Source organism: Anthonomus grandis, chromosome 8 (assembly GCF_022605725.1).
Source record: "Anthonomus grandis grandis chromosome 8, icAntGran1.3, whole genome shotgun sequence".
Classification (NCBI taxonomy): domain Eukaryota; kingdom Metazoa; phylum Arthropoda; class Insecta; order Coleoptera; family Curculionidae; genus Anthonomus; species Anthonomus grandis.
This window is the reverse complement of record NC_065553.1, coordinates 31519730-31591818: the sequence shown is the minus strand read 5'-3', so window position 1 is coordinate 31591818 and position 72089 is coordinate 31519730.

The following is a 72089-nucleotide window of genomic DNA, read 5'->3' as shown; positions in this document are numbered from 1 at the left end:
ATATCTCGGCTTCTATAAGTACTAGCTTTAAAAATCCAACGGTTTTGTCTTAGTTTCGACGTTCTGAATCCAACGAGACTATTCCCAAAGTCGTAGCTCTTTTACTAACCGAGATACAAACTTTTGGTTTCCATATATGTGCACCAAAAACCCAAAGGTTGGAAGTCTGTATCTCGGCTTTTATAAGTACTAGCTTTAAAAATCCAACGGTTTTGTCTTAGTTTCATTGTTCTGAATCCAACGAGACTATTCCCAAAGTCGTAGCTCTTTTACTAACCGAGATACAAACTTTTGGTTTCCATATATGTGCACCAAAAACCAAAAGTTTGGAATTCTATATCTCGGCTTCTATAAGTACTAGCTTTAAAAATCCAACGGTTTTGTCTTAGTTTCGACGTTCTGAATCCAACGAGACTATTCCCAAAGTCGTAGCTCTTTTACTAACCGAGATACAAACTTTTGGTTTCCATATATGTGCACCAAAAACCCAAAGGTTGGAAGTCTGTATCTCGGCTTTTATAAGTACTAGCTTTAAAAATCCAACGGTTTTGTCTTAGTTTTGGTGTTCTGAATCCAACGAGACTATTGCCAAAGTCGTAGCTCTTTTACTAACCGAGATACAAACTTTTGGTTTCCATATATGTGCACCAAAAACCCAAAGGTTGGAAGTCTATATCTCGGCTTCTATAAGTACTAGCTTTAAAAATCCAACGGTTTTGTCTTAGTTTCGACGTTCTGAATCCAACGAGACTATTCCCAAAGTCGTAGCTCTTTTACTAACCGAGATACAAACTTTTGGTTTCCATATATGTGCACCAAAAACCAAAAGTTTGGAAGTCTATATCTCGGCTTCTATAAGCACTAGCTTTAAAAATCCAACGGTTTTGTCTTAGTTTCGACGTTCTGAATCCAACGAGACTATTCCCAAAGTCGTAGCTCTTTTACTAACCGAGATACAAACTTTTGGTTTCCATATATGTGCACCAAAAACCCAAAGGTTGGAAGTCTATATCTCGGCTTCTATAAGTACTAGCTTTAAAAATCCAACGGTTTTGTCTTAGTTTCGACGTCCTGAATCCAACGAGACTATTCCCAAAGTCGTAGCTCTTTTACTAACCGAGATACAAACTTTTGGTTTCCATATATGTGCACCAAAAACCCAAAGGTTGGAAGTCTGTATCTCGGCTTTTATAAGTACTAGCTTTAAAAATCCAACGGTTTTGTCTTAGTTTCGTTGTTCTGAATCCAACGAGACTATTCCCAAAGTCGTAGCTCTTTTACTAACCGAGATACAAACTTTTGGTTTCCATATATGTGCACCAAAAACCCAAAGGTTGGGAGTCTGTATCTCGGCTTTTATAAGTACTAGCTTTAAAAATCCAACGGTTTTGTCTTAGTTTCGTTGTTCTGAATCCAACGAGACTATTCCCAAAGTCGTAGCTCTTTTACTAACCGAGATACAAACTTTTGGTTTCCATATATGTGCACCAAAAACCAAAAGTTTGGAAGTCTATATCTCGGCTTCTATAAGTACTAGCTTTAAAAATTCAACGGTTTTGTCTTAGTTTCGACGTTCTGAATCCAACGAGACTATTCCCAAAGTCGTAGCTCTTTTACTAACCGAGATACAAACTTTTGGTTTCCATATATGTGCACCAAAAACCAAAAGTTTGGAAGTCTATATCTCGGCTTCTATAAGTACTAGCTTTAAAAATCCAACGGTTTTGTCTTAGATTCGACGTTTTGAATCCAACGAGACTATTCCTAAAGTCGTAGCTCTTTTACTAACCGAGATACAAACTTTTGGTTTCCATATATGTGCACCAAAAACCAAAAGTTTGGAAGTCTATATCTCGAGTTCTATAAGTACTAGCTTTAAAAATCCAACGGTTTTGTCTTAGTTTCGTTGTTCTGAATCCAACGAGACTATTCCCAAAGTCGTAGCTCTTTTACTAACCGAGATACAAACTTTTGGTTTCCATATATGTGCACCAAAAACCAAAAGTTTGGAAGTCTATATCTCGGCTTCTATAAACACTAGCTTTAAAAATCCAACGGTTTTGTCTTAGTTTCGACGTTCTGAATCCAACGAGACTATTCCCAAAGTCGTAGCTCTTTTACTAACCGAGATACAAACTTTTGGTTTCCATATATGTGCACCAAAAACCCAAAAATTGGAAGTCTGTATCTCGGCTTTTATAAGTACTAGCTTTAAAAATCCAACGGTTTTGTCTTAGTTTCGTTGTTCTGAATCCAACGAGACTATTCCCAAAGTCGTAGCTCTTTTACTAACCGAGATACACACTTTTGGTTTCCATATATGTGCACCAAAAACCAAAAGTTTGGAAGTCTATATCTCGGCTTCTATAAGTACTAGCTTTAAAAATTCAACGGTTTTGTCTTAGTTTCGACGTTCTGAATCCAACGAGACTATTCCCAAAGTCGTAGCTCTTTTACTAACCGAGATACAAACTTTTGGTTTCCATATATGTGCACCAAAAACCAAAAGTTTGGAAGTCTATATCTCGGCTTCTATAAGTACTAGCTTTAAAAATCCAACGGTTTTGTCTTAGTTTCGACGTTCTGAATCCAACGAGACTATTCCCAAAGTCGTAGCTCTTTTACTAACCGAGATACAAACTTTTGGTTTCCATATATGTGCACCAAAAACCCAAAGGTTGGAAGTCTGTATCTCGGCTTTTATAAGTACTAGCTTTAAAAATCCAACGGTTTTGTCTTAGTTTTGGTGTTCTGAATCCAACGAGACTATTGCCAAAGTCGTAGCTCTTTTACTAACTGAGATACAAACTTTTGGTTTCCATATTTGTGCACCACAAACCAAAAGTTTGGAAGTCTATATCTCGGCTTCTATAAGTACTAGCTTTAAAAATCCAACGGTTTTGTCTTAGTTTCGACGTTCTGAATCCAACGAGACTATTCCCAAAGTCGTAGCTCTTTTACTAACCGAGATACAAACTTTTGGTTTCCATATATGTGCACCAAAAACCCAAAGGTTGGAAGTCTATATCTCGGCTTCTATAAGTACTAGCTTTAAAAATCCAACGGTTTTGTCTTAGTTTCGACATTCTGAATCCAACGAGACTATTCCCAAAGTCGTAGCTCTTTTACTAACCGAGATACAAACTTTTGGTTTCCATATATGTGCACCAAAAACCAAAAGTTTGGAAGTCTATATCTCGGCTTCTATAAGCACTAGCTTTAAAAATCCAACGGTTTTGTCTTAGTTTCGACGTTCTGAATCCAACGAGACTATTCCCAAAGTCGTAGCTCTTTTACTAACCGAGATACAAACTTTTGGTTTCCATATATGTGCACCAAAAACCCAAAGGTTGGAAGTCTATATCTCGGCTTCTATAAGTACTAGCTTTAAAAATCCAACGGTTTTGTCTTAGTTTGGACGTTCTGAATCCAACGAGACTATTCCCAAAGTCGTAGCTCTTTTACTAACCGAGATACAAACTTTTGGTTTCCATATATGTGCACCAAAACCCAAAAGTTTGGAAGTCTATATCTAGGCTTCTATAAGTACTAGCTTTAAAAATCCAACGGTTTTGTCTTAGATTCGACGTTCTGAATCCAACGAGACTATTCCCAAAGTCGTAGCTTTTTTACTAACCGAGATACAAACTTTTGGTTTCCATATATGTGCACCAAAAACCAAAAGTTTGGAAGTCTATATCTCGAGTTCTATAAGTACTAGCTTTAAAAATCCAACGGTTTTGTCTTAGTTTCGTTGTTCTGAATCCAACGAGACTATTCCCAAAGTCGTAGCTCTTTTACTAACCGAGATACAAACTTTTGGTTTCCATATATGTGCACCAAAAACCAAAAGTTTGGAAGTCTATATCTCGGCTTCTATAAGCACTAGCTTTAAAAATCCAACGGTTTTATCTTAGTTTCGACGTTCTGAATCCAACGAGACTATTCCCAAAGTCGTAGCTCTTTTACTAACCGAGATACAAACTTTTGGTTTCCATATATGTGCACCAAAAACCCAAAAATTGGAAGTCTGTATCTCGGCTTTTATAAGTACTAGCTTAAAAAATCCAACGGTTTTGTCTTAGTTTTGTTGTTCTGAATCCAACGAGACTATTCCCAAAGTCGTAGCTCTTTTACTAACCGAGATACAAACTTTTGGTTTCCATATATGTGCACCAAAAACCAAAAGTTTGGAAGTCTATATCTCGGCTTCTATAAGTACTAGCTTTAAAAATCTAACGGTTTTGGCTTAGTTTCGACGTTCTGAATCCAACGAGACTATTCCCAAAGTCGTAGCTCTTTTACTAACCGAGATACAAACTTTTGGTTTCCATATATGTGCACCAAAAACCCAAAGGTTGGAAGTCTGTATCTCGGCTTCTATAAGTACTAGCTTTAAAAATTCAACGGTTTTTTTTTTTTTTTTAGTTTTTGAGAAAAATCGAAATTTCGGTTTTTTTTCAATTAACATGTACTTTTTTAGATCGAAAATTTTGCCTAACTTTTTTGTTATTAAAGATAGAGCTTTGAACTTTTGGTTTCCATATATGTGCACCAAAAACCCAAATGTTGGAAGTCTGTATCTCGGCTTCTATAAGTACTAGCTTTAAAAATCCAACGGTTTTGTCTTAGTTTCGTTGTTCTGAATCCAACGAGACTAATCCCAAAGTCGTAGCTTTTTTACTAACCGAGATACAAATTTTTGGTTTCCATTTATGTGCACCAAAATCCAAAAGTTTGGAAGTCTATATCTCGGCTTCTATAAGTACTAGCTTTAAAAATTCAACGGTTTTGTCTTAGTTTCGACGTTCTGAATTCAACGAGACTATTCCCAAAGTCGTAGCTCTTTTACTTACCGAGATACAAACTTTTGGTTTCCATATATGTGCACCAAAAACCAAAAGTTTGGAAGTCTATATCTCGGCTTCTATAAGTACTAGCTTTAAAAATCCAACGGTTTTGGCTTAGTTTCGACGTTCTGAATCCAACGAGACTATTCCCAAAGTCGTAGCTCTTTTACTAACCGAGATACAAACTTTTGGTTTCCATATATGTGCACCAAAAACCCAAAGGTTGGAAGTCTGTATCTCGGCTTCTATAAGTACTAGCTTTAAAAATTCAACGGTTTTATCTTAGTTTCGACGTTCTGAATCCAACGAGACTATTCCCAAAGTCGCAGCTCTTTTACTAACCGAGATACAAACTTTTGGTTTCCATATATGTGCACCAAAAACCCAAAGGTTGGAAATCTGTATCTCGGCTTCTATAAGTACTAGCTTTAAAAATCCAACGGTTTTGTCTTAGTTTCGACGTTCTGAATCCAACAAGACTATTCCCAAAGTCGTAGCTCTTTTACTAACCGAGATACAAACTTTTGGTTTCCATATATGTGCACCAAAAACCAAAAGTTTGGAAGTCTATATCTCGGCTTCTATAAGTACTAGCTTTAAAAATCCAACGGCTTTGTCTTAGTTTCGACGTTCTGAATCCAACGAGACTAATCCCAAAGTCGTAGCTTTTTTACTAACCGAGATACAAATTTTTGGTTTCCATTTATGTGCACCAAAATCCAAAAGTTTGGAAGTCTATATCTCGGCTTCTATAAGTACTAGCTTTAAAAATCCAACGGTTTTGTCTTAGTTTCGTTGTTCTGAATCCAACGATACTATTTCCAAAGTCGTAGCTCTTTTACTAACCGAGATACAAACTTTTGGTTTCCATATATGTGCACCAAAAACCAAAAGTTTGGAAGTCTATATCTCGGCTTCTATAAGTACTAGCTTTAAAAATCCAACGGTTTTGTCTTAGTTTCGACGTTCTGAATCCAACGAGACTATTCCCAAAGTCGTAGCTCTTTTACTAACCGAGATACAAACTTTTGGTTTCCATATATGTGCACCAAAAACCCAAAGGTTGGAAGTCTGTATCTCGGCTTCTATAAGTACTAGCTTTAAAAATTCAACGGTTTTATCTTAGTTTCGACGTTCTGAATCCAACGAGACTATTCCCAAAGTCGTAGCTCTTTTACTAACCGAGATACAAACTTTTGGTTTCCATATATGTGCACCAAAAACCAAAAGTTTGGAAGTCTATATCTCGGCTTCTATAAGTACTAGCTTTAAAAATCCAACGGTTTTGTCTTAGTTTCGACGTTCTGAATCCAACGAGACTATTCCCAAAGTCGTAGCTTTTTTACTAACCGAGATACAAATTTTTGGTTTCCATTTATGTGCACCAAAATCCAAAAGTTTGGAAGTCTATATCTCGGCTTCTATAAGTACTAGCTTTAAAAATTCAACGGTTTTGTCTTAGTTTCGACGTTCTGAATCGAACGAGACTATTCCCAAAGTCGTAGCTCTTTTACTAATCGAGATACAAACTTTTGGTTTCCATATATGTGCACCAAAAACCAAAAGTTTGGAAGTCTATATCTCGGCTTCTATAAGTACTAGCTTTAAAAATCCAACGGTTTTGTCTTAGATTCGACGTTCTGAATCCAACGAGACTATTCCCAAAGTCGTAGCTCTTTTACTAACCGAGATACAAACTTTTGGTTTCCATATATGTGCACCAAAAACCCAAAGGTTGGAAGTCTGTATCTCGGCTTCTATGAGTACTAGCTTTAAAAATCCAACGGTTTTGTCTTAGTTTCGACGTTCTGAATCCAACGAGACTATTCCCAAAGTCGTAGCTCTTTTACTAACCGAGATACAAACTTTTGGTTTCCATATATGTGCACCAAAAACCCAAAGGTTGGAAGTCTGTATCTCGGCTTCTATAAGTACTAGCTTTAAAAATTTAACGGTTTTGTCTTAGTTTCGTTGTTCTGAATCCAACGAGACTAATCCCAAAGTCGTAGCTCTTTTACTAACTGAGATACAAACTTTTGGTTTTCATATATGTGCACCAAAAACCAAAAGTTTGGAAGTCTATATCTCGGCTTCTATAAGTACTAGCTTTAAAAATTCAACGGTTTTGTCTTAGTTTTGACGTTTTAAATCCAACGAGACTATTCCCAAAGTCGTAGCTCTTTTACTAACCGAGATACAAACTTTTGGTTTCCATATATGTGCACCAAAAAACCAAAGGTTGGAAGTCTGTATCTCGGCTTCTATAAGTACTAGCTTTAAAAATCCAACGGTTTTGTCTTAGTTTCGACGTTCTGAATCCAACGAGACTATTCCCAAAGTCGTAGCTTTTTTACTAACCGAGATACAAATTTTTGGTTTCCATTTATGTGCACCAAAATCCAAAAGTTTGGAAGTCTATATCTCGGCTTCTATAAGTACTAGCTTTAAAAATTCAACGGTTTTGTCTTAGTTTCGACGTTTTGAATCCAACGAGACTATTCCCAAAGTCGTAGCTCTTTTACTAACCGAGATACAAACTTTTGGTTTCCATATATGTGCACCAAAAACCAAAAGTTTGGAAGTCTATATCTCGGCTTCTATAAGTACTAGCTTTAAAAATCTAACGGTTTTGGCTTAGTTTCGACGTTCTGAATCCAACGAGACTATTCCCAAAGTCGTAGCTCTTTTACTAACCGAGATACAAACTTTTGGTTTCCATATATGTGCACCAAAAACCCAAAGGTTGGAAGTCTGTATCTCGGCTTCTATAAGTACTAGCTTTAAAAATTCAACGGTTTTTTTTTTTTTTTTAGTTTTTGAGAAAAATCGAAATTTCGGTTTTTTTTCAATTAACATGTACTTTTTTAGATCGAAAATTTTGCCTAACTTTTTTGTTATTAAAGATAGAGCTTTGAACTTTTGGTTTCCATATATGTGCACCAAAAACCCAAATGTTGGAAGTCTGTATCTCGGCTTCTATAAGTACTAGCTTTAAAAATCCAACGGTTTTGTCTTAGTTTCGTTGTTCTGAATCCAACGAGACTAATCCCAAAGTCGTAGCTTTTTTACTAACCGAGATACAAATTTTTGGTTTCCATTTATGTGCACCAAAATCCAAAAGTTTGGAAGTCTATATCTCGGCTTCTATAAGTACTAGCTTTAAAAATTCAACGGTTTTGTCTTAGTTTCGACGTTCTGAATTCAACGAGACTATTCCCAAAGTCGTAGCTCTTTTACTTACCGAGATACAAACTTTTGGTTTCCATATATGTGCACCAAAAACCAAAAGTTTGGAAGTCTATATCTCGGCTTCTATAAGTACTAGCTTTAAAAATCCAACGGTTTTGGCTTAGTTTCGACGTTCTGAATCCAACGAGACTATTCCCAAAGTCGTAGCTCTTTTACTAACCGAGATACAAACTTTTGGTTTCCATATATGTGCACCAAAAACCCAAAGGTTGGAAGTCTGTATCTCGGCTTCTATAAGTACTAGCTTTAAAAATTCAACGGTTTTATCTTAGTTTCGACGTTCTGAATCCAACGAGACTATTCCCAAAGTCGCAGCTCTTTTACTAACCGAGATACAAACTTTTGGTTTCCATATATGTGCACCAAAAACCCAAAGGTTGGAAATCTGTATCTCGGCTTCTATAAGTACTAGCTTTAAAAATCCAACGGTTTTGTCTTAGTTTCGACGTTCTGAATCCAACAAGACTATTCCCAAAGTCGTAGCTCTTTTACTAACCGAGATACAAACTTTTGGTTTCCATATATGTGCACCAAAAACCAAAAGTTTGGAAGTCTATATCTCGGCTTCTATAAGTACTAGCTTTAAAAATCCAACGGCTTTGTCTTAGTTTCGACGTTCTGAATCCAACGAGACTAATCCCAAAGTCGTAGCTTTTTTACTAACCGAGATACAAATTTTTGGTTTCCATTTATGTGCACCAAAATCCAAAAGTTTGGAAGTCTATATCTCGGCTTCTATAAGTACTAGCTTTAAAAATCCAACGGTTTTGTCTTAGTTTCGTTGTTCTGAATCCAACGATACTATTTCCAAAGTCGTAGCTCTTTTACTAACCGAGATACAAACTTTTGGTTTCCATATATGTGCACCAAAAACCCAAAGGTTGGAAGTCTGTATCTCGGCTTCTATAAGTACTAGCTTTAAAAATTCAACGGTTTTATCTTAGTTTCGACGTTCTGAATCCAACGAGACTATTCCCAAAGTCGTAGCTCTTTTACTAACCGAGATACAAACTTTTGGTTTCCATATATGTGCACCAAAAACCAAAAGTTTGGAAGTCTATATCTCGGCTTCTATAAGTACTAGCTTTAAAAATCCAACGGTTTTGTCTTAGTTTCGACGTTCTGAATCCAACGAGACTATTCCCAAAGTCGTAGCTTTTTTACTAACCGAGATACAAATTTTTGGTTTCCATTTATGTGCACCAAAATCCAAAAGTTTGGAAGTCTATATCTCGGCTTCTATAAGTACTAGCTTTAAAAATTCAACGGTTTTGTCTTAGTTTCGACGTTCTGAATCGAACGAGACTATTCCCAAAGTCGTAGCTCTTTTACTAATCGAGATACAAACTTTTGGTTTCCATATATGTGCACCAAAAACCAAAAGTTTGGAAGTCTATATCTCGGCTTCTATAAGTACTAGCTTTAAAAATCCAACGGTTTTGTCTTAGATTCGACGTTCTGAATCCAACGAGACTATTCCCAAAGTCGTAGCTCTTTTACTAATCGAGATACAAACTTTTGGTTTCCATATATGTGCACCAAAAACCAAAAGTTTGGAAGTCTATATCTCGGCTTCTATAAGTACTAGCTTTAAAAATCCAACGGTTTTGTCTTAGTTTCGACGTTCTGAATCCAACGAGACTATTCCCAAAGTCGTAGCTCTTTTACTAACCGAGATACAAACTTTTGGTTTCCATATATGTGCACCAAAAACCCAAAGGTTGGAAGTCTGTATCTCGGCTTCTATAAGTACTAGCTTTAAAAATTCAACGGTTTTGTCTTAGTTTTGACGTTTTAAATCCAACGAGACTATTCCCAAAGTCGTAGCTCTTTTACTAACCGAGATACAAACTTTTGGTTTCCATATATGTGCACCAAAAAACCAAAGGTTGGAAGTCTGTATCTCGGCTTCTATAAGTACTAGCTTTAAAAATCCAACGGTTTTGTCTTAGTTTCGACGTTCTGAATCCAACGACACTATTCCCAAAGTCGTAGCTTTTTTACTAACCGAGATACAAATTTTTGGTTTCCATTTATGTGCACCAAAATCCAAAAGTTTGGAAGTCTATATCTCGGCTTCTATAAGTACTAGCTTTAAAAATTTAACGGTTTTGTCTTAGTTTCGACGTTCTGAATCGAACGAGACTATTCCCAAAGTCGTAGCTCTTTTACTAATCGAGATACAAACTTTTGGTTTCCATATATGTGCACCAAAAACCAAAAGTTTGGAAGTCTATATCTCGGCTTCTATAAGTACTAGCTTTAAAAATCCAACGGTTTTGTCTTAGTTTCGACGTTCTGAATCCAACGAGACTATTCCCAAAGTCGTAGTTCTTTTACTAACCGAGATACAAACTTTTGGTTTCCATATATGTGCACCAAAAACCCAAAGGTTGGAAGTCTGTATCTCGGCTTCTATAAGTACTAGCTTTAAAAATTTAACGGTTTTGTCTTAGTTTCGTTGTTCTGAATCCAACGAGACTAATCCCAAAGTCGTAGCTCTTTTACTAACTGAGATACAAACTTTTGGTTTTCATATATGTGCACCAAAAACCAAAAGTTTGGAAGTCTATATCTCGGCTTCTATAAGTACTAGCTTTAAAAATTCAACGGTTTTGTCTTAGTTTTGACGTTTTAAATCCAACGAGACTATTCCCAAAGTCGTAGCTCTTTTACTAACCGAGATACAAACTTTTGGTTTCCATATATGTGCACCAAAAAACCAAAGGTTGGAAGTCTGTATCTCGGCTTCTATAAGTACTAGCTTTAAAAATCCAACGGTTTTGTCTTAGTTTCGACGTTCTGAATCCAACGACACTATTCCCAAAGTCGTAGCTTTTTTACTAACCGAGATACAAATTTGTGGTTTCCATTTATGTGCACCAAAATCCAAAAGTTTGGAAGTCTATATCTCGGCTTCTATAAGTACTAGCTTTAAAAATTCAACGGTTTTGTCTTAGTTTCGACGTTCTGAATCGAACGAGACTATTCCCAAAGTCGTAGCTCTTTTACTAATCGAGATACAAACTTTTGGTTTCCATATATGTGCACCAAAAACCAAAAGTTTGGAAGTCTATATCTCGGCTTCTATAAGTACTAGTTTTAAAAATCCAACGGTTTTGTCTTAGTTATGACGTTCTGAATCGAACGAGACTATTCCCAAAGTCGTAGCTCTTTTACTAATCGAGATACAAACTTTTGGTTTCCATATATGTGCACCAAAAACCAAAAGTTTGGAAGTCTATATCTCGGCTTCTATAAGTACTAGCTTTAAAAATCCAACGGTTTTGTCTTAGTTTCGACGTTCTGAATCCAACGAGACTATTCCCAAAGTCGTAGCTCTTTTACTAACCGAGATACAAACTTTTGGTTTCCATATATGTGCACCAAAAACCAAAAGTTTGGAAGTCTATATCTCGGCTTCTATAAGTACTAGCTTTAAAAATCCAACGGTTTTGTCTTAGTTTCGACGTTCTAAATCCAACGAGACTATTCCCAAAGTCGTAGCTCTTTTACTAACCGAGATACAAACTTTTGGTTTCCATATATGTGCACCAAAAACCCAAAGGTTGGAAGTCTGTATCTCGGCTTCTATAAGTACTAGCTTTAAAAATTCAACGGTTTTATCTTAGTTTCGACGTTCTGAATCCAACGAGACTATTCCCAAAGTCGTAGCTCTTTTACTAACCGAGATACAAACTTTTGGTTTCCATATATGTGCACCAAAAACCAAAAGTTTGGAAGTCTATATCTCGGCTTCTATAAGTACTAGCTTTAAAAATCCAACGGCTTTGTCTTAGTTTCGACGTTCTGAATCCAACGAGACTAATCCCAAAGTCGTAGCTTTTTTACTAACCGAGATACAAATTTTTGGTTTCCATTTATGTGCACCAAAATCCAAAAGTTTGGAAGTCTATATCTCGGCTTCTATAAGTACTAGCTTTAAAAATCCAACGGTTTTGTCTTAGTTTCGTTGTTCTGAATCCAACGATACTATTTCCAAAGTCGTAGCTCTTTTACTAACCGAGATACAAACTTTTGGTTTCCATATATGTGCACCAAAAACCAAAAGTTTGGAAGTCTATATCTCGGCTTCTATAAGTACTAGCTTTAAAAATCCAACGGTTTTGTCTTAGTTTCGACGTTCTGAATCCAACGAGACTATTCCCAAAGTCGTAGCTCTTTTACTAACCGAGATACAAACTTTTGGTTTCCATATATGTGCACCAAAAACCCAAAGGTTGGAAGTCTGTATCTCGGCTTCTATAAGTACCAGCTTTAAAAATTCAACGGTTTTATCTTAGTTTCGACGTTCTGAATCCAACGAGACTATTCCCAAAGTCGTAGCTCTTTTACTAACCGAGATACAAACTTTTGGTTTCCATATATGTGCACCAAAAACCAAAAGTTTGGAAGTCTATATCTCGGCTTCTATAAGTACTAGCTTTAAAAATCCAACGGTTTTGTCTTAGTTTCGACGTTCTGAATCCAACGAGACTATTCCCAAAGTCGTAGCTTTTTTACTAACCGAGATACAAATTTTTGGTTTCCATTTATGTGCACCAAAATCCAAAAGTTTGGAAGTCTATATCTCGGCTTCTATAAGTACTAGCTTTAAAAATTCAACGGTTTTGTCTTAGTTTCGACGTTCTGAATCGAACGAGACTATTCCCAAAGTCGTAGCTCTTTTACTAATCGAGATACAAACTTTTGGTTTCCATATATGTGCACCAAAAACCAAAAGTTTGGAAGTCTATATCTCGGCTTCTATAAGTACTAGCTTTAAAAATCCAACGGTTTTGTCTTAGATTCGACGTTCTGAATCCAACGAGACTATTCCCAAAGTCGTAGCTCTTTTACTAACCGAGATACAAACTTTTGGTTTCCATATATGTGCACCAAAAACCCAAAGGTTGGAAGTCTGTATCTCGGCTTCTATGAGTACTAGCTTTAAAAATCCAACGGTTTTGTCTTAGTTTCGACGTTCTGAATCCAACGAGACTATTCCCAAAGTCGTAGCTCTTTTACTAACCGAGATACAAACTTTTGGTTTCCATATATGTGCACCAAAAACCCAAAGGTTGGAAGTCTGTATCTCGGCTTCTATAAGTACTAGCTTTAAAAATTTAACGGTTTTGTCTTAGTTTCGTTGTTCTGAATCCAACGAGACTAATCCCAAAGTCGTAGCTCTTTTACTAACTGAGATACAAACTTTTGGTTTTCATATATGTGCACCAAAAACCAAAAGTTTGGAAGTCTATATCTCGGCTTCTATAAGTACTAGCTTTAAAAATTCAACGGTTTTATCTTAGTTTCGACGTTCTGAATCCAACGAGACTATTCCCAAAGTCGTAGCTCTTTTACTAACCGAGATACAAACTTTTGGTTTCCATATATGTGCACCAAAAACCAAAAGTTTGGAAGTCTATATCTCGGCTTCTATAAGTACTAGCTTTAAAAATTCAACGGTTTTGTCTTAGTTTTGACGTTTTAAATCCAACGAGACTATTCCCAAAGTCGTAGCTCTTTTACTAACCGAGATACAAACTTTTGGTTTCCATATATGTGCACCAAAAAACCAAAGGTTGGAAGTCTGTATCTCGGCTTCTATAAGTACTAGCTTTAAAAATCCAACGGTTTTGTCTTAGTTTCGACGTTCTGAATCCAACGAGACTATTCCCAAAGTCGTAGCTTTTTTACTAACCGAGATACAAATTTTTGGTTTCCATTTATGTGCACCAAAATCCAAAAGTTTGGAAGTCTATATCTCGGCTTCTATAAGTACTAGCTTTAAAAATTCAACGGTTTTGTCTTAGTTTCGACGTTTTGAATCCAACGAGACTATTCCCAAAGTCGTAGCTCTTTTACTAACCGAGATACAAACTTTTGGTTTCCATATATGTGCACCAAAAACCAAAAGTTTGGAAGTCTATATCTCGGCTTCTATAAGTACTAGCTTTAAAAATCTAACGGTTTTGGCTTAGTTTCGACGTTCTGAATCCAACGAGACTATTCCCAAAGTCGTAGCTCTTTTACTAACCGAGATACAAACTTTTGGTTTCCATATATGTGCACCAAAAACCCAAAGGTTGGAAGTCTGTATCTCGGCTTCTATAAGTACTAGCTTTAAAAATTTAACGGTTTTGTCTTAGTTTCGTTGTTCTGAATCCAACGAGACTATTCCCAAAGTCGTAGCTCTTTTACTAACCGAGATACAAACTTTTGGTTTCCATATATGTGCACCAAAAACCCAAAGGTTGGAAGTCTGTATCTCGGCTTCTATAAGTACTAGCTTTAAAAATTTAACGGTTTTGTCTTAGTTTCGTTGTTCTGAATCCAACGAGACTATTCCCAAAGTCGTAGCTCTTTTACTAACCGAGATACAAACTTTTGGTTTCCATATATGTGCACCAAAAACCAAAAGTTTGGAAGTCTATATCTCGGCTTCTATAAGTACTAGCTTTAAAAATCCAACGGTTTTGTCTTAGATTCGACGTTCTGAATCCAACGAGACTATTCCCAAAGTCGTAGCTCTTTTACTAACCGAGATACAAACTTTTGGTTTCCATATATGTGCACCAAAAACCCAAAGGTTGGAAGTCTGTATCTCGGCTTCTATGAGTACTAGCTTTAAAAATCCAACGGTTTTGTCTTAGTTTCGACGTTCTGAATCCAACGAGACTATTCCCAAAGTCGTAGCTCTTTTACTAACCGAGATACAAACTTTTGGTTTCCATATATGTGCACCAAAAACCCAAAGGTTGGAAGTCTGTATCTCGGCTTCTATGAGTACTAGCTTTAAAAATTTAACGGTTTTGTCTTAGTTTCGTTGTTCTGAATCCAACGAGACTAATCCCAAAGTCGTAGCTCTTTTACTAACTGAGATACAAACTTTTGGTTTTCATATATGTGCACCAAAAACCAAAAGTTTGGAAGTCTATATCTCGGCTTCTATAAGTACTAGCTTTAAAAATTCAACGGTTTTGTCTTAGTTTTGACGTTTTAAATCCAACGAGACTATTCCCAAAGTCGTAGCTCTTTTACTAACCGAGATACAAACTTTTGGTTTCCATATATGTGCACCAAAAAACCAAAGGTTGGAAGTCTGTATCTCGGCTTCTATAAGTACTAGCTTTAAAAATCCAACGGTTTTGTCTTAGTTTCGACGTTCTGAATCCAACGAGACTATTCCCAAAGTCGTAGCTTTTTTACTAACCGAGATACAAATTTTTGGTTTCCATTTATGTGCACCAAAATCCAAAAGTTTGGAAGTCTATATCTCGGCTTCTATAAGTACTAGCTTTAAAAATTCAACGGTTTTGTCTTAGTTTCGACGTTTTGAATCCAACGAGACTATTCCCAAAGTCGTAGCTCTTTTACTAACCGAGATACAAACTTTTGGTTTCCATATATGTGCACCAAAAACCAAAAGTTTGGAAGTCTATATCTCGGCTTCTATAAGTACTAGCTTTAAAAATCTAACGGTTTTGGCTTAGTTTCGACGTTCTGAATCCAACGAGACTATTCCCAAAGTCGTAGCTCTTTTACTAACCGAGATACAAACTTTTGGTTTCCATATATGTGCACCAAAAACCCAAAGGTTGGAAGTCTGTATCTCGGCTTCTATAAGTACTAGCTTTAAAAATTCAACGGTTTTTTTTTTTTTTTTTAGTTTTTGAGAAAAATCGAAATTTCGGTTTTTTTTCAATTAACATGTACTTTTTTAGATCGAAAATTTTGCCTAACTTTTTTGTTATTAAAGATAGAGCTTTGAACTTTTGGTTTCCATATATGTGCACCAAAAACCCAAATGTTGGAAGTCTGTATCTCGGCTTCTATAAGTACTAGCTTTAAAAATCCAACGGTTTTGTCTTAGTTTCGTTGTTCTGAATCCAACGAGACTAATCCCAAAGTCGTAGCTCTTTTACTAACCGAGATACAAACTTTTGGTTTCCATATATGTGCACCAAAAACCAAAAGTTTGGAAGTCTATATCTCGGCTTCTATAAGTACTAGCTTTAAAAATCCAACGGCTTTGTCTTAGTTTCGACGTTCTGAATCCAACGAGACTAATCCCAAAGTCGTAGCTCTTTTACTAACCGAGATACAAATTTTTGGTTTCCATTTATGTGCACCAAAATCCAAAAGTTTGGAAGTCTATATCTCGGCTTCTATAAGTACTAGCTTTAAAAATTCAACGGTTTTGTCTTAGTTTCGACGTTCTGAATTCAACGAGACTATTCCCAAAGTCGTAGCTCTTTTACTTACCGAGATACAAACTTTTGGTTTCCATATATGTGCACCAAAAACCAAAAGTTTGGAAGTCTATATCTCGGCTTCTATAAGTACTAGCTTTAAAAATCCAACGGTTTTGGCTTAGTTTCGACGTTCTGAATCCAACGAGACTATTCCCAAAGTCGTAGCTCTTTTACTAACCGAGATACAAACTTTTGGTTTCCATATATGTGCACCAAAAACCCAAAGGTTGGAAGTCTGTATCTCGGCTTCTATAAGTACTAGCTTTAAAAATTCAACGGTTTTATCTTAGTTTCGACGTTCTGAATCCAACGAGACTATTCCCAAAGTCGCAGCTCTTTTACTAACCGAGATACAAACTTTTGGTTTCCATATATGTGCACCAAAAACCCAAAGGTTGGAAATCTGTATCTCGGCTTCTATAAGTACTAGCTTTAAAAATCCAACGGTTTTGTCTTAGTTTCGACGTTCTGAATCCAACAAGACTATTCCCAAAGTCGTAGCTCTTTTACTAACCGAGATACAAACTTTTGGTTTCCATATATGTGCACCAAAAACCAAAAGTTTGGAAGTCTATATCTCGGCTTCTATAAGTACTAGCTTTAAAAATCCAACGGCTTTGTCTTAGTTTCGACGTTCTGAATCCAACGAGACTAATCCCAAAGTCGTAGCTTTTTTACTAACCGAGATACAAATTTTTGGTTTCCATTTATGTGCACCAAAATCCAAAAGTTTGGAAGTCTATATCTCGGCTTCTATAAGTACTAGCTTTAAAAATTCAACGGTTTTGTCTTAGTTTCGACGTTCTGAATCGAACGAGACTATTCCCAAAGTCGTAGCTTTTTTACTAACCGAGATACAAATTTTTGGTTTCCATTTATGTGCACCAAAATCCAAAAGTTTGGAAGTCTATATCTCGGCTTCTATAAGTACTAGCTTTAAAAATCCAACGGCTTTGTCTTAGTTTCGACGTTCTGAATCCAACGAGACTAATCCCAAAGTCGTAGCTTTTTTACTAACCGAGATACAAATTTTTGGTTTCCATTTATGTGCACCAAAATCCAAAAGTTTGGAAGTCTATATCTCGGCTTCTATAAGTACTAGCTTTAAAAATTCAACGGTTTTGTCTTAGTTTCGACGTTCTGAATCGAACGAGACTATTCCCAAAGTCGTAGCTCTTTTACTAATCGAGATACAAACTTTTGGTTTCCATATATGTGCACCAAAAACCAAAAGTTTGGAAGTCTATATCTCGGCTTCTATAAGTACTAGCTTTAAAAATCCAACGGTTTTGTCTTAGATTCGACGTTCTGAATCCAACGAGACTATTCCCAAAGTCGTAGCTCTTTTACTAACCGAGATACAAACTTTTGGTTTCCATATATGTGCACCAAAAATCCAAAGGTTGGAAGTCTGTATCTCGGCTTCTATGAGTACTAGCTTTAAAAATCCAACGGTTTTGTCTTAGTTTCGACGTTCTGAATCCAACGAGACTATTCCCAAAGTCGTAGCTCTTTTACTAACCGAGATACAAACTTTTGGTTTCCATATATGTGCACCAAAAACCCAAAGGTTGGAAGTCTGTATCTCGGCTTCTATAAGTACTAGCTTTAAAAATTTAACGGTTTTGTCTTAGTTTCGTTGTTCTGAATCCAACGAGACTAATCCCAAAGTCGTAGCTCTTTTACTAACTGAGATACAAACTTTTGGTTTTCATATATGTGCACCAAAAACCAAAAGTTTGGAAGTCTATATCTCGGCTTCTATAAGTACTAGCTTTAAAAATTCAACGGTTTTGTCTTAGTTTTGAAGTTTTAAATCCAACGAGACTATTCCCAAAGTCGTAGCTCTTTTACTAACCGAGATACAAACTTTTGGTTTCCATATATGTGCACCAAAAAACCAAAGGTTGGAAGTCTGTATCTCGGCTTCTATAAGTACTAGCTTTAAAAATCCAACGGTTTTGTCTTAGTTTCGACGTTCTGAATCCAACGACACTATTCCCAAAGTCGTAGCTTTTTTACTAACCGAGATACAAATTTTTGGTTTCCATTTATGTGCACCAAAATCCAAAAGTTTGGAAGTCTATATCTCGGCTTCTATAAGTACTAGCTTTAAAAATTCAACGGTTTTGTCTTAGTTTCGACGTTCTGAATCGAACGAGACTATTCCCAAAGTCGTAGCTCTTTTACTAATCGAGATACAAACTTTTGGTTTCCATATATGTGCACCAAAAACCAAAAGTTTGGAAGTCTATATCTCGGCTTCTATAAGTACTAGTTTTAAAAATCCAACGGTTTTGTCTTAGTTATGACGTTCTGAATCGAACGAGACTATTCCCAAAGTCGTAGCTCTTTTACTAATCGAGATACAAACTTTTGGTTTCCATATATGTGCACCAAAAACCAAAAGTTTGGAAGTCTATATCTCGGCTTCTATAAGTACTAGCTTTAAAAATCCAACGGTTTTGTCTTAGTTTCGACGTTCTGAATCCAACGAGACTATTCCCAAAGTCGTAGCTCTTTTACTAACCGAGATACAAACTTTTGGTTTCCATATATGTGCACCAAAAACCAAAAGTTTGGAAGTCTATATCTCGGCTTCTATAAGTACTAGCTTTAAAAATCCAACGGTTTTGTCTTAGTTTCGACGTTCTAAATCCAACGAGACTATTCCCAAAGTCGTAGCTCTTTTACTAACCGAGATACAAACTTTTGGTTTCCATATATGTGCACCAAAAACCCAAAGGTTGGAAGTCTGTATCTCGGCTTCTATAAGTACTAGCTTTAAAAATTCAACGGTTTTATCTTAGTTTCGACGTTCTGAATCCAACGAGACTATTCCCAAAGTCGTAGCTCTTTTACTAACCGAGATACAAACTTTTGGTTTCCATATATGTGCACCAAAAACCAAAAGTTTGGAAGTCTATATCTCGGCTTCTATAAGTACTAGCTTTAAAAATCCAACGGTTTTGTCTTAGTTTCGACGTTCTGAATCCAACGAGACTATTCCCAAAGTCGTAGCTTTTTTACTAACCGAGATACAAATTTTTGGTTTCCATTTATGTGCACCAAAATCCAAAAGTTTGGAAGTCTATATCTCGGCTTCTATAAGTACTAGCTTTAAAAATCCAACGGTTTTGTCTTAGTTTCGACGTTCTGAATCCAACGAGACTATTCCCAAAGTCGTAGCTCTTTTACTAATCGAGATACAAACTTTTGGTTTCCATATATGTGCACCAAAAACCAAAAGTTTGGAAGTCTATATCTCGGCTTCTATAAGTACTAGCTTTAAAAATCCAACGGTTTTGTCTTAGATTCGACGTTCTGAATCCAACGAGACTATTCCCAAAGTCGTAGCTCTTTTACTAACCGAGATACAAACTTTTGGTTTCCATATATGTGCACCAAAAACCCAAAGGTTGGAAGTCTGTATCTCGGCTTCTATAAGTACTAGCTTTAAAAATTCAACGGTTTTATCTTAGTTTCGACGTTCTGAATCCAACGAGACTATTCCCAAAGTCGTAGCTCTTTTACTAACCGAGATACAAACTTTTGGTTTCCATATATGTGCACCAAAAACCCAAAGGTTGGAAGTCTGTATCTCGGCTTCTATAAGTACTAGCTTTAAAAATTCAACGGTTTTATCTTAGTTTCGACGTTCTGAATCCAACGAGACTATTCCCAAAGTCGTAGCTCTTTTACTAACCGAGATACAAACTTTTGGTTTCCATATATGTGCACCAAAAACCCAAAGGTTGGAAGTCTATATCTCGGCTTCTATAAGTACTAGCTTTAAAAATTCAACGGTTTTGTCTTAGTTTCGACGTTTTGAATCCAACGAGACTATTCCCAAAGTCGTAGCTCTTTTACTAACCGAGATACAAACTTTTGGTTTCCATATATGTGCACCAAAAACCAAAAGTTTGGAAGTCTATATCTCGGCTTCTATAAGTACTAGCTTTAAAAATCTAACGGTTTTGGCTTAGTTTCGACGTTCTGAATCCAACGAGACTATTCCCAAAGTCGTAGCTCTTTTACTAACCGAGATACAAACTTTTGGTTTCCATATATGTGCACCAAAAACCCAAAGGTTGGAAGTCTGTATCTCGGCTTCTATAAGTACTAGCTTTAAAAATTCAACGGTTTTTTTTTTTTTTTAGTTTTTGAGAAAAATCGAAATTTCGGTTTTTTTTCAATTAACATGTACTTTTTTAGATCGAAAATTTTGCCTAACTTTTTTGTTATTAAAGATAGAGCTTTGAACTTTTGGTTTCCATATATGTGCACCAAAAACCCAAATGTTGGAAGTCTGTATCTCGGCTTCTATAAGTACTAGCTTTAAAAATCCAACGGTTTTGTCTTAGTTTCGTTGTTCTGAATCCAACGAGACTAATCCCAAAGTCGTAGCTTTTTTACTAACCGAGATACAAATTTTTGGTTTCCATTTATGTGCACCAAAATCCAAAAGTTTGGAAGTCTATATCTCGGCTTCTATAAGTACTAGCTGTAAAAATTCAACGGTTTTGTCTTAGTTTCGACGTTCTGAATTCAACGAGACTATTCCCAAAGTCGTAGCTCTTTTACTTACCGAGATACAAACTTTTGGTTTCCATATATGTGCACCAAAAACCAAAAGTTTGGAAGTCTATATCTCGGCTTCTATAAGTACTAGCTTTAAAAATCCAACGGTTTTGGCTTAGTTTCGACGTTCTGAATCCAACGAGACTATTCCCAAAGTCGTAGCTCTTTTACTAACCGAGATACAAACTTTTGGTTTCCATATATGTGCACCAAAAACCCAAAGGTTGGAAGTCTGTATCTCGGCTTCTATAAGTACTAGCTTTAAAAATCCAACGGTTTTGTCTTAGTTTCGTTGTTCTGAATCCAACGAGACTAATCCCAAAGTCGTAGCTTTTTTACTAACCGAGATACAAATTTTTGGTTTCCATTTATGTGCACCAAAATCCAAAAGTTTGGAAGTCTATATCTCGGCTTCTATAAGTACTAGCTGTAAAAATTCAACGGTTTTGTCTTAGTTTCGACGTTCTGAATTCAACGAGACTATTCCCAAAGTCGTAGCTCTTTTACTTACCGAGATACAAACTTTTGGTTTCCATATATGTGCACCAAAAACCAAAAGTTTGGAAGTCTATATCTCGGCTTCTATAAGTACTAGCTTTAAAAATCCAACGGTTTTGGCTTAGTTTCGACGTTCTGAATCCAACGAGACTATTCCCAAAGTCGCAGCTCTTTTACTAACCGAGATACAAACTTTTGGTTTCCATATATGTGCACCAAAAACCCAAAGGTTGGAAATCTGTATCTCGGCTTCTATAAGTACTAGCTTTAAAAATCCAACGGTTTTGTCTTAGTTTCGACGTTCTGAATCCAACAAGACTATTCCCAAAGTCGTAGCTCTTTTACTAACCGAGATACAAACTTTTGGTTTCCATATATGTGCACCAAAAACCAAAAGTTTGGAAGTCTATATCTCGGCTTCTATAAGTACTAGCTTTAAAAATCCAACGGCTTTGTCTTAGTTTCGACGTTCTGAATCCAACGAGACTAATCCCAAAGTCGTAGCTTTTTTACTAACCGAGATACAAATTTTTGGTTTCCATTTATGTGCACCAAAATCCAAAAGTTTGGAAGTCTATATCTCGGCTTCTATAAGTACTAGCTTTAAAAATCCAACGGTTTTGTCTTAGTTTCGTTGTTCTGAATCCAACGATACTATTTCCAAAGTCGTAGCTCTTTTACTAACCGAGATACAAACTTTTGGTTTCCATATATGTGCACCAAAAACCAAAAGTTTGGAAGTCTATATCTCGGCTTCTATAAGTACTAGCTTTAAAAATCCAACGGTTTTGTCTTAGTTTCGACGTTCTGAATCCAACGAGACTATTCCCAAAGTCGTAGCTCTTTTACTAACCGAGATACAAACTTTTGGTTTCCATATATGTGCACCAAAAACCCAAAGGTTGGAAGTCTGTATCTCGGCTTCTATAAGTACTAGCTTTAAAAATCCAACGGTTTTGTCTTAGTTTCGACGTTCTGAATCCAACGAGACTATTCCCAAAGTCGTAGCTCTTTTACTAACCGAGATACAAACTTTTGGTTTCCATATATGTGCACCAAAAACCCAAAGGTTGGAAGTCTGTATCTCGGCTTCTATAAGTACTAGCTTTAAAAATTCAACGGTTTTGTCTTAGTTTCGTTGTTCTGAATCCAACGAGACTAATCCCAAAGTCGTAGCTTTTTTACTAACCGAGATACAAATTTTTGGTTTCCATTTATGTGCACCAAAATCCAAAAGTTTGGAAGTCTATATCTCGGCTTCTATAAGTACTAGCTTTAAAAATTCAACGGTTTTGTCTTAGTTTCGACGTTTTAAATCCAACGAGACTATTCCCAAAGTCGTAGCTCTTTTACTAACCGAGATACAAACTTTTGGTTTCCATATATGTGCACCAAAAACCAAAAGTTTGGAAGTCTATATCTCGGCTTCTATAAGTACTAGCTTTAAAAATCTAACGGTTTTGGCTTAGTTTCGACGTTCTGAATCCAACGAGACTATTCCCAAAGTCGTAGCTCTTTTACTAACCGAGATACAAACTTTTGGTTTCCATATATGTGCACCAAAAACCCAAAGGTTGGAAGTCTGTATCTCGGCTTCTATAAGTACTAGCTTTAAAAATTCAACGGTTTTGTCTTAGTTTCGTTGTTCTGAATTCAACGAGACTAATCCCAAAGTCGTAGCTTTTTTACTAACCGAGATACAAATTTTTGGTTTCCATTTATGTGCACCAAAATCCAAAAGTTTGGAAGTCTATATCTCGGCTTCTATAAGTACTAGCTTTAAAAATTCAACGGTTTTGTCTTAGTTTCGACGTTTTGAATCCAACGAGACTATTCCCAAAGTCGTAGCTCTTTTACTAACCGAGATACAAACTTTTGGTTTCCATATATGTGCACCAAAAACCAAAAGTTTGGAAGTCTATATCTCGGCTTCTATAAGTACTAGCTTTAAAAATCCAACGGTTTTGTCTTAGTTTCGACGTTCTGAATCCAACGAGACTATTCCCAAAGTCGTAGCTCTTTTACTAACCGAGATACAAACTTTTGGTTTCCATATATGTGCACCAAAAACCCAAAGGTTGGAAGTCTGTATCTCGGCTTTTATAAGTACTAGCTTTAAAAATCCAACGGTTTTGTCTTAGCTTCGTTGTTCTGAATCCAACGAGACTATTCCCAAAGTCGTAGCTTTTTTACTAACCGAGATACAAACTTTTGGTTTCCATATATGTGCACCAAAAACCAAAAATTTGGAAGTCTATAACTCGGCTTCTATAAGTACTAGCTTTAAAAATCCAACGGTTTTGTCTTAGTTTCGACGTTCTGAATCCAACGAGACTATTCCCAAAGTCGTAGCTCTTTTACTAACCGAGATACAAACTTTTGGTTTCCATATATGTGCACCAAAAACCCAAAGGTTGGAAGTCTGTATCTCGGCTTCTATAAGTACTAGCTTTAAAAATCCAACGGTTTTATCTTAGTTTCGACGTTCTGATTTCAACGAGACTATTCCCAAAGTCGTAGCTCTTTTACTAACCGAGATACAAACTTTTGGTTTCCATATATGTGCACCAAAAACCAAAAGTTTGGAAGTCTATATCTCGGCTTCTATAAGTACTAGCTTTAAAAATCCAACGGTTTTATCTTAGTTTCGACGTTCTGAATCCAACGAGACTATTCCCAAAGTCGTAGCTCTTTTACTAACCGAGATACAAACTTTTGGTTTCCATATATGTGCACCAAAAACCCAAAGGTTGGAAGTCTGTATCTCGGCTTCTGCTTCTATAAGTACTAGCTTTAAAAATCCAACGGTTTTATCTTAGTTTCGACGTTCTGATTTCAACGAGACTATTCCCAAAGTCGTAGCTCTTTTACTAACCGAGATACAAACTTTTGGTTTCCATATATGTGCACCAAAAACCCAAAGGTTGGAAGTCTGTATCTCGGCTTCTATAAGTACTAGCTTTAAAAATCCAACGGTTTTATCTTAGTTTTGACGTTCTGATTTCAACGAGACTATTCCCAAAGTCGTAGCTCTTTTACTAACCGAGATACAAACTTTTGGTTTCCATATATGTGCACCAAAAACCAAAAGTTTGGAAGTCTATATCTCGGCTTTTTTAAGTACTAGCTTTAAAAATCCAACGGTTTTGTCTTAGTTTCGACGTTCTGAATCCAACGAGACTATTCCCAAAGTCGTAGCTCTTTTACTAACCGAGATACAAACTTTTGGTTTCCATATATGTGCACCAAAAACCAAAAGTTTGGAAGTCTATATCTCGGCTTCTATAAGTACTAGCATTAAAAATCCAACGGTTTTATCTTAGTTTCGACGTTCTGAATCCAACGAGACTATTCCCAAAGTCGTAGCTCTTTTACTAACCGAGATACAAACTTTTGGTTTCCATATATGTGCACCAAAAACCAAAAGTTTGGAAGTCTATATCTCGGCTTCTATAAGTACTAGCATTAAAAATCCAACGGTTTTGTCTTAGTTTCGACGTTCTGAATCCAACGAGACTATTCCCAAAGTCGTAGCTCTTTTACTAACCGAGATACAAACTTTTGGTTTCCATATATGTGCACCAAAAACCCAAAGGTTGGAAGTCTGTATCTCGGCTTCTATAAGTACTAGCTTTAAAAATCCAACGGTTTTATCTTAGTTTCGACGTTCTGAATCCAACGAGACTATTCCCAAAGTCGTAGCTCTTTTACTAACCGAGATACAAACTTTTGGTTTTCATATATGTGCACCAAAACCCAAAGGTTGGAAGTCTGTATCTCGGCTTCTATAAGTACTAGCTTTAAAAATCCAACGGTTTTATCTTAAATTCGACGTTCTAAATCCAACGAGACTATTCCCAAAGTCGTAGCTCTTTTACTAACCGAGATACAAACTTTTGGTTTCCATATATGTGCACCAAAAACCCAAAGGTTGGAAGTCTGTATCTCGGCTTCTATAAGTACTAGCTTTAAAAATCCAACGGTTTTATCTTAGTTTTGACGTTCTGATTTCAACGAGATTATTCCCAAAGTCGTAGCTCTTTTACTAACCGAGATACAAACTTTTGGTTTCCATATATGTGCACCAAAAACCAAAAGTTTGGAAGTCTATATCTCGGCTTCTATAAGTACTAGCTTTAAAAATCAAACGGTTTTTTGTCTTAGTTTCGACGTTCTGAATACAACGAGACTATTCCCAAAGTCGTAGCTCTTTTACTAACCGAGATACAAACTTTTGGTTTCCATATATGTGCACCAAAACCCAAAGGTTGGAAGTCTGTATCTCGGCTTCTATAAGTACTAGCTTTAAAAATCCAACGGTTTTATCTTAGTTTTGACGTTCTGATTTCAACGAGATTATTCCCAAAGTCGTAGCTCTTTTACTAACCGAGATACAAACTTTTGGTTTCCATATATGTGCACCAAAAACCAAAAGTTTGGAAGTCTATATCTCGGCTTCTATAAGTACTAGCTTTAAAAATCAAACGGTTTTTTGTCTTAGTTTCGACGTTCTGAATACAACGAGACTATTCCCAAAGTCGTAGCTCTTTTACTAACCGAGATACAAACTTTTGGTTTCCATATATGTGCACCAAAAACCCAAAGGTTGGAAGTCTCTATCTCGGCTTCTATGAGTACTAGCTTTAAAAATCCAACGGTTTTGTCTTAGTTTCGACGTTCTGAATCCAACGAGACTATTCCCAAAGTCGTAGCTCTTTTACTAACCGAGATACAAACTTTTGGTTTCCATATATGTGCACCAAAACCCAAAGGTTGGAAGTCTGTATCTCGGCTTCTATAAGTACTAGCTTTAAAAATCCAACGGTTTTATCTTAAATTCGACGTTCTGAATCCAACGAGACTATTCCCAAAGTCATAGCTCTTTTACTAACCGAGATACAAACTTTTGGTTTCCATATATGTGCACCAAAACCCAAAGGTTGGAAGTCTGTATCTCGGCTTCTATAAGTACTAGCTTTAAAAATCCAACGGTTTTATCTTAAATTCGACGTTCTAAATCCAACAAGACTATTCCCAAAGTCGTAGCTCTTTTACTAACCGAGATACAAACTTTTGGTTTCCATATATGTGCACCAAAAACCCAAAGGTTGGAAGTCTGTATCTCGGCTTTTATAAGTACTAGCTTTAAAAATCCAACGGTTTTGTCTTAGCTTCGTTGTTCTGAATCCAACGAGACTATTCCCAAAGTCGTAGCTCTTTTACTAACCGAGATACAAACTTTTGATTTCCATATATGTGCACCAAAAACCCAAAGGTTGGAAGTCTGTATCTCGGCTTCTATAAGTACTAGCTTTAAAAATCCAACGGTTTTATCTTAGTTTCGACGTTCTGATTATAACGAGACTATTCCCAAAGTCGTAGCTCTTTTACTAACCGAGATACAAACTTTTGGTTTCCATATATGTGCACCAAAAACCAAAAGTTTGGAAGTCTATATCTCGGCTTCTATAAGTACTAGCCTTAAAAATCCAACGGTTTTGTCTTAGTTTCGACGTTCTGAATCCAACGAGACTATTCCCAAAGTCGTAGCTCTTTTACTAACCGAGATACAAACTTTTGGTTTCCATATATGTGCACCAAAAACCCAAAGGTTGGAAGTCTGTATCTCGGCTTCTATGAGTACTAGCTTTAAAAATCCAACGGTTTTGTCTTAGTTTCGACGTTCTGAATCCAACGAGACTATTCCCAAAGTCGTAGCTCTTTTACTAACCGAGATACAAACTTTTGGTTTCCATATATGTGCACCAAAAACCAAAAGTTTGGAAGTCTATATCTCGGCTTCTATAAGTACTAGCCTTAAAAATCCAACGGTTTTGTCTTAGTTTCGACGTTCTGAATCCAACGAGACTATTCCCAAAGTCGTAGCTCTTTTACTAACCGAGATACAAACTTTTGGTTTCCATATATGTGCACCAAAAACCCAAAGGTTGGAAGTCTGTATCTCGGCTTCTATGAGTACTAGCTTTAAAAATCCAACGGTTTTGTCTTAGTTTCGACGTTCTGAATCCAACGAGACTATTCCCAAAGTCGTAGCTCTTTTACTAACCGAGATACAAACTTTTGGTTTCCATATATGTGCACCAAAACCCAAAGGTTGGAAGTCTGTATCTCGGCTTCTATAAGTACTAGCTTTCAAAATCCAACGGTTTTATCTTAAATTCGACGTTCTGAATCCAACGAGACTATTTCCAAAGTCGTAGCTCTTTTACTAACCGAGATACAAACTTTTGGTTTCCATATATGTGCACCAAAACCCAAAGGTTGGAAGTCTGTATCTCGGCTTCTATAAGTACTAGCTTTAAAAATCCAACGGTTTTATCTTAAATTCGACGTTCTAAATCCAACGAGACTATTCCCAAAGTCGTAGCTCTTTTACTAACCGAGATACAAACTTTTGGTTTCCATATATGTGCACCAAAAACCCAAAGGTTGGAAGTCTGTATCTCGGCTTCTATAAGTACTAGCTTTAAAAATCCAACGGTTTTATCTTAAATTCGACGTTCTAAATCCAACGAGACTATTCCCAAAGTCGTAGCTCTTTTACTAACCGAGATACAAACTTTTGGTTTCCATATATGTGCACCAAAAACCCAAAGGTTGGAAGTCTGTATCTCGGCTTTTATAAGTACTAGCTTTAAAAATCCAACGGTTTTGTCTTAGCTTCGTTGTTCTGAATCCAACGAGACTATTCCCAAAGTCGTAGCTCTTTTACTAACCGAGATACAAACTTTTGGTTTCCATATATGTGCACCAAAAACCAAAAATTTGGAAGTCTATAACTCGGCTTCTATAAGTACTAGCTTTAAAAATCCAACGGTTTTGTCTTAGTTTCGACGTTCTGAATCCAACGAGACTATTCCCAAAGTCGTAGCTCTTTTACTAACCGAGATACAAACTTTTGGTTTCCATATATGTGCACCAAAAACCCAAAGGTTGGAAGTCTGTATCTCGGCTTCTATAAGTACTAGCTTTAAAAATCCAACGGTTTTGTCTTAGTTTCGACGTTCTGAATCCAACGAGACTATTCCCAAAGTCGTAGCTCTTTTACTAACCGAGATACAAACTTTTGGTTTCCATATATGTGCACCAAAAACCCAAAGGTTGGAAGTCTGTATCTCGGCTTCTATGAGTACTAGCTTTAAAAATCCAACGGTTTTGTCTTAGTTTCGACGTTCTGAATCCAACGAGACTATTCCCAAAGTCGTAGCTCTTTTACTAACCGAGATACAAACTTTTGGTTTCCATATATGTGCACCAAAATCCAAAGGTTGGAAGTCTGTATCTCGGCTTCTATAAGTACTAGCTTTAAAAATCCAACGGTTTTATCTTAAATTCGACGTTCTGAATCCAACGAGACTATTTCCAAAGTCGTAGCTCTTTTACTAACCGAGATACAAACTTTTGGTTTCCATATATGTGCACCAAAACCCAAAGGTTGGAAGTCTGTATCTCGGCTTCTATAAGTACTAGCTTTAAAAATCCAACGGTTTTATCTTAAATTCGACGTTCTAAATCCAACGAGACTATTCCCAAAGTCGTAGCTCTTTTACTAACCGAGATACAAACTTTTGGTTTCCATATATGTGCACCAAAAACCCAAAGGTTGGAAGTCTGTATCTCGGCTTCTATAAGTACTAGCTTTAAAAATCCAACGGTTTTATCTTAAATTCGACGTTCTAAATCCAACGAGACTATTCCCAAAGTCGTAGCTCTTTTACTAACCGAGATACAAACTTTTGGTTTCCATGTATGTGCACCAAAAACCCAAAGGTTGGAAGTCTGTATCTCGGCTTTTATAAGTACTAGCTTTAAAAATCCAACGGTTTTGTCTTAGCTTCGTTGTTCTGAATCCAACGAGACTATTCCCAAAGTCGTAGCTTTTTTACTAACCGAGATACAAACTTTTGGTTTCCATATATGTGCACCAAAAACCAAAAATTTGGAAGTCTATAACTCGGCTTCTATAAGTACTAGCTTTAAAAATCCAACGGTTTTGTCTTAGTTTCGACGTTCTGAATCCAACGAGACTATTCCCAAAGTCGTAGCTCTTTTACTAACCGAGATACAAACTTTTGGTTTCCATATATGTGCACCAAAAACCCAAAGGTTGGAAGTCTGTATCTCGGCTTCTATAAGTACTAGCTTTAAAAATCCAACGGTTTTATCTTAGTTTCGACGTTCTGAATCCAACGAGACTATTCCCAAAGTCGTAGCTCTTTTACTAACCGAGATACAAACTTTTGGTTTCCATATATGTGCACCAAAAACCCAAAGGTTGGAAGTCTGTATCTCGGCTTCTATAAGAACTAGCTTTAAAAATCCAACGGTTTTATCTTAGTTTCGACGTTCTGATTTCAACGAGACTATTCCCAAAGTCGTAGCTCTTTTACTAACCGAGATACAAACTTTTGGTTTCCATATATGTGCACCAAAAACCCAAAGGTTGGAAGTCTGTATCTCGGCTTCTATAAGTACTAGCTTTAAAAATCCAACGGTTTTATCTTAGTTTTGACGTTCTGATTTCAACGAGACTATTCCCAAAGTCGTAGCTCTTTTACTAACCGAGATACAAACTTTTGGTTTCCATATATGTGCACCAAAAACCCAAAGGTTGGAAGTCTGTATCTCGGCTTCTATAAGTACTAGCTTTAAAAATCCAACGGTTTTATCTTAAATTCGACGTTCTAAATCCAACGAGACTATTCCCAAAGTCGTAGCTCTTTTACTAACCGAGATACAAACTTTTGGTTTCCATGTATGTGCACCAAAAACCCAAAGGTTGGAAGTCTGTATCTCGGCTTTTATAAGTACTAGCTTTAAAAATCCAACGGTTTTGTCTTAGCTTCGTTGTTCTGAATCCAACGAGACTATTCCCAAAGTCGTAGCTTTTTTACTAACCGAGATACAAACTTTTGGTTTCCATATATGTGCACCAAAAACCAAAAATTTGGAAGTCTATAACTCGGCTTCTATAAGTACTAGCTTTAAAAATCCAACGGTTTTGTCTTAGTTTCGACGTTCTGAATCCAACGAGACTATTCCCAAAGTCGTAGCTCTTTTACTAACCGAGATACAAACTTTTGGTTTCCATATATGTGCACCAAAAACCCAAAGGTTGGAAGTCTGTATCTCGGCTTCTATAAGTACTAGCTTTAAAAATCCAACGGTTTTATCTTAGTTTCGACGTTCTGAATCCAACGAGACTATTCCCAAAGTCGTAGCTCTTTTACTAACCGAGATACAAACTTTTGGTTTCCATATATGTGCACCAAAAACCCAAAGGTTGGAAGTCTGTATCTCGGCTTCTATGAGTACTAGCTTTAAAACTCCAACGGTTTTGTCTTAGTTTCGACGTTCTGAATCCAACGAGACTATTTCCAAAGTCGTAGCTCTTTTACTAACCGAGATACAAACTTTTGGTTTCCATATATGTGCACCAAAACCCAAAGGTTGGAAGTCTGTATCTCGGCTTCTATAAGTACTAGCTTTAAAAATCCAACGGTTTTATCTTAAATTCGACGTTCTGAATCCAACGAGACTATTCCCAAAGTCGTAGCTCTTTTACTAACCGAGATACAAACTTTTGGTTTCCATATATGTGCACCAAAACCCAAAGGTTGGAAGTCTGTATCTCGGCTTCTATAAGTACTAGCTTTAAAAATCCAACGGTTTTATCTTAAATTCGACGTTCTAAATCCAACGAGACTATTCCCAAAGTCGTAGCTCTTTTACTAACCGAGATACAAACTTTTGGTTTCCATATATGTGCACCAAAAACCCAAAGGTTGGAAGTCTGTATCTCGGCTTCTATAAGTACTAGCTTTAAAAATCCAACGGTTTTATCTTAGTTTCGACGTTCTGATTTCAACGAGACTATTCCCAAAGTCGTAGCTCTTTTACTAACCGAGATACAAACTTTTGGTTTCCATATATGTGCACCAAAAACCCAAAGGTTGGAAGTCTATATCTCGGCTTCTATAAGTACTAGCTTTAAAAATCCAACGGTTTTGTCTTAGTTTTGACGTTCTGAATACAACGAGACTATTCCCAAAGTCGTAGCTCTTTTACTAACCGAGATACAAACTTTTGGTTTCCATATATGTGCACCAAAAACCCAAAGGTTGGAAGTCTGTATCTCGGCTTCTATAAGTACTAGCTTTAAAAATCCAACGGTTTTATCTTAGTTTCGACGTTCTGAATCCAACGAGACTATTCCCAAAGTCGTAGCTCTTTTACTAACCGAGATACAAACTTTTGGTTTCCATATATGTGCACCAAAAACCCAAAGGTTGGAAGTCTGTATCTCGGCTTCTATAAGAACTAGCTTTAAAAATCCAACGGTTTTATCTTAGTTTCGACGTTCTGATTTCAACGAGACTATTCCCAAAGTCGTAGCTCTTTTACTAACCGAGATACAAACTTTTGGTTTCCATATATGTGCACCAAAAACCCAAAGGTTGGAAGTCTGTATCTCGGCTTCTATAAGTACTAGCTTTAAAAATCCAACGGTTTTATCTTAGTTTTGACGTTCTGATTTCAACGAGACTATTCCCAAAGTCGTAGCTCTTTTACTAACCGAGATACAAACTTTTGGTTTCCATATATGTGCACCAAAAACCAAAAGTTTGGAAGTCTATATCTCGGCTTCTTTAAGTACTAGCTTTAAAAATCCAACAGTTTTGTCTTAGTTTCGACGTTCTGAATCCAACGAGACTATTCCCAAAGTCGTAGCTCTTTTACTAACCGAGATACAAACTTTTGGTTTCCATATATGTGCACCAAAACCCAAAGGTTGGAGGTCTGTATCTCGGCTTCTATAAGTACTAGCTTTAAAAATCCAACGGTTTTATCTTAAATTCGACGTTCTGAATCCAACGAGACTATTCCCAAAGTCGTAGCTCTTTTACTAACCGAGATACAAACTTTTGGTTTCCATATATGTGCACCAAAAACCCAAAGGTTGGAAGTCTGTATCTCGGCTTCTATGAGTACTAGCTTTAAAACTCCAACGGTTTTGTCTTAGTTTCGACGTTCTGAATCCAACGAGACTATTTCCAAAGTCGTAGCTCTTTTACTAACCGAGATACAAACTTTTGGTTTCCATATATGTGCACCAAAACCCAAAGGTTGGAAGTCTGTATCTCGGCTTCTATAAGTACTAGCTTTAAAAATCCAACGGTTTTATCTTAAATTCGACGTTCTGAATCCAACGAGACTATTCCCAAAGTCGTAGCTCTTTTACTAACCGAGATACAAACTTTTGGTTTCCATATATGTGCACCAAAACCCAAAGGTTGGAAGTCTGTATCTCGGCTTCTATAAGTACTAGCTTTAAAAATCCAACGGTTTTATCTTAAATTCGACGTTCTAAATCCAACGAGACTATTCCCAAAGTCGTAGCTCTTTTACTAACCGAGATACAAACTTTTGGTTTCCATATATGTGCACCAAAAACCCAAAGGTTGGAAGTCTGTATCTCGGCTTCTATAAGTACTAGCTTTAAAAATCCAACGGTTTTATCTTAGTTTCGACGTTCTGATTTCAACGAGACTATTCCCAAAGTCGTAGCTCTTTTACTAACCGAGATACAAACTTTTGGTTTCCATATATGTGCACCAAAAACCAAAAGTTTGGAAGTCTATATCTCGGCTTCTATAAGTACTAGCTTTAAAAATCCAACGGTTTTGTCTTAGTTTTGACGTTCTGAATACAACGAGACTATTCCCAAAGTCGTAGCTCTTTTACTAACCGAGATACAAACTTTTGGTTTCCATATATGTGCACCAAAACCCAAAGGTTGGAAGTCTGTATCTCGGTTTCTATAAGTACTAGCTTTAAAAATCCAACGGTTTTATCTTAAATTCGACGTTCTAAATCCAACGAGACTATTCCCAAAGTCGTAGCTCTTTTAATAACCGAGATACAAACTTTTGGTTTCCATATATGTGCACCAAAAACCCAAAGGTTGGAAGTCTGTATCTCGGCTTTTATAAGTACTAGCTTTAAAAATCCAACGGTTTTGTCTTAGCTTCGTTGTTCTGAATCCAACGAGACTATTCCCAAAGTCGTAGCTCTTTTACTAACCGAGATACAAACTTTTGGTTTCCATATATGTGCACCAAAACCCAAAGGTTGGAAGTCTGTATCTCGGCTTCTATAAGTACTAGCTTTAAAAATCCAACGGTTTTATCTTAAATTCGACGTTCTGAATCCAACGAAACTATTCCCAAAGTCGTAGCTCTTTTACTAACCGAGATACAAACTTTTGGTTTCCATATATGTGCACCAAAAACCCAAAGGTTGGAAGTCTGTATCTCGGCTTTTATAAGTACTAGCTTTAAAAATCCAACGGTTTTGTCTTAGCTTCGTTGTTCTGAATCCAACGAGACTATTCCCAAAGTCGTAGCTCTTTTACTAACCGAGATACAAACTTTTGGTTTCCATATATGTGCACCAAAAACCAAAAATTTGGAAGTCTATAACTCGGCTTCTATAAGTACTAGCTTTAAAAATCCAACGGTTTTGTCTTAGTTTCGACGTTCTGAATCCAACGAGACTATTCTCAAAGTCGTAGCTCTTTTACTAACCGAGATACAAACTTTTGGTTTCCATATATGTGCACCAAAAACCCAAAGGTTGGAAGTCTGTATCTCGGCTTCTATAAGTACTAGCTTTAAAAATCCAACGGTTTTATCTTAGTTTCGACGTTCTGATTTCAACGAGACTATTCCCAAAGTCGTAGCTCTTTTACTAACCGAGATACAAACTTTTGGTTTCCATATATGTGCACCAAAAACCCAAAGGTTGGAAGTCTGTATCTCGGCTTCTATAAGTACTAGCTTTAAAAATCCAACGGTTTTATCTTAGTTTCGACGTTCTGAGTCCAACGAGACTATTCCCAAAGTCGTAGCTCTTTTACTAACCGAGATACAAACTTTTGGTTTCCATATATGTGCACCAAAAACCCAAAGGTTGGAAGTCTGTATCTCGGCTTCTATGAGTACTAGCTTTAAAAATCCAACGGTTTTGTCTTAGTTTTGACGTTCTGAATCCAACGAGACTATTCCCAAAGTCGTAGCTCTTTTACTAACCGAGATACAAACTTTTGGTTTCCATATATGTGCACCAAAACCCAAAGGTTGGAAGTCTGTATCTCGGCTTCTATAAGTACTAGCTTTAAAAATCCAACGGTTTTATCTTAAATTCGACGTTCTGAATCCAACGAGACTATTCCCAAAGACGTAGCTCTTTTACTAACCGAGATACAAACTTTTGGTTTCCATATATGTGCACCAAAAACCCAAAGGTTGGAAGTCTGTATCTCGGCTTTTATAAGTACTAGCTTTAAAAATCCAACGGTTTTGTCTTAGCTTCGTTGTTCTGAATCCAACGAGACTATTCCCAAAGTCGTAGCTCTTTTACTAACCGAGATACAAACTTTTGGTTTCCATATATGTGCACCAAAAACCAAAAATTTGGAAGTCTATAACTCGGCTTCTATAAGTACTAGCTTTAAAAATCCAACGGTTTTGTCTTAGTTTCGACGTTCTGAATCCAACGAGACTATTCCCAAAGTCGTAGCTCTTTTACTAACCGAGATACAAACTTTTGGTTTCCATATATGTGCACCAAAAACCCAAAGGTTGGAAGTCTGTATCTCGGCTTCTATAAGTACTAGCTTTAAAAATCCAACGGTTTTGTCTTAGCTTCGTTGTTCTGAATCCAACGAGACTATTCCCAAAGTCGTAGCTCTTTTACTAACCGAGATACAAACTTTTGGTTTCCATATATGTGCACCAAAAACCAAAAATTTGGAAGTCTATAACTCGGCTTCTATAAGTACTAGCTTTAAAAATCCAACGGTTTTGTCTTAGTTTCGACGTTCTGAATCCAACGAGACTATTCCCAAAGTCGTAGCTCTTTTACTAACCGAGATACAAACTTTTGGTTTCCATATATGTGCACCAAAAACCCAAAGGTTGGAAGTCTGTATCTCGGCTTCTATAAGTACTAGCTTTAAAAATCCAACGGTTTTGTCTTAGTTTCGTTGTTTTGAATCCAACGAGACTATTCTCAAAGTCGTAGCTCTTTTACTAACCGAGATACAAACTTTTGGTTTCCATATATGTGCACCAAAAACCAAAAGTTTGGAAGTCTATATCTCGGCTTCTATAAGTACTAGCATTAAAAATCCAACGGTTTTGTCTTAGTTTCGACGTTCTGAATCCAACAAGACTATTCCCAAAGTCGTAGCTCTTTTACTAACCGAGATACAAACTTTTGGTTTCCATATATGTGCACCAAAAACCCAAAGGTTGGAAGTCTGTATCTCGGCTTCTATCAGTACTAGCTTTAAAAATCCAACGGTTTTATCTTAGTTTCGACGTTCTGAATCCAACGAGACTATTCCCAAAGTCGTAGCTCTTTTACTAACCGAGATACAAAGTTTTGGTTTCCATATATGTGCACCAAAAACCCAAAGGTTGGAAGTCTGTATCTCGGCTTCTATGAGTACTAGCTTTAAAAATCCAACGGTTTTATCTTAGTTTCGACGTTCTGAATCCAACGAGACTATTCCCAAAGTCGTAGCTCTTTTACTAACCGAGATACAAACTTTTGGTTTCCATATATGTGCACCAAAAACCCAAAGGTTGGAAGTCTGTATCTCGGCTTCTATAAGTACTAGCTTTAAAAATCCAACGGTTTTATCTTAGTTTTGACGTTCTGATTTCAACGAGACTATTCCCAAAGTCGTAGCTCTTTTACTAACCGAGATACAAACTTTTGGTTTCCATATATGTGCACCAAAAACCAAAAGTTTGGAAGTCTATATCTCGGCTTCTATAAGTACTAGCTTTAAAAATCCAACGGTTTTGTCTTAGTTTCGACGTTCTGAATCCAACGAGACTATTCCCAAAGTCGTAGCTCTTTTACTAACCGAGATACAAACTTTTGGTTTCCATATATGTGCACCAAAAACCCAAAGGTTGGAAGTCTGTATCTCGGCTTCTATGAGTACTAGCTTTAAAAATCCAACGGTTTTATCTTAGTTTCGACGTTCTGAATCCAACGAGACTATTCCCAAAGTCGTAGCTCTTTTACTAACCGAGATACAAACTTTTGGTTTCCATATATGTGCACCAAAACCCAAAGGTTGGAGGTCTGTATCTCGGCTTCTATAAGTACTAGCTTTAAAAATCCAACGGTTTTATCTTAAATTCGACGTTCTGAATCCAACGAGACTATTCCCAAAGTCGTAGCTCTTTTACTAACCGAGATACAAACTTTTGGTTTCCATATATGTGCACCAAAACCCAAAGGTTGGAAGTCTGTATCTCGGCTTCTATAAGTACTAGCTTTAAAAATCCAACGGTTTTATCTTAAATTCGACGTTCTAAATCCAACGAGACTATTCCCAAAGTCGTAGCTCTTTTACTAACCGAGATACAAACTTTTGGTTTCCATATATGTGCACCAAAAACCAAAAGTTTGGAAGTCTATATCTCGGCTTCTATAAGTACTAGCTTTAAAAATCCAACGGTTTTGTCTTAGTTTCGACGTTCTGAATCCAACGAGACTATTCCCAAAGTCGTAGCTCTTTTACTAACCGAGATACAAACTTTTGGTTTCCATATATGTGCACCAAAAACCCAAAGGTTGGAAGTCTGTATCTCGGCTTCTATAAGTACTAGCTTTAAAAATCCAACGGTTTTATCTTAGTTTCGACGTTCTGAATCCAACGAGACTATTCCCAAAGTCGTAGCTCTTTTACTAACCGAGATACAAACTTTTGGTTTCCATATATGTGCACCAAAACCCAAAGGTTGGAAGTCTGTATCTCGGCTTCTATAAGTACTAGCTTTAAAAATCCAACGGTTTTATCTTAGTTTCGACGTTCTGAATCCAACGAGACTATTCCCAAAGTCGTAGCTCTTTTACTAACCGAGATACAAACTTTTGGTTTCCATATATGTGCACCAAAACCCAAAGGTTGGAAGTCTGTATCTCGGCTTCTATAAGTACTAGCTTTAAAAATCCAACGGTTTTATCTTAAATTCGACGTTCTGAATCCAACGAGACTATTTCCAAAGTCGTAGCTCTTTTACTAACCGAGATACAAACTTTTGGTTTCCATATATGTGCACCAAAACCCAAAGGTTGGAAGTCTGTATCTCGGCTTCTATACGTACTAGCTTTAAAAATCCAACGGTTTTATCTTAAATTCGACGTTCTAAATCCAACGAGACTATTCCCAAAGTCGTAGCTCTTTTACTAACCGAGATACAAACTTTTGGTTTCCATATATGTGCACCAAAAACCCAAAGGTTGGAAGTCTGTATCTCGGCTTCTATAAGTACTAGCTTTAAAAATCCAACGGTTTTATCTTAGTTTCGACGTTCTGATTTCAACGAGACTATTCCCAAAGTCGTAGCTCTTTTACTAACCGAGATACAAACTTTTGGTTTCCATATATGTGCACCAAAAACCCAAAGGTTGGAAGTCTGTATCTCGGCTTTTATAAGTACTAGCTTTAAAAATCCAACGGTTTTGTCTTAGCTTCGTTGTTCTGAATCCAACGAGACTATTCCCAAAGTCGTAGCTCTTTTACTAACCGAGATACAAACTTTTGGTTTCCATATATGTGCACCAAAAACCAAAAATTTGGAAGTCTATAACTCGGCTTCTATAAGTACTAGCTTTAAAAATCCAACGGTTTTGTCTTAGTTTCGACGTTCTGAATCCAACGAGACTATTCCCAAAGTCGTAGCTCTTTTACTAACCGAGATACAAACTTTTGGTTTCCATATATGTGCACCAAAAACCCAAAGGTTGGAAGTCTGTATCTCGGCTTCTATAAGTACTAGCTTTAAAAATCCAACGGTTTTATCTTAGTTTCGACGTTCTGATTTCAACGAGACTATTCCCAAAGTGGTAGCTTTTTTACTAACCGAGATACAAACTTTTGGTTTCCATATATGTGCACCAAAAACCCAAAGGTTGGAAGTCTGTATCTCGGCTTCTATGAGTACTAGCTTTAAAAATCCAACGGTTTTATCTTAGTTTCGACGTTCTGAATCCAACGAGACTATTCCCAAAGTCGTAGCTCTTTTACTAACCGAGATACAAACTTTTGGTTTCCATATATGTGCACCAAAACCCAAAGGTTGGAGGTCTGTATCTCGGCTTCTATAAGTACTAGCTTTAAAAATCCAACGGTTTTATCTTAAATTCGACGTTCTGAATCCAACGAGACTATTCCCAAAGTCGTAGCTCTTTTACTAACCGAGATACAAACTTTTGGTTTCCATATATGTGCACCAAAACCCAAAGGTTGGAAGTCTGTATCTCGGCTTCTATAAGTACTAGCTTTAAAAATCCAACGGTTTTATCTTAAATTCGACGTTCTAAATCCAACGAGACTATTCCCAAAGTCGTAGCTCTTTTACTAACCGAGATACAAACTTTTGGTTTCCATATATGTGCACCAAAAACCCAAAGGTTGGAAGTCTGTATCTCGGCTTTTATAAGTACTAGCTTTAAAAATCCAACGGTTTTGTCTTAGTTTCGACGTTCTGAATCCAACGAGACTATTCCCAAAGTCGTAGCTCTTTTACTAACCGAGATACAAACTTTTGGTTTCCATATATGTGCACCAAAAACCAAAAGTTTGGAAGTCTATATCTCGGCTTCTATAAGTACTAGCTTTAAAAATCCAACGGTTTTGTCTTAGTTTCGTTGTTCTGAATCCAACGAGACTATTCCCAAAGTCGTAGCTCTTTTACTAACCGAGATACAAACTTTTGGTTTCCATATATGTGCACCAAAAACCAAAAGTTTGGAAGTCTATATCTCGGCTTCTATAAGTATTAGTTTTAAAAATTCAACGGTTTTGTCTTAGTTTCGACGTTCTCAATCCAACGAGACTATTCCCAAAGTCGTAGCTTTTTTACTAACCGAGATACAAACTTTTGGTTTCCATATATGTGCACCAAAAACTCAAAGGTTGGAAGTCTGTATCTCGGCTTCTATAAGTACTAGCTTTAAAAATTTAACGGTTTTATCTTAGTTTCGACGTTCTGAATCCAACGAGACTATTCCCAAAGTCGTAGCTCTTTTACTAACCGAGATACAAACTTTTGGTTTCCATATATGTGCACCAAAAACCCAAAGTTTGGAAGTCTGTATCTCGGCTTCTATAAGTACTAGCTTTAAAAATTCAACGGTTTTATCTTAGTTTCGACGTTCTGAATCCAACGAGACTATTCCCAAAGTCGTAGCTCTTTTACTAACCGAGATACAAACTTTTGGTTTCCATATATGTGCACCAAAAACCCAAAGTTTGGAAGTCTGTATCTCGGCTTCTATAAGTACTAGCTTTAAAAATCCAACGGTTTTGTCTTAGTTTCGTTGTTCTGAATCCAACGAGACTATTCCCAAAGTCGTAGCTCTTTTACTAACCGAGATACAAACTTTTGGTTTCCATATATGTGCACCAAAAACCCAAAGGTTGGAAGTCTGTATCTCGGCTTTTATAAGTACTAGCTTTAAAAATCCAACGGTTTTGTCTTAGCTTCGTTGTTCTGAATCCAACGAGACTATTCCCAAAGTCGTAGCTCTTTTACTAACCGAGATACAAACTTTTGGTTTCCATATATGTGCACCAAAAACCAAAAATTTGGAAGTCTATAACTCGGCTTCTATAAGTACTAGCTTTAAAAATCCAACGGTTTTGTCTTAGTTTCGACGTTCTGAATCCAACGAGACTATTCCCAAAGTCGTAGCTCTTTTACTAACCGAGATACAAACTTTTGGTTTCCATATATGTGCACCAAAAACCCAAAGGTTGGAAGTCTGTATCTCGGCTTCTATAAGTACTAGCTTTAAAAATCCAACGGTTTTATCTTAGTTTCGACGTTCTGATTTCAACGAGACTATTCCCAAAGTCGTAGCTCTTTTACTAACCGAGATACAAACTTTTGGTTTCCATATATGTGCACCAAAAACCCAAAGGTTGGAAGTCTGTATCTCGGCTTCTATGAGTACTAGCTTTAAAAATCCAACGGTTTTGTCTTAGTTTCGACGTTCTGAATCCAACGAGACTATTCCCAAAGTCGAAGCTCTTTTACTAACCGAGATACAAACTTTTGGTTTCCATATATGTGCACCAAAACCCAAAGGTTGGAGATCTGTATCTCGGCTTCTATAAGTACTAGCTTTAAAAATCCAACGGTTTTATCTTAAATTCGACGTTCTGAATCCAACGAGACTATTCCCAAAGTCGTAGCTCTTTTACTAACCGAGATACAAACTTTTGGTTTCCATATATGTGCACCAAAACCCAAAGGTTGGAAGTCTGTATCTCGGCTTCTATAAGTACTAGCTTTAAAAATCCAACGGTTTTATCTTAAATTCGACGTTCTAAATCCAACGAGACTATTCCCAAAGTCGTAGCTCTTTTACTAACCGAGATACAAACTTTTGGTTTCCATATATGTGCACCAAAAACCCAAAGGTTGGAAGTCTGTATCTCGGCTTTTATAAGTACTAGCTTTAAAAATCCAACGGTTTTGTCTTAGTTTCGACGTTCTGAATCCAACGAGACTATTCCCAAAGTCGTAGCTCTTTTACTAACCGAGATACAAACTTTTGGTTTCCATATATGTGCACCAAAAACCAAAAGTTTGGAAGTCTATATCTCGGCTTCTATAAGTACTAGCTTTAAAAATCCAACGGTTTTGTCTTAGTTTCGACGTTCTGAATCCAACGAGACTAATCCCAAAGTCGTAGCTTTTTTACTAACCGAGATACAAATTTTTGGTTTCCATTTATGTGCACCAAAATCCAAAAGTTTGGAAGTCTATATCTCGGCTTCTATAAGTACTAGCTTTAAAAATTCAACGGTTTTGTCTTAGTTTCGACGTTCTGAATCGAACGAGACTATTCCCAAAGTCGTAGCTCTTTTACTAATCGAGATACAAACTTTTGGTTTCCATATATGTGCACCAAAAACCAAAAGTTTGGAAGTCTATATCTCGGCTTCTATAAGTACTAGCTTTAAAAATCCAACGGTTTTGTCTTAGTTTCGTTGTTCTGAATCCAACGAGACTATTCCCAAAGTCGTAGCTCTTTTACTAACCGAGATACAAACTTTTGGTTTCCATATATGTGCACCAAAAACCAAAAGTTTGGAAGTCTATATCTCGGCTTTTATAAGTACTAGTTTTAAAAATTCAACGGTTTTGTCTTAGTTTCGACGTTCTCAATCCAACGAGACTATTCCCAAAGTCGTAGCTTTTTTACTAACCGAGATACAAACTTTTGGTTTCCATATATGTGCACCAAAAACTCAAAGGTTGGAAGTCTGTATCTCGGCTTCTATAAGTACTAGCTTTAAAAATTTAACGGTTTTATCTTAGTTTCGACGTTCTGAATCCAACGAGACTATTCCCAAAGTCGTAGCTCTTTTACTAACCGAGATACAAACTTTTGGTTTCCATATATGTGCACCAAAAACCCAAAGGTTGGAAGTCTGTATCTCGGCTTCTATAAGTACTAGCTTTAAAAATTCAACGGTTTTATCTTAGTTTCGACGTTCTGAATCCAACGAGACTATTCCCAAAGTCGTAGCTCTTTTACTAACCGAGATACAAACTTTTGGTTTCCATATATGTGCACCAAAAACCCAAAGGTTGGAAGTCTGTATCTCGGCTTCTATAAGTACTAGCTTTAAAAATCCAACGGTTTTGTCTTAGTTTCGTTGTTCTGAATCCAACGAGACTATTCCCAAAGTCGTAGCTCTTTTACCAACTGAGATACAAACTTTTGGTTTTCATATATGTGCACCAAAAACCAAAAGTTTGGAAGTCTATATCTCGGCTTCTATAAGTACTAGCTTTAAAAATCCAACGGTTTTGTCTTAGTTTCGACGTTCTGAATCCAACGAGACTATTCCCAAAGTCGTAGCTCTTTTACTAACCGAGATACAAACTTTTGGTTTCCATATATGTGCACCAAAAAACCAAAGGTTGGAAGTCTGTATCTCGGCTTCTATAAGTACTAGCTTTAAAAATTCAACGGTTTTATCTTAGTTTCGACGTTCTCAATCCAACGAGACTATTCCCAAAGTCGTAGCTTTTTTACTAACCGAGATACAAACTTTTGGTTTCCATATATGTGCACCAAAAACTCAAAGGTTGGAAGTCTGTATCTCGGCTTCTATAAGTACTAGCTTTAAAAATTTAACGGTTTTATCTTAGTTTCGACGTTCTGAATCCAACGAGACTATTCCCAAAGTCGTAGCTCTTTTACTAACCGAGATACAAACTTTTGGTTTCCATATATGTGCACCAAAAACCCAAAGGTTGGAAGTCTGTATCTCGGCTTCTATAAGTACTAGCTTTAAAAATTCAACGGTTTTATCTTAATTTCGACGTTCTGAATCCAACGAGACTATTCCCAAAGTCGTAGCTCTTTTACTAACCGAGATACAAACTTTTGGTTTCCATATATGTGCACCAAAAACCCAAAGGTTGGAAGTCTGTATCTCGGCTTCTATAAGTACTAGCTTTAAAAATCCAACGGTTTTGTCTTAGTTTCGTTGTTCTGAATCCAACGAGACTATTCCCAAAGTCGTAGCTCTTTTACCAACTGAGATACAAACTTTTGGTTTTCATATATGTGCACCAAAAACCAAAAGTTTGGAAGTCTATATCTCGGCTTCTATAAGTACTAGCTTTAAAAATCCAACGGTTTTGTCTTAGTTTCGACGTTCTGAATCCAACGAGACTATTCCCAAAGTCGTAGCTCTTTTACTAACCGAGATACAAACTTTTGGTTTCCATATATGTGCACCAAAACCCAAAGGTTGGAAGTCTGTATCTCGGCTTCTATAAGTACTAGCTTTAAAAATCCAACGGTTTTATCTTAAATTCGACGTTCTGAATCCAACGAGACTATTCCCAAAGTCGTAGCTCTTTTACTAACCGAGATACAAACTTTTGGTTTCCATATATGTGCACCAAAACCCAAAGGTTGGAAGTCTGTATCTCGGCTTCTATAAGTACTAGCTTTAAAAATCCAACGGTGTTATCTTAAATTCGACGTTCTAAATCCAACGAGACTATTCCCAAAGTCGTAGCTCTTTTACTAACCGAGATACAAACTTTTGGTTTCCATATATGTGCACCAAAAACCCAAAGGTTGGAAGTCTGTATCTCGGCTTTTATAAGTACTAGCTTTAAAAATCCAACGGTTTTGTCTTAGCTTCGTTGTTCTGAATCCAACGAGACTATTCCCAAAGTCGTAGCTCTTTTACTAACCGAGATACAAACTTTTGGTTTCCATATATGTGCACCAAAAACCAAAAATTTGGAAGTCTATAACTCGGCTTCTATAAGTACTAGCTTTAAAAATCCAACATTTTTGTCTTAGTTTCGACGTTCTGAATCCAACGAGACTATTCCCAAAGTCGTAGCTCTTTTACTAACCGAGATACAAACTTTTGGTTTCCATATATGTGCACCAAAAACCCAAAGGTTGGAAGTCTGTATCTCGGCTTCTATAAGTACTAGCTTTAAAAATCCAACGGTTTTATCTTAGTTTCGACGTTCTGATTTCAACGAGACTATTCCCAAAGTCGTAGCTCTTTTACTAACCGAGATACAAACTTTTGGTTTCCATATATGTGCACCAAAAACCCAAAGGTTGGAAGTCTGTATCTCGGCTTCTATAAGTACTAGCTTTAAAAATCCAACGGTTTTATCTTAAATTCGACGTTCTAAATCCAACGAGACTATTCCCAAAGTCGTAGCTCTTTTACTAACCGAGATACAAACTTTTGGTTTCCATATATGTGCACCAAAACCCAAAGGTTGGAGGTCTGTATCTCGGCTTCTATAAGTACTAGCTTTAAAAATCCAACGGTTTTATCTTAAATTCGACGTTCTGAATCCAACGAGACTATTCCCAAAGTCGTAGCTCTTTTACTAACCGAGATACAAACTTTTGGTTTCCATATATGTGCACCAAAACCCAAAGGTTGGAAGTCTGTATCTCGGCTTCTATAAGTACTAGCTTTAAAAATCCAACGGTTTTATCTTAAATTCGACGTTCTAAATCCAACGAGACTATTCCCAAAGTCGTAGCTCTTTTACTAACCGAGATACAAACTTTTGGTTTCCATATATGTGCACCAAAAACCCAAAGGTTGGAAGTCTGTATCTCGGCTTTTATAAGTACTAGCTTTAAAAATCCAACGGTTTTGTCTTAGTTTCGACGTTCTGAATCCAACGAGACTATTCCCAAAGTCGTAGCTCTTTTACTAACCGAGATACAAACTTTTGGTTTCCATATATGTGCACCAAAAACCAAAAGTTTGGAAGTCTATATCTCGGCTTCTATAAGTACTAGCTTTAAAAATCCAACGGTTTTGTCTTAGTTTCGACGTTCTGAATCCAACGAGACTAATCCCAAAGTCGTAGCTTTTTTACTAACCGAGATACAAATTTTTGGTTTCCATTTATGTGCACCAAAATCCAAAAGTTTGGAAGTCTATATCTCGGCTTCTATAAGTACTAGCTTTAAAAATTCAACGGTTTTGTCTTAGTTTCGACGTTCTGAATCGAACGAGACTATTCCCAAAGTCGTAGCTCTTTTACTAATCGAGATACAAACTTTTGGTTTCCATATATGTGCACCAAAAACCAAAAGTTTGGAAGTCTATATCTCGGCTTCTATAAGTACTAGCTTTAAAAATCCAACGGTTTTGTCTTAGTTTCGTTGTTCTGAATCCAACGAGACTATTCCCAAAGTCGTAGCTCTTTTACTAACCGAGATACAAACTTTTGGTTTCCATATATGTGCACCAAAAACCAAAAGTTTGGAAGTCTATATCTCGGCTTTTATAAGTACTAGTTTTAAAAATTCAACGGTTTTGTCTTAGTTTCGACGTTCTCAATCCAACGAGACTATTCCCAAAGTCGTAGCTTTTTTACTAACCGAGATACAAACTTTTGGTTTCCATATATGTGCACCAAAAACTCAAAGGTTGGAAGTCTGTATCTCGGCTTCTATAAGTACTAGCTTTAAAAATTTAACGGTTTTATCTTAGTTTCGACGTTCTGAATCCAACGAGACTATTCCCAAAGTCGTAGCTCTTTTACTAACCGAGATACAAACTTTTGGTTTCCATATATGTGCACCAAAAACCCAAAGGTTGGAAGTCTGTATCTCGGCTTCTATAAGTACTAGCTTTAAAAATTCAACGGTTTTATCTTAGTTTCGACGTTCTGAATCCAACGAGACTATTCCCAAAGTCGTAGCTCTTTTACTAACCGAGATACAAACTTTTGGTTTCCATATATGTGCACCAAAAACCCAAAGGTTGGAAGTCTGTATCTCGGCTTCTATAAGTACTAGCTTTAAAAATCCAACGGTTTTGTCTTAGTTTCGTTGTTCTGAATCCAACGAGACTATTCCCAAAGTCGTAGCTCTTTTACCAACTGAGATACAAACTTTTGGTTTTCATATATGTGCACCAAAAACCAAAAGTTTGGAAGTCTATATCTCGGCTTCTATAAGTACTAGCTTTAAAAATCCAACGGTTTTGTCTTAGTTTCGACGTTCTGAATCCAACGAGACTATTCCCAAAGTCGTAGCTCTTTTACTAACCGAGATACAAACTTTTGGTTTCCATATATGTGCACCAAAAAACCAAAGGTTGGAAGTCTGTATCTCGGCTTCTATAAGTACTAGCTTTAAAAATTCAACGGTTTTATCTTAGTTTCGACGTTCTCAATCCAACGAGACTATTCCCAAAGTCGTAGCTTTTTTACTAACCGAGATACAAACTTTTGGTTTCCATATATGTGCACCAAAAACTCAAAGGTTGGAAGTCTGTATCTCGGCTTCTATAAGTACTAGCTTTAAAAATTTAACGGTTTTATCTTAGTTTCGACGTTCTGAATCCAACGAGACTATTCCCAAAGTCGTAGCTCTTTTACTAACCGAGATACAAACTTTTGGTTTCCATATATGTGCACCAAAAAACCAAAGGTTGGAAGTCTGTATCTCGGCTTCTATAAGTACTAGCTTTAAAAATCCAACGGTTTTATCTTAGTTTCGACGTTTTGAATCCAACGAGACTATTTTCAAAGTCGTAGCTTTTTTACTAACTGAGATACAAACTTTTGGTTTCCATATATGTGCACCAAAAACCCAAAGGTTGGAAGTCTGTATCTCGGCTTCTATGAGTACTAGCTTTAAAAATCCAACGGTTTTGTCTTAGTTTCGACGTTCTGAATCCAACGAGACTATTCCCAAAGTCGTAGCTCTTTTACTAACCGAGATACAAACTTTTGGTTTCCATATATGTGCACCAAAACCCAAAGGTTGGAAGTCTGTATCTCGGCTTCTATAAGTACTAGCTTTAAAAATCCAACGGTTTTATCTTAAATTCGACGTTCTGAATCCAACGAGACTATTCCCAAAGTCGTAGCTCTTTTACTAACCGAGATACAAACTTTTGGTTTCCATATATGTGCACCAAAACCCAAAGGTTGGAAGTCTGTATCTCGGCTTCTATAAGTACTAGCTTTAAAAATCCAACGGTTTTATCTTAAATTCGACGTTCTAAATCCAACGAGACTATTCCCAAAGTCGTAGCTCTTTTACTAACCGAGATACAAACTTTTGGTTTCCATATATGTGCACCAAAAACCCAAAGGTTGGAAGTCTGTATCTCGGCTTCTATAAGTACTAGCTTTAAAAATCCAACGGTTTTATCTTAGTTTCGACGTTCTGATTTCAACGAGACTATTCCCAAAGTCGTAGCTCTTTTACTAACCGAGATACAAACTTTTGGTTTTCATATATGTGCACCAAAAACCAAAAGTTTGGAAGTCTATATCTCGGCTTCTATAAGTACTAGCTTTAAAAATCCAACGGTTTTGTCTTAGTTTCGATGTTCTGAATACAACGAGACTATTCCCAAAGTCGTAGCTCTTTTACTAACCGAGATACAAACTTTTGGTTTCCATATATGTGCACCAAAAACCCAAAGGTTGGAAGTCTGTATCTCGGCTTCTATAAGTACTAGCTTTAAAAATCCAACGGTTTTATCTTAGTTTCGACGTTCTGAATCCAACGAGACTATTCCCAAAGTCGTAGCTCTTTTACTAACCGAGATACAAACTTTTGGTTTCCATATATGTGCACCAAAAACCCAAAGGTTGGAAGTCTGTATCTCGGCTTCTATGAGTACTAGCTTTAAAAATCCAACGGTTTTGTCTTAGTTTTGACGTTCTAAATCCAACGAGACTATTCCCAAAGTCGTAGCTCTTTTACTAACCGAGATACAAACTTTTGGTTTCCATATATGTGCACCAAAACCCAAAGGTTGGAAGTCTGTATCTCGGCTTCTATAAGTACTAGCTTTAAAAATCCAACGGTGTTATCTTAAATTCGACGTTCTAAATCCAACGAGACTATTCCCAAAGTCGTAGCTCTTTTACTAACCGAGATACAAACTTTTGGTTTCCATATATGTGCACCAAAACCCAAAGGTTGGAAGTCTGTATCTCGGCTTCTATAAGTACTAGCTTTAAAAATCCAACGGTGTTATCTTAAATTCGACGTTCTAAATCCAACGAGACTATTCCCAAAGTCGTAGCTCTTTTACTAACCGAGATACAAACTTTTGGTTTCCATATATGTGCACCAAAAACCCAAAGGTTGGAAGTCTGTATCTCGGCTTTTATAAGTACTAGCTTTAAAAATCCAACGGTTTTGTCTTAGCTTCGTTGTTCTGAATCCAACGAGACTATTCCCAAAGTCGTAGCTCTTTTACTAACCGAGATACAAACTTTTGGTTTCCATATATGTGCACCAAAAACCAAAAATTTGGAAGTCTATAACTCGGCTTCTATAAGTACTAGCTTTAAAAATCCAACGGTTTTGTCTTAGTTTCGACGTTCTGAATCCAACGAGACTATTCCCAAAGTCGTAGCTCTTTTACTAACCGAGATACAAACTTTTGGTTTCCATATATGTGCACCAAAAACCCAAAGGTTGGAAGTCTGTATCTCGGCTTCTATAAGTACTAGCTTTAAAAATCCAACGGTTTTATCTTAGTTTCGACGTTCTGATTTCAACGAGACTATTCCCAAAGTCGTAGCTCTTTTACTAACCGAGATACAAACTTTTGGTTTCCATATATGTGCACCAAAAACCCAAAGGTTGGAAGTCTGTATCTCGGCTTCTATGAGTACTAGCTTTAAAAATCCAACGGTTTTGTCTTAGTTTCGACGTTCTGAATCCAACGAGACTATTCCCAAAGTCGAAGCTCTTTTACTAACCGAGATACAAACTTTTGGTTTCCATATATGTGCACCAAAACCCAAAGGTTGGAGGTCTGTATCTCGGCTTCTATAAGTACTAGCTTTAAAAATCCAACGGTTTTATCTTAAATTCGACGTTCTGAATCCAACGAGACTATTCCCAAAGTCGTAGCTCTTTTACTAACCGAGATACAAACTTTTGGTTTCCATATATGTGCACCAAAACCCAAAGGTTGGAAGTCTGTATCTCGGCTTCTATAAGTACTAGCTTTAAAAATCCAACGGTTTTATCTTAAATTCGACGTTCTAAATCCAACGAGACTATTCCCAAAGTCGTAGCTCTTTTACTAACCGAGATACAAACTTTTGGTTTCCATATATGTGCACCAAAAACCCAAAGGTTGGAAGTCTGTATCTCGGCTTTTATAAGTACTAGCTTTAAAAATCCAACGGTTTTGTCTTAGTTTCGACGTTCTGAATCCAACGAGACTATTCCCAAAGTCGTAGCTCTTTTACTAACCGAGATACAAACTTTTGGTTTCCATATATGTGCACCAAAAACCAAAAGTTTGGAAGTCTATATCTCGGCTTCTATAAGTACTAGCTTTAAAAATCCAACGGTTTTGTCTTAGTTTCGACGTTCTGAATCCAACGAGACTAATCCCAAAGTCGTAGCTTTTTTACTAACCGAGATACAAATTTTTGGTTTCCATTTATGTGCACCAAAAACCAAAAGTTTGGAAGTCTATATCTCGGCTTTTATAAGTACTAGTTTTAAAAATCCAACGGTTTTGTCTTAGTTTCGTTGTTCTGAATCCAACGAGACTATTCCCAAAGTCGTAGCTCTTTTACCAACTGAGATACAAACTTTTGGTTTTCATATATGTGCACCAAAAACCAAAAGTTTGGAAGTCTATATCTCGGCTTCTATAAGTACTAGCTTTAAAAATCCAACGGTTTTGTCTTAGTTTCGATGTTCTGAATCCAACGAGACTATTCCCAAAGTCGTAGCTCTTTTACTAACCGAGATACAAACTTTTGGTTTCCATATATGTGCACCAAAAAACCAAAGGTTGGAAGTCTGTATCTCGGCTTCTATAAGTACTAGCTTTAAAAATTCAACGGTTTTATCTTAGTTTCGACGTTCTCAATCCAACGAGACTATTCCCAAAGTCGTAGCTTTTTTACTAACCGAGATACAAACTTTTGGTTTCCATATATGTGCACCAAAAACTCAAAGGTTGGAAGTCTGTATCTCGGCTTCTATAAGTACTAGCTTTAAAAATTTAACGGTTTTATCTTAGTTTCGACGTTCTGAATCCAACGAGACTATTCCCAAAGTCGTAGCTCTTTTACCAACTGAGATACAAACTTTTGGTTTTCATATATGTGCACCAAAAACCAAAAGTTTGGAAGTCTATATCTCGGCTTCTATAAGTACTAGCTTTAAAAATCCAACGGTTTTGTCTTAGTTTCGACGTTCTAAATCCAACGAGACTATTCCCAAAGTCGTAGCTCTTTTACTAACCGAGATACAAACTTTTGGTTTCCATATATGTGCACCAAAAAACCAAAGGTTGGAAGTCTGTATCTCGGCTTCTATAAGTACTAGCTTTAAAAATTCAACGGTTTTATCTTAGTTTCGACGTTCTGAATCCAACGAGACTATTCCCAAAGTCGTAGCTCTTTTACTAACCGAGATACAAACTTTTGGTTTCCATATATGTGCACCAAAAACCCAAAGGTTGGAAGTCTGTATCTCGGCTTCTATGAGTACTAGCTTTAAAACTCCAACGGTTTTGTCTTAGTTTCGACGTTCTGAATCCAACGAGACTATTTCCAAAGTCGTAGCTCTTTTACTAACCGAGATACAAACTTTTGGTTTCCATATATGTGCACCAAAACCCAAAGGTTGGAAGTCTGTATCTCGGCTTCTATAAGTACTAGCTTTAAAAATTCAACGGTTTTATCTTAAATTCGACGTTCTGAATCCAACGAGACTATTCCCAAAGTCGTAGCTCTTTTACTAACCGAGATACAAACTTTTGGTTTCCATATATGTGCACCAAAAACCCAAAGGTTGGAAGTCTGTATCTCGGCTTCTATGAGTACTAGCTTTAAAACTCCAACGGTTTTGTCTTAGTTTCGACGTTCTGAATCCAACGAGACTATTTCCAAAGTCGTAGCTCTTTTACTAACCGAGATACAAACTTTTGGTTTCCATATATGTGCACCAAAAAACCAAAGGTTGGAAGTCTGTATCTCGGCTTCTATAAGTACTAGCTTTAAAAATTCAACGGTTTTATCTTAAATTCGACGTTCTGAATCCAACGAGACTATTCCCAAAGTCGTAGCTCTTTTACTAACCGAGATACAAACTTTTGGTTTCCATATATGTGCACCAAAACCCAAAGGTTGGAAGTCTGTATCTCGGCTTCTATAAGTACTAGCTTTAAAAATCCAACGGTTTTATCTTAAATTCGACGTTCTAAATCCAACGAGACTATTCCCAAAGTCGTAGCTCTTTTACTAACCGAGATACAAACTTTTGGTTTCCATATATGTGCACCAAAAACCCAAAGGTTGGAAGTCTGTATCTCGGCTTCTATAAGTACTAGCTTTAAAAATCCAACGGTTTTATCTTAGTTTCGACGTTCTGATTTCAACGAGACTATTCCCAAAGTCGTAGCTCTTTTACTAACCGAGATACAAACTTTTGGTTTCCATATATGTGCACCAAAAACCCAAAGGTTGGAAGTCTGTATCTCGGCTTCTATAAGTACTAGCTTTAAAAATCCAACGGTTTTATCTTAGTTTCGACGTTCTGAATCCAACGAGACTATTCCCAAAGTCGTAGCTCTTTTACTAACCGAGATACAAACTTTTGGTTTCCATATATGTGCACCAAAAACCCAAAGGTTGGAAGTCTGTATCTCGGCTTCTATGAGTACTAGCTTTAAAAATCCAACGGTTTTGTCTTAGTTTCGACGTTCTGAATCCAACGAGACTATTCCCAAAGTCGTAGCTCTTTTACTAACCGAGATACAAACTTTTGGTTTCCATATATGTGCACCAAAACCCAAAGGTTGGAAGTCTGTATCTCGGCTTCTATAAGTACTAGCTTTAAAAATCCAACGGTTTTATCTTAAATTCGACGTTCTGAATCCAACGAGACTATTCCCAAAGTCGTAGCTCTTTTACTAACCGAGATACAAACTTTTGGTTTCCATATATGTGCACCAAAACCCAAAGGTTGGAAGTCTGTATCTCGGCTTCTATAAGTACTAGCTTTAAAAATCCAACGGTTTTATCTTAAATTCGACGTTCTGAATCCAACGAGACTATTCCCAAAGTCGTAGCTCTTTTACTAACCGAGATACAAACTTTTGGTTTCCATATATGTGCACCAAAAACCCAAAGGTTGGAAGTCTGTATCTCGGCTTCTATGAGTACTAGCTTTAAAAATCCAACGGTTTTGTCTTAGTTTCGACGTTCTGAATCCAACGAGACTATTCCCAAAGTCGTAGCTCTTTTACTAACCGAGATACAAACTTTTGGTTTCCATATATGTGCACCAAAACCCAAAGGTTGGAAGTCTGTATCTCGGCTTCTATAAGTACTAGCTTTAAAAATCCAACGGTTTTATCTTAAATTCGACGTTCTGAATCCAACGAGACTATTCCCAAAGTCGTAGCTCTTTTAATAACCGAGATACAAACTTTTGGTTTCCATATATGTGCACCAAAAACCCAAAGGTTGGAAGTCTGTATCTCGGCTTTTATAAGTACTAGCTTTAAAAATCCAACGGTTTTGTCTTAGCTTCGTTGTTCTGAATCCAACGAGACTATTCCCAAAGTCGTAGCTCTTTTACTAACCGAGATACAAACTTTTGGTTTCCATATATGTGCACCAAAAACCAATAATTTGGAAGTCTATAACTCGGCTTCTATAAGTACTAGCTTTAAAAATCCAACGGTTTTGTCTTAGTTTCGACGTTCTGAATCCAACGAGACTATTCTCAAAGTCGTAGCTCTTTTACTAACCGAGATACAAACTTTTGGTTTCCATATATGTGCACCAAAAACCCAAAGGTTGGAAGCCTGTATCTCGGCTTCTATAAGTACTAGCTTTAAAAATCCAACGGTTTTGTCTTAGTTTCGACGTTCTGAATCCAACGAGACTAATCCCAAAGTCGTAGCTTTTTTACTAACCGAGATACAAATTTTTGGTTTCCATTTATGTGCACCAAAATCCAAAAGTTTGGAAGTCTATATCTCGGCTTCTATAAGTACTAGCTTTAAAAATTCAACGGTTTTGTCTTAGTTTCGACGTTCTGAATCGAACGAGACTATTCCCAAAGTCGTAGCTCTTTTACTAATCGAGATACAAACTTTTGGTTTCCATATATGTGCACCAAAAACCAAAAGTTTGGAAGTCTATATCTCGGCTTCTATAAGTACTAGCTTTAAAAATCCAACGGTTTTGTCTTAGTTTCGTTGTTCTGAATCCAACGAGACTATTCCCAAAGTCGTAGCTCTTTTACTAACCGAGATACAAACTTTTGGTTTCCATATATGTGCACCAAAAACCAAAAGTTTGGAAGTTTATATCTCGGCTTCTATAAGTATTAGTTTTAAAAATTCAACGGTTTTGTCTTAGTTTCGACGTTCTCAATCCAACGAGACTATTCCCAAAGTCGTAGCTTTTTTACTAACCGAGATACAAACTTTTGGTTTCCATATATGTGCACCAAAAACTCAAAGGTTGGAAGTCTGTATCTCGGCTTCTATAAGTACTAGCTTTAAAAATCCAACGGTTTTATCTTAGTTTCGACGTTCTGAATCCAACGAGACTATTCCCAAAGTCGTAGCTCTTTTACTAACCGAGATACAAACTTTTGGTTTCCATATATGTGCACCAAAAACCCAAAGTTTGGAAGTCTGTATCTCGGCTTCTATAAGTACTAGCTTTAAAAATCCAACGGTTTTGTCTTAGTTTCGTTGTTCTGAATCCAACGAGACTATTCCCAAAGTCGTAGCTCTTTTACTAACTGAGATACAAACTTTTGGTTTTCATATATGTGCACCAAAAACCAAAAGTTTGGAAGTCTATATCTCGGCTTCTATAAGTACTAGCTTTAAAAATCCAACGGTTTTGTCTTAGTTTCGACGTTCTGAATCCAACAAGACTATTCCCAAAGTCGTAGCTCTTTTACTAACCGAGATACAAACTTTTGGTTTCCATATATGTGCACCAAAAACCCAAAGGTTGGAAGTCTGTATCTCGGCTTCTATAAGTACTAGCTTTAAAAATCCAACGGTTTTATCTTAGTTTCGACGTTTTGAATCCAACGAGACTATTTCCAAAGTCGTAGCTTTTTTACTAACTGAGATACAAACTTTTGGTTTCCATATATGTGCACCAAAAACCCAAAGGTTGGAAGTCTGTATCTCGGCTTCTATAAGTACTAGCTTTAAAAATTTAACGGTTTTATCTTAGTTTCGACGTTCTGAATCCAACGAGACTATTCCCAAAGTCGTAGCTCTTTTACTAACCGAGATACAAACTTTTGGTTTCCATATATGTGCACCAAAAACCCAAAGTTTGGAAGTCTGTATCTCGGCTTCTATAAGTACTAGCTTTAAAAATCCAACGGTTTTATCTTAGTTTCGACGTTTTGAATCCAACGAGACTATTTCCAAAGTCGTAGCTTTTTTACTAACTGAGATACAAACTTTTGGTTTCCATATATGTGCACCAAAAACCCAAAGGTTGGAAGTCTGTATCTCGGCTTCTATAAGTACTAGCTTTAAAAATTTAACGGTTTTATCTTAGTTTCGACGTTCTGAATCCAACGAGACTATTCCCAAAGTCGTAGCTCTTTTACTAACCGAGATACAAACTTTTGGTTTCCATATATGTGCACCAAAAACCCAAAGGTTGGAAGTCTGTATCTCGGCTTCTATAAGTACTAGCTTTAAAAATCCAACGGTTTTATCTTAGTTTCGACGTTTTGAATCCAACGAGACTATTCCCAAAGTCGTAGCTCTTTTACTAACCGAGATACAAACTTTTGGTTTCCATATATGTGCACCAAAAACCAAAAGTTTGGAAGTCTATATCTCGGCTTCTATAAGTACTAGCTTTAAAAATTTAACGGTTTTATCTTAGTTTCGACGTTCTGAATCCAACGAGACTATTCCCAAAGTCGTAGCTCTTTTACTAACCGAGATACAAACTTTTGGTTTCCATATATGTGCACCAAAAACCCAAAGGTTGGAAGTCTGTATCTCGGCTTCTATAAGTACTAGCTTTAAAAATTCAACGGTTTTATCTTAGTTTCGACGTTCTGAATCCAACGAGACTATTCCCAAAATCGTAGCTCTTTTACTAACCGAGATACAAACTTTTGGTTTCCATATATGTGCACCAAAAACCCAAAGTTTGGAAGTCTGTATCTCGGCTTCTATAAGTACTAGCTTTAAAAATCCAACGGTTTTGTCTTAGTTTCGTTGTTCTGAATCCAACGAGACTATTCCCAAAGTCGTAGCTCTTTTACTAACTGAGATACAAACTTTTGGTTTTCATATATGTGCACCAAAAACCAAAAGTTTGGAAGTCTATATCTCGGCTTCTATAAGTACTAGCTTTAAAAATCCAACGGTTTTATCTTAAATTCGACGTTCTAAATCCAACGAGACTATTCCCAAAGTCGTAGCTCTTTTACTAACCGAGATACAAACTTTTGGTTTCCATATATGTGCACCAAAAACCCAAAGGTTGGAAGTCTGTATCTCGGCTTCTATAAGTACTAGCTTTAAAAATCCAACGGTTTTATCTTAGTTTCGACGTTTTGAATCCAACGAGACTATTTCCAAAGTCGTAGCTTTTTTACTAACTGAGATACAAACTTTTGGTTTCCATATATGTGCACCAAAAACCCAAAGGTTGGAAGTCTGTATCTCGGCTTCTATAAGTACTAGCTTTAAAAATCCAACGGTTTTATCTTAGTTTCGACGTTTTGAATCCAACGAGACTATTTCCAAAGTCGTAGCTTTTTTACTAACTGAGATACAAACTTTTGGTTTCCATATATGTGCACCAAAAACCCAAAGGTTGGAAGTCTGTATCTCGGCTTCTATAAGTACTAGCTTTAAAAATCCAACGGTTTTGTCTTAGTTTCGTTGTTCTGAATCCAACGAGACTATTCCCAAAGTCGTAGCTCTTTTACTAACTGAGATACAAACTTTTGGTTTTCATATATGTGCACCAAAAACCAAAAGTTTGGAAGTCTATATCTCGGCTTCTATAAGTACTAGCTTTAAAAATCCAACGGTTTTGTCTTAGTTTCGACGTTCTGAATCCAACAAGACTATTCCCAAAGTCGTAGCTCTTTTACTAACCGAGATACAAACTTTTGGTTTCCATATATGTGCACCAAAAACCCAAAGGTTGGAAGTCTGTATCTCGGCTTCTATGAGTACTAGCTTTAAAAATCCAACGGTTTTGTCTTAGTTTCGACGTTCTGAATCCAACGAGACTATTCCCAAAGTCGTAGCTCTTTTACTAACCGAGATACAAACTTTTGGTTTCCATATATGTGCACCAAAACCCAATGGTTGGAAGTCTGTATCTCGGCTTCTATAAGTACTAGCTTTAAAAATCCAACGGTTTTGTCTTAGTTTCGACGTTCTGAATCCAACGAGACTATTCCCAAAGTCGTAGCTCTTTTACTAACCGAGATACAAACTTTTGGTTTCCATATATGTGCACCAAAAACCCAAAGGTTGGAAGTCTGTATCTCGGCTTCTATAAGTACTAGCTTTAAAAATCCAACGGTTTTATCTTAGTTTCGACGTTCTGATTTCAACGAGACTATTCCCAAAGTCATAGCTCTTTTACTAACCGAGATACAAACTTTTGGTTTCCATATATGTGCACCAAAAACCCAAAGGTTGGAAGTCTGTATCTCGGCTTCTATGAGTACTAGCTTTAAAAATCCAACGGTTTTGTCTTAGTTTCGACGTTCTGAATCCAACGAGACTATTCCCAAAGTCGAAGCTCTTTTACTAACCGAGATACAAACTTTTGGTTTCCATATATGTGCACCAAAACCCAAAGGTTGGAGGTCTGTATCTCGGCTTCTATAAGTACTAGCTTTAAAAATCCAACGGTTTTATCTTAAATTCGACGTTCTGAATATAACGAGACTATTCCCAAAGTCGTAGCTCTTTTACTAACCGAGATACAAACTTTTGGTTTCCATATATGTGCACCAAAACCCAAAGGTTGGAAGTCTGTATCTCGGCTTCTATAAGTACTAGCTTTAAAAATCCAACGGTTTTATCTTAAATTCGACGTTCTAAATCCAACGAGACTATTCCCAAAGTCGTAGCTCTTTTACTAACCGAGATACAAACTTTTGGTTTCCATATATGTGCACCAAAAACCCAAAGGTTGGAAGTCTGTATCTCGGCTTTTATAAGTACTAGCTTTAAAAATCCAACGGTTTTGTCTTAGTTTCGACGTTCTGAATCCAACGAGACTATTCCCAAAGTCGTAGCTCTTTTACTAACCGAGATACAAACTTTTGGTTTCCATATATGTGCACCAAAAACCAAAAGTTTGGAAGTCTATATCTCGGCTTCTATAAGTACTAGCTTTAAAAATCCAACGGTTTTGTCTTAGTTTCGACGTTCTGAATCCAACGAGACTAATCCCAAAGTCGTAGCTTTTTTACTAACCGAGATACAAATTTTTGGTTTCCATTTATGTGCACCAAAATCCAAAAGTTTGGAAGTCTATATCTCGGCTTCTATAAGTACTAGCTTTAAAAATTCAACGGTTTTGTCTTAGTTTCGACGTTCTGAATCGAACGAGACTATTCCCAAAGTCGTAGCTCTTTTACTAATCGAGATACAAACTTTTGGTTTCCATATATGTGCACCAAAAACCAAAAGTTTGGAAGTCTATATCTCGGCTTCTATAAGTACTAGCTTTAAAAATCCAACGGTTTTGTCTTAGTTTCGTTGTTCTGAATCCAACGAGACTATTCCCAAAGTCGTAGCTCTTTTACTAACCGAGATACAAACTTTTGGTTTCCATATATGTGCACCAAAAACCAAAAGTTTGGAAGTCTATATCTCGGCTTTTATAAGTACTAGTTTTAAAAATTCAACGGTTTTGTCTTAGTTTCGACGTTCTCAATCCAACGAGACTATTCCCAAAGTCGTAGCTTTTTTACTAACCGAGATACAAACTTTTGGTTTCCATATATGTGCACCAAAAACTCAAAGGTTGGAAGTCTGTATCTCGGCTTCTATAAGTACTAGCTTTAAAAATTTAACGGTTTTATCTTAGTTTCGACGTTCTGAATCCAACGAGACTATTCCCAAAGTCGTAGCTCTTTTACTAACCGAGATACAAACTTTTGGTTTCCATATATGTGCACCAAAAACCCAAAGGTTGGAAGTCTGTATCTCGGCTTCTATAAGTACTAGCTTTAAAAATTCAACGGTTTTATCTTAGTTTCGACGTTCTGAATCCAACGAGACTATTCCCAAAGTCGTAGCTCTTTTACTAACCGAGATACAAACTTTTGGTTTCCATATATGTGCACCAAAAACCCAAAGGTTGGAAGTCTGTATCTCGGCTTCTATAAGTACTAGCTTTAAAAATCCAACGGTTTTGTCTTAGTTTCGTTGTTCTGAATCCAACGAGACTATTCCCAAAGTCGTAGCTCTTTTACCAACTGAGATACAAACTTTTGGTTTTCATATATGTGCACCAAAAACCAAAAGTTTGGAAGTCTATATCTCGGCTTCTATAAGTACTAGCTTTAAAAATCCAACGGTTTTGTCTTAGTTTCGACGTTCTGAATCCAACGAGACTATTCCCAAAGTCGTAGCTCTTTTACTAACCGAGATACAAACTTTTGGTTTCCATATATGTGCACCAAAAAACCAAAGGTTGGAAGTCTGTATCTCGGCTTCTATAAGTACTAGCTTTAAAAATTCAACGGTTTTATCTTAGTTTCGACGTTCTCAATCCAACGAGACTATTCCCAAAGTCGTAGCTTTTTTACTAACCGAGATACAAACTTTTGGTTTCCATATATGTGCACCAAAAACTCAAAGGTTGGAAGTCTGTATCTCGGCTTCTATAAGTACTAGCTTTAAAAATTTAACGGTTTTATCTTAGTTTCGACGTTCTGAATCCAACGAGACTATTCCCAAAGTCGTAGCTCTTTTACTAACCGAGATACAAACTTTTGGTTTCCATATATGTGCACCAAAAACCCAAAGGTTGGAAGTCTGTATCTCGGCTTCTATAAGTACTAGCTTTAAAAATTCAACGGTTTTATCTTAGTTTCGACGTTCTGAATCCAACGAGACTATTCCCAAAGTCGTAGCTCTTTTACTAACCGAGATACAAACTTTTGGTTTCCATATATGTGCACCAAAAACCCAAAGGTTGGAAGTCTGTATCTCGGCTTCTATAAGTACTAGCTTTAAAAATCCAACGGTTTTGTCTTAGTTTCGTTGTTCTGAATCCAACGAGACTATTCCCAAAGTCGTAGCTCTTTTACCAACTGAGATACAAACTTTTGGTTTTCATATATGTGCACCAAAAACCAAAAGTTTGGAAGTCTATATCTCGGCTTCTATAAGTACTAGCTTTAAAAATCCAACGGTTTTGTCTTAGTTTCGACGTTCTGAATCCAACGAGACTATTCCCAAAGTCGTAGCTCTTTTACTAACCGAGATACAAACTTTTGGTTTCCATATATGTGCACCAAAAACCCAAAGGTTGGAAGTCTGTATCTCGGCTTCTATAAGTACTAGCTTTAAAAATCCAACGGTTTTGTCTTAGTTTCGTTGTTCTGAATCCAACGAGACTATTCCCAAAGTCGTAGCTCTTTTACCAACTGAGATACAAACTTTTGGTTTTCATATATGTGCACCAAAAACCAAAAGTTTGGAAGTCTATATCTCGGCTTCTATAAGTACTAGCTTTAAAAATCCAACGGTTTTGTCTTAGTTTCGACGTTCTGAATCCAACGAGACTATTCCCAAAGTCGTAGCTCTTTTACTAACCGAGATACAAACTTTTGGTTTCCATATATGTGCACCAAAAAACCAAAGGTTGGAAGTCTGTATCTCGGCTTCTATAAGTACTAGCTTTAAAAATTCAACGGTTTTATCTTAGTTTCGACGTTCTGAATCCAACGAGACTATTCCCAAAGTCGTAGCTCTTTTACTAACCGAGATACAAACTTTTGGTTTCCATATATGTGCACCAAAAACCCAAAGGTTGGAAGTCTGTATCTCGGCTTCTATGAGTACTAGCTTTAAAACTCCAACGGTTTTGTCTTAGTTTCGACGTTCTGAATCCAACGAGACTATTTCCAAAGTCGTAGCTCTTTTACTAACCGAGATACAAACTTTTGGTTTCCATATATGTGCACCAAAACCCAAAGGTTGGAAGTCTGTATCTCGGCTTCTATAAGTACTAGCTTTAAAAATCCAACGGTTTTATCTTAAATTCGACGTTCTGAATCCAACGAGACTATTCCCAAAGTCGTAGCTCTTTTACTAACCGAGATACAAACTTTTGGTTTCCATATATGTGCACCAAAACCCAAAGGTTGGAAGTCTGTATCTCGGCTTCTATAAGTACTAGCTTTAAAAATCCAACGGTTTTATCTTAAATTCGACGTTCTAAATCCAACGAGACTATTCCCAAAGTCGTAGCTCTTTTACTAACCGAGATACAAACTTTTGGTTTCCATATATGTGCACCAAAAACCCAAAGGTTGGAAGTCTGTATCTCGGCTTCTATAAGTACTAGCTTTAAAAATCCAACGGTTTTATCTTAGTTTCGACGTTCTGATTTCAACGAGACTATTCCCAAAGTCGTAGCTCTTTTACTAACCGAGATACAAACTTTTGGTTTCCATATATGTGCACCAAAAACCAAAAGTTTGGAAGTCTATATCTCGGCTTCTATAAGTACTAGCTTTAAAAATCCAACGGTTTTGTCTTAGTTTCGACGTTCTGAATACAACGAGACTATTCCCAAAGTCGTAGCTCTTTTACTAACCGAGATACAAACTTTTGGTTTCCATATATGTGCACCAAAAACCCAAAGGTTGGAAGTCTGTATCTCGGCTTCTATAAGTACTAGCTTTAAAAATCCAACGGTTTTATCTTAGTTTCGACGTTCTGAATCCAACGAGACTATTCCCAAAGTCGTAGCTCTTTTACTAACCGAGATACAAACTTTTGGTTTCCATATATGTGCACCAAAAACCCAAAGGTTGGAAGTCTGTATCTCGGCTTCTATGAGTACTAGCTTTAAAAATCCAACGGTTTTGTCTTAGTTTCGACGTTCTGAATCCAACGAGACTATTCCCAAAGTCGTAGCTCTTTTACTAACCGAGATACAAACTTTTGGTTTCCATATATGTGCACCAAAACCCAAAGGTTGGAAGTCTGTATCTCGGCTTCTATAAGTACTAGCTTTAAAAATCCAACGGTTTTATCTTAAATTCGACGTTCTGAATCCAACGAGACTATTCCCAAAGTCGTAGCTCTTTTACTAACCGAGATACAAACTTTTGGTTTCCATATATGTGCACCAAAAACCCAAAGGTTGGAAGTCTGTATCTCGGCTTCTATAAGTACTAGCTTTAAAAATCCAACGGTTTTATCTTAGTTTCGACGTTCTGATTTCAACGAGACTATTCCCAAAGTCGTAGCTCTTTTACTAACCGAGATACAAACTTTTGGTTTCCATATATGTGCACCAAAACCCAAAGGTTGGAAGTCTGTATCTCGGCTTCTATAAGTACTAGCTTTAAAAATCCAACGGTTTTATCTTAAATTCGACGTTCTAAATCCAACGAGACTATTCCCAAAGTCGTAGCTCTTTTAATAACCGAGATACAAACTTTTGGTTTCCATATATGTGCACCAAAAACCCAAAGGTTGGAAGTCTGTATCTCGGCTTCTATAAGTACTAGCTTTAAAAATCCAACGGTTTTATCTTAGTTTCGACGTTCTGATTTCAACGAGACTATTCCCAAAGTCGTAGCTCTTTTACTAACCGAGATACAAACTTTTGGTTTCCATATATGTGCACCAAAAACCCAAAGGTTGGAAGTCTGTATCTCGGCTTCTATAAGTACTAGCTTTAAAAATCCAACGGTTTTATCTTAGTTTCGACGTTCTGAGTCCAACGAGACTATTCCCAAAGTCGTAGCTCTTTTACTAACCGAGATACAAACTTTTGGTTTCCATATATGTGCACCAAAAACCCAAAGGTTGGAAGTCTGTATCTCGGCTTCTATGAGTACTAGCTTTAAAAATCCAACGGTTTTGTCTTAGTTTTGACGTTCTGAATCCAACGAGACTATTCCCAAAGTCGTAGCTCTTTTACTAACCGAGATACAAACTTTTGGTTTCCATATATGTGCACCAAAACCCAAAGGTTGGAAGTCTGTATCTCGGCTTCTATAAGTACTAGCTTTAAAAATCCAACGGTTTTATCTTAAATTCGACGTTCTGAATCCAACGAGACTATTCCCAAAGTCGTAGCTCTTTTACTAACCGAGATACAAACTTTTGGTTTCCATATATGTGCACCAAAAACCCAAAGGTTGGAAGTCTGTATCTCGGCTTTTATAAGTACTAGCTTTAAAAATCCAACGGTTTTGTCTTAGCTTCGTTGTTCTGAATCCAACGAGACTATTCCCAAAGTCGTAGCTCTTTTACTAACCGAGATACAAACTTTTGGTTTCCATATATGTGCACCAAAAACCCAAAGGTTGGAAGTCTGTATCTCGGCTTCTATAAGTACTAGCTTTAAAAATCCAACGGTTTTATCTTAAATTCGACGTTCTGAATCCAACGAGACTATTCCCAAAGTCGTAGCTCTTTTACTAACCGAGATACAAACTTTTGGTTTCCATATATGTGCACCAAAACCCAAAGGTTGGAAGTCTGTATCTCGGCTTCTATAAGTACTAGCTTTAAAAATCCAACGGTTTTATCTTAAATTCGACGTTCTAAATCCAACGAGACTATTCCCAAAGTCGTAGCTCTTTTACTAACCGAGATACAAACTTTTGGTTTCCATATATGTGCACCAAAAACCAAAAGTTTGGAAGTCTATATCTCGGCTTCTATAAGTACTAGCTTTAAAAATCCAACGGTTTTGTCTTAGTTTCGACGTTCTGAATCCAACGAGACTATTCCCAAAGTCGTAGCTCTTTTACTAACCGAGATACAAACTTTTGGTTTCCATATATGTGCACCAAAAACCCAAAGGTTGGAAGTCTGTATCTCGGCTTCTATAAGTACTAGCTTTAAAAATCCAACGGTTTTGTCTTAGTTTCGTTGTTTTGAATCCAACGAGACTATTCTCAAAGTCGTAGCTCTTTTACTAACCGAGATACAAACTTTTGGTTTCCATATATGTGCACCAAAAACCCAAAGGTTGGAAGTCTGTATCTCGGCTTCTATCAGTACTAGCTTTAAAAATCCAACGGTTTTATCTTAGTTTCGACGTTCTGAATCCAACGAGACTATTCCCAAAGTCGTAGCTCTTTTACTAACCGAGATACAAACTTTTGGTTTCCATATATGTGCACCAAAAACCCAAAGGTTGGAAGTCTGTATCTCGGCTTCTATGAGTACTAGCTTTAAAAATCCAACGGTTTTGTCTTAGTTTCGACGTTCTGAATTTAACGAGACTATTCCCAAAGTCGTAGCTCTTTTACTAACCGAGATACAAACTTTTGGTTTCCATATATGTGCACCAAAAACCCAAAGGTTGGAAGTCTGTATCTCGGCTTCTATAAGTACTAGCTTTAAAAATCCAACGGTTTTATCTTAGTTTTGACGTTCTGATTTCAACGAGACTATTCCCAAAGTCGTAGCTCTTTTACTAACCGAGATACAAACTTTTGGTTTCCATATATGTGCACCAAAAACCAAAAGTTTGGAAGTCTATATCTCGGCTTCTATAAGTACTAGCTTTAAAAATCCAACGGTTTTGTCTTAGTTTCGACGTTCTGAATCCAACGAGACTATTCCCAAAGTCGTAGCTCTTTTACTAACCGAGATACAAACTTTTGGTTTCCATATATGTGCACCAAAAACCCAAATGTTGGAAGTCTGTATCTCGGCTTCTATAAGTACTAGCTTTAAAAATCCAACGGTTTTGTCTTAGTTTCGTTGTTTTGAATCCAACGAGACTATTCTCAAAGTCGTAGCTCTTTTACTAACCGAGATACAAACTTTTGGTTTCCATATATGTGCACCAAAAACCAAAAGTTTGGAAGTCTATATCTCGGCTTCTATAAGTACTAGCATTAAAAATCCAACGGTTTTGTCTTAGTTTCGACGTTCTGAATCCAACAAGACTATTCCCAAAGTCGTAGCTCTTTTACTAACCGAGATACAAACTTTTGGTTTCCATATATGTGCACCAAAAACCCAAAGGTTGGAAGTCTGTATCTCGGCTTCTATCAGTTCTAGCTTTAAAAATCCAACGGTTTTATCTTAGTTTCGACGTTCTGAATCCAACGAGACTATTCCCAAAGTCGTAGCTCTTTTACTAACCGAGATACAAACTTTTGGTTTCCATATATGTGCACCAAAAACCCAAAGGTTGGAAGTCTGTATCTCGGCTTCTATGAGTACTAGCTTTAAAAATCCAACGGTTTTGTCTTAGTTTCGACGTTCTAAATTTAACGAGACTATTCCCAAAGTCGTAGCTCTTTTACTAACCGAGATACAAACTTTTGGTTTCCATATATGTGCACCAAAAACCCAAAGGTTGGAAGTCTGTATCTCGGCTTCTATAAGTACTAGCTTTAAAAATCCAACGGTTTTATCTTAGTTTTGACGTTCTGATTTCAACGAGACTATTCCCAAAGTCGTAGCTCTTTTACTAACCGAGATACAAACTTTTGGTTTCCATATATGTGCACCAAAAACCAAAAGTTTGGAAGTCTATATCTCGGCTTCTATAAGTACTAGCTTTAAAAATCCAACGGTTTTGTCTTAGTTTCGACGTTCTGAATACAACGAGACTATTCCCAAAGTCGTAGCTCTTTTACTAACCGAGATACAAACTTTTGGTTTCCATATATGTGCACCAAAAACCCAAATGTTGGAAGTCTGTATCTCGGCTTCTATAAGTACTAGCTTTAAAAATCCAACGGTTTTATCTTAGTTTCGACGTTCTGATTTCAACGAAACTATTCCCAAAGTCGTATCTTTTTTACTAACTGAGATACAAACTTTTGGTTTCCATATATGTGCACCAAAAACCAAAAGTTTGGAAGCCTATATCTCGGCTTCTATAAGTACTAGCTTTAAAAATCCAACGGTTTTGTCTTAGTTTCGACGTTCTGAATACAACGAGACTATTCCCAAAGTCGTAGCTCTTTTACTAACCGAGATACAAACTTTTGGTTTCCATATATGTGCACCAAAAACCCAAAGGTTGGAAGTCTGTATCTCGGCTTCTATAAGTACTAGCTTTTAAAATCCAACGGTTTTGTCTTAGCTTCGTTGTTCTGAATCCAACGAGACTATTCCCAAAGTCGTAGCTCTTTTACTAACCGAGATACAAACTTTTGGTTTCCATATATGTGCACCAAAAACCAAAACTTTGGAAGTCTATATCTCGGCTTCTATAAGTACTAGCTTTAAAAATCCAACGGTTTTGTCTTAGTTTCGACGTTCTGAATACAACGAGACTATTCCCAAAGTCGTAGCTCTTTTACTAACCGAGATACAAACTTTTGGTTTCCATATATGTGCACCAAAAACCCAAAGGTTGGAGGTCTGTATCTCGGCTTCTATAAGTACTAGCTTTAAAAATCCAACGGTTTTATCTTAAATTCGACGTTCTGAATCCAACGAGACTATTCCCAAAGTCGTAGCTCTTTTACTAACCGAGATACAAACTTTTGGTTTCCATATATGTGCACCAAAACCCAAAGGTTGGAAGTCTGTATCTCGGCTTCTATAAGTACTAGCTTTAAAAATCCAACGGTTTTATCTTAAATTCGACGTTCTAAATCCAACGAGACTATTCCCAAAGTCGTAGCTCTTTTACTAACCGAGATACAAACTTTTGGTTTCCATATATGTGCACCAAAAACCCAAAGGTTGGAAGTCTGTATCTCGGCTTTTATAAGTACTAGCTTTAAAAATCCAACGGTTTTGTCTTAGTTTCGACGTTCTGAATCCAACGAGACTATTCCCAAAGTCGTAGCTCTTTTACTAACCGAGATACAAACTTTTGGTTTCCATATATGTGCACCAAAAACCAAAAGTTTGGAAGTCTATATCTCGGCTTCTATAAGTACTAGCTTTAAAAATCCAACGGTTTTGTCTTAGTTTCGACGTTCTGAATCCAACGAGACTAATCCCAAAGTCGTAGCTTTTTTACTAACCGAGATACAAATTTTTGGTTTCCATTTATGTGCACCAAAATCCAAAAGTTTGGAAGTCTATATCTCGGCTTCTATAAGTACTAGCTTTAAAAATTCAACGGTTTTGTCTTAGTTTCGACGTTCTGAATCGAACGAGACTATTCCCAAAGTCGTAGCTCTTTTACTAATCGAGATACAAACTTTTGGTTTCCATATATGTGCACCAAAAACCAAAAGTTTGGAAGTCTATATCTCGGCTTCTATAAGTACTAGCTTTAAAAATCCAACGGTTTTGTCTTAGTTTCATTGTTCTGAATCCAACGAGACTATTCCCAAAGTCGTAGCTCTTTTACTAACCGAGATACAAACTTTTGGTTTCCATATATGTGCACCAAAAACCAAAAGTTTGGAAGTCTATATCTCGGCTTCTATAAGTATTAGTTTTAAAAATTCAACGGTTTTGTCTTAGTTTCGACGTTCTCAATCCAACGAGACTATTCCCAAAGTCGTAGCTTTTTTACTAACCGAGATACAAACTTTTGGTTTCCATATATGTGCACCAAAAACCCAAAGGTTGGAAGTCTGTATCTCGGCTTCTATAAGTACTAGCTTTAAAAATCCAACGGTTTTATCTTAGTTTTGACGTTCTGATTTCAACGAGACTATTCCCAAAGTCGTAGCTCTTTTACTAACCGAGATACAAACTTTTGGTTTCCATATATGTGCACCAAAAACCAAAAGTTTGGAAGTCTATATCTCGGCTTCTATAAGTACTAGCTTTAAAAATCCAACGGTTTTGTCTTAGTTTCGACGTTCTGAATCCAACGAGACTATTCCCAAAGTCGTAGCTCTTTTACTAACCGAGATACAAACTTTTGGTTTCCATATATGTGCACCAAAAACCCAAATGTTGGAAGTCTGTATCTCGGCTTCTATAAGTACTAGCTTTAAAAATCCAACGGTTTTGTCTTAGTTTCGTTGTTTTGAATCCAACGAGACTATTCTCAAAGTCGTAGCTCTTTTACTAACCGAGATACAAACTTTTGGTTTCCATATATGTGCACCAAAAACCAAAAGTTTGGAAGTCTATATCTCGGCTTCTATAAGTACTAGCATTAAAAATCCAACGGTTTTGTCTTAGTTTCGACGTTCTGAATCCAACAAGACTATTCCCAAAGTCGTAGCTCTTTTACTAACCGAGATACAAACTTTTGGTTTCCATATATGTGCACCAAAAACCCAAAGGTTGGAAGTCTGTATCTCGGCTTCTATCAGTTCTAGCTTTAAAAATCCAACGGTTTTATCTTAGTTTCGACGTTCTGAATCCAACGAGACTATTCCCAAAGTCGTAGCTCTTTTACTAACCGAGATACAAACTTTTGGTTTCCATATATGTGCACCAAAAACCCAAAGGTTGGAAGTCTGTATCTCGGCTTCTATGAGTACTAGCTTTAAAAATCCAACGGTTTTGTCTTAGTTTCGACGTTCTAAATTTAACGAGACTATTCCCAAAGTCGTAGCTCTTTTACTAACCGAGATACAAACTTTTGGTTTCCATATATGTGCACCAAAAACCCAAAGGTTGGAAGTCTGTATCTCGGCTTCTATAAGTACTAGCTTTAAAAATCCAACGGTTTTATCTTAGTTTTGACGTTCTGATTTCAACGAGACTATTCCCAAAGTCGTAGCTCTTTTACTAACCGAGATACAAACTTTTGGTTTCCATATATGTGCACCAAAAACCAAAAGTTTGGAAGTCTATATCTCGGCTTCTATAAGTACTAGCTTTAAAAATCCAACGGTTTTGTCTTAGTTTCGACGTTCTGAATACAACGAGACTATTCCCAAAGTCGTAGCTCTTTTACTAACCGAGATACAAACTTTTGGTTTCCATATATGTGCACCAAAAACCCAAATGTTGGAAGTCTGTATCTCGGCTTCTATAAGTACTAGCTTTAAAAATCCAACGGTTTTATCTTAGTTTCGACGTTCTGATTTCAACGAAACTATTCCCAAAGTCGTATCTTTTTTACTAACTGAGATACAAACTTTTGGTTTCCATATATGTGCACCAAAAACCAAAAGTTTGGAAGCCTATATCTCGGCTTCTATAAGTACTAGCTTTAAAAATCCAACGGTTTTGTCTTAGTTTCGACGTTCTGAATACAACGAGACTATTCCCAAAGTCGTAGCTCTTTTACTAACCGAGATACAAACTTTTGGTTTCCATATATGTGCACCAAAAACCCAAAGGTTGGAAGTCTGTATCTCGGCTTCTATAAGTACTAGCTTTTAAAATCCAACGGTTTTGTCTTAGCTTCGTTGTTCTGAATCCAACGAGACTATTCCCAAAGTCGTAGCTCTTTTACTAACCGAGATACAAACTTTTGGTTTCCATATATGTGCACCAAAAACCAAAACTTTGGAAGTCTATATCTCGGCTTCTATAAGTACTAGCTTTAAAAATCCAACGGTTTTGTCTTAGTTTCGACGTTCTGAATACAACGAGACTATTCCCAAAGTCGTAGCTCTTTTACTAACCGAGATACAAACTTTTGGTTTCCATATATGTGCACCAAAAACCCAAAGGTTGGAAGTCTGTATCTCGGCTTCTATAAGTACTAGCTTTAAAAATCCAACGGTTTTATCTTAGTTTCGACGTTCTGAATCCAACGAGACTATTCACAAAGTCGTAGCTTTTTTACTAACCGAGATACAAACTTTTGGTTTCCATATATGTGCACCAAAAACCCAAAGGTTGGAAGTCTGTATCTCGGCTTCTATGAGTACTAGCTTTAAAAATCCAACGGTTTTGTCTTAGTTTCGACGTTCTGAATCCAACGAGACTATTCCCAAAGTCGTAGCTCTTTTACTAACCGAGATACAAACTTTTGGTTTCCATATATGTGCACCAAAACCCAAAGGTTGGAAGTCTGTATCTCGGCTTCTATAAGTACTAGCTTTAAAAATCCAACGGTTTTATCTTAAATTCGACGTTCTAAATCCAACGAGACTATTCCCAAAGTCGTAGCTCTTTTACTAACCGAGATACAAACTTTTGGTTTCCATATATGTGCACCAAAACCCAAAGGTTGGAAGTCTGTATCTCGGCTTCTATAAGTACTAGCTTTAAAAATCCAACGGTTTTATCTTAAATTCAACGTTCTAAATCCAACGAGACTATTCCCAAAGTCGTAGCTCTTTTACTAACCGAGATACAAACTTTTGGTTTCCATATATGTGCACCAAAAACCCAAAGGTTGGAAGTCTGTATCTCGGCTTTTATAAGTACTAGCTTTAAAAATCCAACGGTTTTGTCTTAGCTTTGTTGTTCTGAATCCAACGAGACTATTCCCAAAGTCGTAGCTCTTTTACTAACCGAGATACAAACTTTTGGTTTCCATATATGTGCACCAAAAACCAAAAATTTGGAAGTCTATAACTCGGCTTCTATAAGTACTAGCTTTAAAAATCCAACGGTTTTATCTTAGTTTCGACGTTCTGAATCCAACGAGACTATTCCCAAAGTCGTAGCTCTTTTACTAACCGAGATACAAACTTTTGGTTTCCATATATGTGCACCAAAAACCCAAAGGTTGGAAGTCTGTATCTCGGCTTCTATGAGTACTAGCTTTAAAAATCCAACGGTTTTGTCTTAGTTTCGACGTTCTGAATCCAACGAGACTATTCCCAAAGTCGTAGCTCTTTTACTAACCGAGATACAAACTTTTGGTTTCCATATATGTGCACCAAAACCCAAAGGTTGGAAGTCTGTATCTCGGCTTCTATAAGTACTAGCTTTAAAAATCCAACGGTTTTATCTTAAATTCGACGTTCTGAATCCAACGAGACTATTCCCAAAGTCGTAGCTCTTTTACTAACCGAGATACAAACTTTTGGTTTCCATATATGTGCACCAAAACCCAAAGGTTGGAAGTCTGTATCTCGGCTTCTATAGGTACTAGCTTTAAAAATCCAACGGTTTTATCTTAAATTCGACGTTCTGAATCCAACGAGACTATTCCCAAAGTCGTAGCTCTTTTACTAACCGAGATACAAACTTTTGGTTTCCATATATGTGCACCAAAAACCCAAAGGTTGGAAGTCTGTATCTCGGCTTTTATAAGTACTAGCTTTAAAAATCCAACGGTTTTGTCTTAGCTTTGTTGTTCTGAATCCAACGAGACTATTCCCAAAGTCGTAGCTCTTTTACTAACCGAGATACAAACTTTTGGTTTCCATATATGTGCACCAAAAACAAAAAATTTGGAAGTCTATAACTCGGCTTCTATAAGTACTAGCTTTAAAAATCCAACGGTTTTGTCTTAGTTTTGACGTTCTGAATCCAACGAGACTATTTCCAAAGTCGTAGCTCTTTTACTAACCGAGATACAAACTTTTGGTTTCCATATATGTGCACCAAAAACCCAAAGGTTGGAAGTCTGTATCTCGGCTTCTATAAGTGCTAGCTTTAAAAATCCAACGGTTTTATCTTAGTTTCGACGTTCTGATTTTAGCGAGACTATTCCCAAAGTCGTAGCTCTTTTACTAACCGAGATACAAACTTTTGGTTTCCATATATGTGCACCAAAAACCAAAAGTTTGGAAGTCTATATCTCGGCTTCTATAAGTACTAGCTTTAAAAATCCAACGGTTTTGTCTTAGTTTTGACGTTCTGAATCCAACGAGACTATTTCCAAAGTCGTAGCTCTTTTACTAACCGAGATACAAACTTTTGGTTTCCATATATGTGCACCAAAAACCCAAAGGTTGGAAGTCTGTATCTCGGCTTCTATAAGTACTAGCTTTAAAAATCCAACGGTTTTGTCTTAGTTTCGTTGTTCTGAATCCAACGAGACTATTCTCAAAGTCGTAGCTCTTTTACTAACCGAGATACAAACTTTTGGTTTCCATATATGTGCACCAAAAACCAAAAGTTTGGAAGTCTATATCTCGGCTTCTATAAGTACTAGCATTAAAAATCCAACGGTTTTGTCTTAGTTTCGACGTTCTGAATCCAACGAGACTATTCCCAAAGTCGTAGCTCTTTTACTAACCGAGATACAAACTTTTGGTTTCCATATATGTGCACCAAAAACCCAAAGGTTGGAAGTCTGTATCTCGGCTTCTATGAGTACTAGCTTTAAAAATCCAACGGTTTTATCTTAGTTTCGACGTTCTGAATCCAACGAGACTATTCCCAAAGTCGTAGCTCTTTTACTAACCGAGATACAAACTTTTGGTTTCCATATATGTGCACCAAAACCCAAAGGTTGGAGGTCTGTATCTCGGCTTCTATAAGTACTAGCTTTAAAAATCCAACGGTTTTATCTTAAATTCGACGTTCTGAATCCAACGAGACTATTCCCAAAGTCGTAGCTCTTTTACTAACCGAGATACAAACTTTTGGTTTCCATATATGTGCACCAAAACCCAAAGGTTGGAAGTCTGTATCTCGGCTTCTATAAGTACTAGCTTTAAAAATCCAACGGTTTTATCTTAAATTCGACGTTCTAAATCCAACGAGACTATTCCCAAAGTCGTAGCTCTTTTACTAACCGAGATACAAACTTTTGGTTTCCATATATGTGCACCAAAAACCAAAAGTTTGGAAGTCTATATCTCGGCTTCTATAAGTACTAGCTTTAAAAATCCAACGGTTTTGTCTTAGTTTCGACGTTCTGAATCCAACGAGACTATTCCCAAAGTCGTAGCTCTTTTACTAACCGAGATACAAACTTTTGGTTTCCATATATGTGCACCAAAAACCCAAAGGTTGGAAGTCTGTATCTCGGCTTCTATAAGTACTAGCTTTAAAAATCCAACGGTTTTATCTTAGTTTCGA